At 38.2% G+C, this 72,089-nt stretch overlaps 1 protein-coding gene across 2 annotated transcripts; it reads left to right on the forward strand.

Annotated features, from left to right (window-relative positions):
- Positions 1–7,715: 7,715 nt before the first annotated feature.
- Positions 7,716–53,420, forward strand: DIPK2A (divergent protein kinase domain 2A). Of its 2 annotated transcripts, XR_013757285.1 has the most exons (4): positions 7,716–8,515; positions 22,295–22,598; positions 25,519–27,872; positions 53,406–53,420. XR_013757285.1 is itself a non-coding variant. In XM_079100657.1 (3 exons), exons 1-3 carry the CDS (start codon positions 7,859–7,861, stop codon positions 25,848–25,850), a joined length of 1,293 nt encoding a protein of 430 aa, XP_078956783.1. In that variant the 5' UTR covers positions 7,716–7,858; the 3' UTR covers positions 25,851–28,357. The 2 variants fall into 2 exon arrangements, 1 of the variants encoding a protein (XP_078956783.1); XM_079100657.1 differs by lacking the exon at positions 53,406–53,420 and having other exon boundaries at positions 25,519–28,357.
- The last annotated feature ends 18,669 nt before the right edge of the window (positions 53,421–72,089 follow it).

Raw genomic sequence — 72,089 nt, forward strand, 5'->3', positions numbered from 1 at the left:
ATTTTCTGAAACAAAAAAATATACTGAATGGGATAATAGCAGGTTACACAACCTAGAAGACTAGTGACCTTGAAGATACAGCAATAGAAATGATGTAAAATGAAGCACACAGATAAATAAGACTGAAAAAAGTTCAAGTGTCAGTGACCTATGGGAAAATATCAGAAGTCTAACATATGTATGAATGGATTATAGAAAGAGAAAAGGAAGAAAATTATTTAAAGGAGTACTGGGTGAAAAAAATGTCAAATTTGACAAAAAGTATAAATCCACATATCCAAGAAGCACAATATCTTCCAAACAGAAGAAACAAAGAAACCTACAATGAAGAATAATGATTATACTGCTAAAAACAGGAGTAAAGAAAAAAAATGTTAAATACAGTCAGAAATAAGAAGCAGATTACATACAGAAGAAAAGCTCTGAATGACAGCAGACTTATAAGAAACTATGCAAGGCAAACAACAATGGAGGAAAATCTTTTTGTAGAAAAGTCAATCTAGAATTTTATATTTAAATTTTAAAACCTAAGGTGGTACAAAGAATTTTTCATCCTAAAGCCTTAAGAAATCTCATCATTAATAAAGTATAGTATAAGAAATATTTAAAGAAGAAATGCAAAAAAAAAAATAAAATCAAATGAACATTTGAGTCTGTACAAAGGAATGAAGAGCATGGTAAGTGTTTTAAAAGGTGAAATTACAAAGAATTTCTCAATCCACATCTGTATTGTAACTAATTTTGCCAAAAAAAATGAAATTCTGATATTGGAAGTCATCTGATTCACAGAAGGAAGTCATCCATTCAAAGAAACTGGGTACCATGGAAGAAATAAGAAAATCATTTTCCCCTTGGTCTTATAGATGTTAATAATTTACGTCTTATGTAACACAGCTTTTTCAGATAAGTTATAGTTTGTTTTGAGATCAGTTTAATGAAAAAGAAATTGAATACTTTAAACAGAAGGGATAAGCTCTTTAATGTCAAAAATTATTATGACTTTAGAAATTAGAAATGAACAGTAATTTTGAATGAATTATTGTAGTGCACGGGCTAGAGCACACAAAATATTAATGAAGCTGCATATAGATTACATTGCTGAAGGTCTGCTGGATGAGAAGGCAATAAAAGAAATCATGAAAATTCCATTTTCCAAATGAATTAATGATTAAACTGAAACATAAACACTGGGTTGATGTCCTGTTTACAGAACTGTAAATTTTTCTTAAAACTGGACGGGTCTACAAATTTTACTGAACTAGTTGTTTACGTGTATCTCTCTGGTATCAGCAACAACTATCTAACAAAGATCTTTTATTTGAATGCTTGACATCAAAATCAAGTTATGTGGAAAGTGTTAAACTTTTTGAATTTCATATTTTACCTGGAACGCCTCAGTTAACAGTTGCATTGATGATTAAAAAGCAATGGTGAGTAACACTACCAGCATGACTCAAATCCTTGTACTCTTCTCTGCTGCTAAAAATATAGTTTCATTCAAGAATACTTTTAAAAACTTGCTAAAAACTAGTACAGATCCTTTTACCATTCTGTGTGACAAACGGGAAATATACATAAATTAGTTTTCCTGTATACAGAAGCACATCTTCAGAAAAGCACACATGTAATCCTTTTCAGTTACAATTTCAAGTATCTGCTTTTTTGCACAGCAAAGTTTCAGTTGAAAGAATGCCTGACAAAATATGATTATTTGTATGGGTATTTAAGACATTTTCTTGAACAGAAAACAAGTAGGCCTATTATTGCAAGGAAAATAACTGAAAGAATTTGATGCCAGTGGTGAAAACCCATCCATATGTAAGTTTAGAATGAGCTCTTGATTCCTCCAGAGTGGCTTCAGGTTCATTAGATTTGAAATTTTTATCACTGAGGGGGTGGTGGCAGTAGTGGTACATATTTAAGAAAAATAGTACAAAGTAAATACAACATTAGGTACCAGGTTAACATTCAGGTAGAATATGAGAGAAAAACACACATACACACAGCAAATGACTGGAGCATTGGTAATTCTCCCCCCCTTTTTTTTTAACAGAATGCCCTGACTGAAACCAGACTTCCCCTCTGCACCTAGAACCTACTCCTCCTTCCAGTAACTTCCACCATGATGGCTTCCATTAGCATATAATGCTTCTCCAAACGACTCACATGACCTTGTATTATTCGTTGAAAAGGCCACCTATGCTCACTGCACTACTCTCATTTTTGCAATACATCAGCAGATCTGTAAGTTTGTGTTCAGATTCTATATTCTGGTTCATTGGTTTATCTTTTCATTTGCATGAATTTCTTGTTTTAATTACTGATTATATGCAACTATTAGTTTCATATCTTTTCACTTCAAATCTACCAGTCCTCCAGCTTTGTTCTCCTTCAAGACTCGCTTAGCTATTTGAAGCCCTTGGTAGAGCTATATAAATTTTTAGTTTTGTCGATTTAATAAAAAATAAATATAGCCCTACTGGGATTTTGATAGGTGTTATATTAATTATAAATCAACATCTTTACAATAATATATCTGTTAATCCTTGAACACAGTATATTCTTCCATTTACTTACATCTTCTTTCTCTCAAAGAATGATTTTTGATTACATTGGATAAGTCAACTCTACAATCTGTTCTCAAAAAAACAAAAAAAAAAAAAAAAAGGGAAGGGTGATCTTAACTGTAAGAAAAGTCCTTCCATGAAGGAAAAACATTGGTATTTCTGGACTATTTAATTTCAAACACTAAATACACATCATATTTGATGCCCAGGCAGAAAAAAATTATTTTGGCTGACTTTTATAACTGGCACAGCCATTAGGTTGAAAACTTAACACGTCTTTTACCTTTCCATGTGGATTCCATTAAGAGATCCTGGTAAAGATGCCCAAGTCAGAAAGCAGGCAGAACTTTAGCTACCCAGGATGCTTCTGCTCTGAACAGGGTGCTGCTGTTCTCTACGCTTTCTGGCATGCTTGCTGGACTACAGATGCCATCGCCCAGTAGAGGTGCAGAAACACCATTTACACAAGCTGGTGGATAAGGAGAGGCGGAAAACGCAGGCTATGAGCCTTAAGAGAAAACTACGCTGAAGCAGCAAAGTCTTCCTACTATATACAGTATAGTCTCTTAAGAGTTGTCATATTAATTCAAAAAGTATCTATAGCTACAGGAACTTCATACTTCTTTATACTGCTTTAATATTTGCTCATATCTCAATATTTGTTACAACCTAATAAAGCTGGTTCATGTAAATCTCCTCCACTAGATTATGAGAACCTACACCCTCAGAATCTTGTACTTGGTTGGATTTGAATAACTGGGCACTTTCAGTGTGCATGCCAACCCATAAAGTAGATACTACTGCTGTTATAGAAGTATACATGTTTTGAGTTAATAACCCAAAAGATTTTAACAAGTGGGTATATATGTGACCTCTCATTGAAATGTTAATTTTGTATATATTATTTTTTTCTGCTGAACCAAACTTGGAAAAAAAAACTCTCAAAAATTTTACTGAGGAAAAGAAACATGGGCTTCTCTGGGTTAACTTGGCCAATGTAGAAAACTGCATGTTAATTTGAATTAATATAAATCATAAATTTTGATTTGGGGTTGTATCTGAATTAACTTCCATTATTCTAAGCAGATCAGAAGACTGTATGATTCAATTATTTTAAGAAAACTCATGGATATGGTATGTGGGAGCTTTATAATTCTATTTTTACAACCAATGGAACCAACTGTGTGATACCAGAAAATAACTATGTACAGAGCTGTTGCTTTAAAATTCAACAAAGTATATGTGGGAAAATAACTGGGTTTTTTAATTAGACTAAAAGTAAATTATATTTTAATCAATAACAACAGGTTTCAACAGATAAACTAAGTTCAGAAACACAAATGTGGCTCTGAATACAATGAACAGAAATATCCTTGCATCTTCCTCAGTCTATTCTCAGTCTCTCCCATCTCAATAATGGTGTTATGGTCTGAGTGTTTCATGTTACCTGTACTTCCCATGTTGAAGCCTAATCCCCAATGTGATGGCATTTGGAGGTGGGATGTTTGGGAGGTGATTAGTATCCTTATAAAAGATCTCAGAGATCCTTTGCCATCTGCCTGTGAAGACAGCAAAAGATGTACCTGTGTGAACCAGAAAAGTGTTCTCACCAGACACCAAATTTGCAAACAGCCTGATCATGGAATTCTCAGGCTTTAGAACCATGAGAAATAAATTTCTGTGTTTAAAGTCACCAGTCTATATTTTTATTATAGTAACCCCCCAAAACTTTGACAGATGGTAAATTTAACAATAAAGACAAACAAAACAAAACAAAACAAAACATGCATTGATACCTGATGCTTCTCTTTCACATTCCAAACTTGACTGTATTGTTAGGTCTTTCTTTAGAATATATCCAGTTCTTACCAGTATTACTGCTAACACCCATCTTTTCTAGCCAGGATTATTCCTTCACTTGTCCATCCATCCATCCATTAGATACAACTACTAATGGAACCACCACCTATATCAGATAGTGTTCTGGGTACTTCAGTCACAGGAACTTGCTCTTATGATCTTTACAAAAGGATCAGGATGGGTACACTGTCCCAGGACATAATTGTCATTACACTAAACGGAATCAACATGAGAAAATAATTCAATGACTAGGTAAGGAAGAATTTTCTCATTTCAAAAAAATATTTAATTATTCAAAACTGAAATATTTGTTATTTTTACCAGTCATATACTAATAATAGTAGTAATCATAAAAGAAATTTTCCACTGAATTAACATTTAAAACATGATCATATGTAGTAAATTTAAATACATACTTTGCTGTAGATAATTATGACAACTAATAAAACTTTCACACTTAAAACCATACTGCATAAGAAGATTCTTTACAGAATCAGGGTTTTTCAACAGCACGATTGACATCTGGGGGGTTGTTTTGTGCAGAGAACAATGTTTTGCAGCATGATCAGCTTCTTCTCATGAGACACCAGTGGCACCCCGCTTCCCATTTATGATACCAAAATGTCTCCCGCCAATAAAATATAAAATTTCAACTGTAAAAACAGATGATAACTGGTATTAAACACTGGATACCAAATAACTCCACTAGATACATGTCAAAGTGATATTTATTATAAAATGACAATTTACGATACAATGAAAATTACATTATTTGCCATTATTTAAAATGATCAAGATCGCTGGATAATTGCTTATGATCCATTAGCCAAAGGCATACTGTCACTTACAGGAAAGGTGATGGAAGTACATTAAAACTCACTCACTGATCTTTTTCAATCCCTACCATGGTACATTAGAACAATGGGTTTATCTCAAGTGGTTTTAAGCACCCAGTTTCTGCAAAAAGGTATTAAGTTCTCAAAGACTATCTTGATAAACATCTAGAAAAATGAACTGAAAAGGACAACAGAGCTTTTTAAAGAAATATTATTTAGGTGCAAAGCAAGCCTTTTCAAAATTCAAACTGTACAGACTAGTATCCTTTTTAAACTTTTACTTATTAAATGATACGATATTATTTAAGAGTTTAAACTGTACAGTTCTCTTCCAGATAGAGAAGCACTGCCTCCTTAATCCTCTTACTAGTCACCAAAATAGTCTCTTTAGGTCCCAATTCTCTCAGTTCAGTTTACTAGTAAGAATGCCAATCATTAGTTCTAACCATAAAAATAAAAACTTCTGCAGTCCTATAGTTTTAAAGCAACTCCATGCATACTATCTAGCATTACTATGAAGCAAACAAGAAAGAGAACAAACATGCAGTTTAGTGATAACTTGCCTACTTTAGAATTCAGCAGCAGCAGCATAGCTCAGGTCTCCAGACCAATCACACCAAACTCCCTTCAAAGGGAACTCACTTGAGCTTCAGCAGGTAACTGCACTGTATGGAGTTTGGGATGCCTGAGGGAAGTTAAATCCTGCCAAAGGCAACACAATGCTCAGTTAGAGCTGCCAAACTTCTCATTTTGTACACGACTAAAATTTCCAACTTGCACATAGTGTTAACAGGTAAAAACCACTTCTCCGTTGCATGTATTTATTAAATTGCCTAAAGATTTTTTTTTTTTGCGAAGTTTGAATTCTTCGATCAAAAAATATAAACTTCACCAATATTTTTCTAGAAAGGAAGACGACTGTTACAAACAATACAGAAAATTCAAAAAAGTGAATGATATCCCAGCATCTGTACACACTAGTTACTCTAACCTTCCTAAGTAATTTTTCAACCCCTAAAATCGATTCAGTAAAGACTTGAGGGTAGTTACTAACGTATCGGGTATTCCCTACCCATCAACTAACACTGAAGTCTCATTTTAATAATCCTAGCGCTAAAATTAAAACGCATTACAATTCTGTATGTATTCTCAACTACTGCTGGAGAGCCCGGGTCCCGGTCCCCTAAGGGCGGCCAGGAGAGGCTCTAGCCCAGCCCCTCTCGCAGCTGGAGAGGCTCGGAGGCCACCCGAGGGAGCAGAGGCGGCTCCGCGTCCCCATGGCTACCGCCGCGGAAGGCGTCGCAGCCCGCGGGGCAGGCCCCGGCGAGGCCGCCCGCTCCTCCCAGACCCTTCGGGGACATCGCTTCGCCGAGTGGCAGGAAAGGGCTTCGAGGACGGCCGAGACAGCAGGCCGCGTCGGTTCCCCTTCATCCGATTTCCCTTAAACACGGTGTCTTGAGGACTTCGTTCTTCCCGTGCTCACTCTGGAAAACCTGAAATGCCTTCATAGAGCAGACGCCGAGAACACAGCCACCGGCCCGAGCACCCCAACTCGCCCCGGCCCAGGCAGGCTCCGCCCCCCGCCGCGCCGCGCGCCAGCTCCCGCCCGGCGCTCCCCGCCTCGCCCCGCCCCCGGCGCGCGCCCCACCGTGTAAGGCCGGGGAGGAGGCGCCCCGCCCACTCAGGACCCGCCCACATAGGCTCCGCCCCCGCGCCGTCCCGAGGGAAGGGGGCTGCAATAGGCGTCTCCAGTTCTTGTCTTTCCGTCCCCTCACCCATTACAGGTCCTTCGTTTACACAGTGGCAATGGGCAAAGCCCCATAAAACTCGACAATCACAAAAGACGAACTACTACTAAGACTCCCCCAGAGCTTGCGAGTTTGTCCCTCCCTCCAACGCTGGAGCTCCGCCCTCACTGAGCGGCCCCACAGCCGCCCCCGCGAGCCCGCGCTTACGCTTTCCGGGCAGCGCGCGACGCGCTCGCTCCGCCTAGCCGGCCCCGCCCCCGGTCCCCCGTCGCTCACTCTGGAAAGCCCGCGTGTACGAGCAGGGGCGTGCGGCGTCAAGGACGCGCGGGCGCATCCTCCTTCCCACCTTCCTACACTGTTGCCACTTTTGGGTGTGAGACATCTCAGCTCCTCTTCCCCTTGCGTGAGTTCCTCCTCTTCTCTCCTCGCGGACGCTCTCCCGCTCGCTGCCGGCTGACCGGCGCCGCCGCAGCTCTCGCGCCCGGAGCGGGCAGTGCGCGTGCGCGCGGCCGCGTGCGCGCGGCCGCCGGGTCCCCCGCTCCCGCCCCCTCCCGCTCCTCTATAACTTGGCTGGCGAGGAGGAGGCGCCGCCGGAGTCGGAGGGCGGGGAGCTCGGAGGAGGGAGCCCGAGAGTTGTGGAGACTAGTGACTGGGAGAAGTCGCAGCTCGCGCGGCCGGCTCCTTCCCGCTCCCTCCTCGCGCTCTCACACACCTACTCCGCCTCCCGCCCCGGCCCGCGCCCTCGCGCCTTCTCCCGCCCGGGGTCCCTGCGGTCGCTCTCGGTGCCGCGGCGCGGTGGGGGCGCCCCGGGGTGCCCTCGCCCTCCCGGTGCGGGCGGGCGGGCGGGATGTGGCGCCTGGTGCCCCCGAAGCTGGGCCGCCTGTCCCGCTCGCTGAAGCTGGCGGCGCTGGGCAGCCTGTTGGTGCTGATGGTGCTGCACTCGCCGTCGCTGCTCGCCTCCTGGCAGCGCAACGAGCTGACCGACCGGCGCTTCCTGCAGCTCAATAAGTGCCCGGCGTGCTTCGGCACGAGCTGGTGCCGCCGCTTCCTCAACGGGCAGGTGGTGTTCGAGGCGTGGGGCCGCCTGCGCCTGCTGGACTTCCTCAACGTGAAGAACGTCTACTTCGCGCAGTACGGCGAGCCCCGCGAGGGCGGCCGCCGCCGAGTGGTGCTCAAGCGCCTCGGCTCGCAGCGCGAGCTGGCGCAGCTCGACCAGAGCATCTGCAAGCGGGCCACCGGCCGGCCCCGCTGCGACCTGCTCCAGGCCATGCCGCGCACCGAGTTCGCGCGCCTCAACGGCGACGTGCGCCTGCTCACGCCCGAGGCGGTGGAGGGCTGGTCGGACCTGGTGCACTGCCCCTCGCAGCGCCTGCTCGACCGCCTGGTGCGCCGCTACGCCGAGACCAAGGACTCGGGCAGCTTCCTGCTCCGCAACCTCAAGGACTCGGAGCGCATGCAGCTGCTGCTGACCCTGGCCTTCAACCCCGAGCCGCTGGTGCTACAGGTAGGCGCGGGCCGGCGGGGGGCGCCGCCGGAGGGGCGGCGGGCGTGGGAAGGGGCGGCGCCGGGCGCGCCGGCGACCCGCGGCTGGAGAGGCTGCGCCTGTCATCCGCTCTCGGGCGCTTCCCAGATTCGACTGCGGATCCTTCAACGCCAGAGGGAGTGCGCCTCGCGCGCTCCCAAAATGTCTCTCCAGCGAGTCCCCTTCCGCCCTCCGCCCGGCCTGTCTGCTTTCATTTGCGGGGCGGCGGGTCCCGGCGCCCGCGCCCGCCTGCTTTCGTGCCCGCTCGCGCCTCCCCTCGCGCCCCGGTGGCCGGCCTAACTTCGGCCCGAGTCCGTCTTTGTTTTAGTTCTCAGTTCAGGTACCCGACAGTCTTTCAGGAAGCCCACGGGGCCGGGGGAAGATGAGGTCAGGATGGCTCCGTGGTCCGCGCGGGGCGGGTCCGGGAGTCCTGCCGTGGGCGGGAGTAGAGGCTGCGGACCCGCGGGACGCGGAGGCCACGCCGGGCATTTTCATCCTGATCTGTGACCTGCCCTGTTCATCTGCTAATCAGCCTGAAAGGAGGAGGTGAAACGTTAGGCCGGCCAGAAATGGGGAAGGAGGTTCTGGCGTCTTGCCTTATTGCGTTATTTCGCCCTTTTGACTTTATTTTGAAAGTAAATGGCCCTTTTAGGGGAGTAGGATGGAATCTTTTCACTGGTAACAGCAAAGAAAAAAAAAAAAAAAAAAAACGCTTGCCTTCGGAGTAGTTGAGTTTCTGCACTGCCGGCTGTAACGTGGTGTCCTTGGGTAGCGATTGCAGCTGCGAGGTTGTGATCCCGCCTTGATACTCCGGGAAAAGTTACTGTGCTCGCTTTTCATGCCACCTTTGCTGTATTTCAAATAGAAGGGGGTGGGGGAGTGGCTCAAAATTAATCATGTAATTTTGGTGTATAGTTCAATGCCCTTTCTGCTCTGCTAAGAATGTCACTAATGGCTGGAGGGTTTGTAAACAGTGTCTTTTTTTTTAATCTAAAATGCACTTATGGGAATGTGCAGCGTTTATACATTGTTTTCATTTCTCAAGTTCTCCACTGCTCATCTTAGCTAGAATAAACCAGCTTTGTTTGCTTAGTTTGGCCAAATAATCATAACAGAAATGTTTTGCCTCAAACGAAGATTAGTCAATTTTAAGCTCGATTTTAAGGTGGCATAGAGCACATGTAATGAGTTATTTTTAAAGTTCATATTGCGTATTAAATGGTGCCGTGTCTTTGAACAGTGAATGATGTCTAAGGCTAGTTAAACTTACTTGAAGAAATTTATTTTAGTCCCTAGTTCCAAAACTAGTCAGTCTTCTTAAGGTCGAGTCCATGTTTATGATATATAGACACTTGAATTTTATTTTCATTTAAATATCTTTGCGATTTAAGGAATAGCAATCTGACTGCTTATCTCAGCAAGGTTCTTCCATTGAAAAGCTTTAGCAGTGTAGTTTGCTGAAGTAGATGGTCTGTCAAAAATCTCTGGGACCCCAAACTTCAGTAAAGAACTATCTCAGTAATACATTTCCTGCATTTAAAATACTGACTGCCAATTGAAAGATTTCTTTCAGGTAGTTCTGAGTATTGATGTATCAGAAACCGATAAAATTAGAACTGATATTTTCAAACCTATCAAGTTCTTTATAAACATACACATAGTCATGGTATCTGAGTTTAAGAAACTCTGGTATGTGATTTACACTATTAAATCTTCTTTATTCAGGGAGCATTTATATTTTGTTTGAAGTTCTCTTGACATTTTCAGTTTGCATTACACTTGATGGTTTTGAGTTATTTTCATCTTTAGCAATGAACAGTATTTTCAAAAATCACAATTATTTTCTTATTGAAAACTTAGTTACTCTGAGTGAATGGGTAGTTTGTAGTATGGGGAAAATATGTATCAACTTTGTAGACTCATATTTTTAAATTGCATTTTTAATTTAGACATCCCAGTTTTCAGGAATGGTACTAATGCCTCATAGCTAATCACATACTGTGAAATATATATTTTGGAGTCTTTACCAATCAGTCATATTGATCTGTTAATTATTCTTTAACTTGGTAAAGATTAAGAACAAGACTTTTTAAAATAAGACATCTTCATAGAACTGTTTCTTTCCTTAAAGAATCACTTGATTTTTGGTAAAAGTTAAGAAGTATGAGTTATATAATTGAGGATTGATGATAGTATAAAATCACTAAAATGAAAAGAATCTCAAAATTGTTCTGAAGTACAGAATTTTACACAGTAAGTCAAATCGTGAGGCTAATTAACTTTTTGTTAGGTAGACAAACACTATACATTTTTTAGTATATACAAGTTTCTATAAAACTATAGCTGCTTATGATATATTAGGATGTTAATGCTGATAGAAAATATCACTCAAATTTGGCTCTCTACTTAAATACATTTTCTGCTTCATGTACTTTTAAATAAAGGGTATGAGTGTGTGTTTTACAGCTTAAAGAGGAACTCCTTTTTTTTTTTTTTTTTTTTTTTTTTTTCCAGGAGAGGGAGCTACTTAATGAATTTTTGGAAAGTTGATGAGAAACTAGATTTTTCTTATCTTCTACTGTCCAAAAATTATCTACTTCGGAAATTAATTTTGAACTAACTTCTCAAACTGTTCCTAACGAAAGTGTGTATAGTAAATATGCTTCCAAACCTGTATTTTAAAATCTCTTTTGATAAAATACTACAGAAAGAACTAAGGACACATACTAATGTAACCCATTTGCTTCTTCTGATTTTAAGAAACAATAAAAAATTAAAGTTTCTCTTGCGCCTGAAAGGAGATGTGAAAGGAATTATCTGTAAGATTTTGTGCTGGACTGTATAGATTTGTAATATAAATTTCCCAGTATGAAGGAAGTAGTATGGGTACACACTCTCATCTTATTGTTGGATGGTTTTAATAGTTTATAGCAGCTTATCTAGCTCTTAGGAATGTTTCTTTCTGACATAGAATTGTCTTCTGAAAAAAATTTATAAACCTCAAGCAACAAGATAATGCTGGTAGTACTTTAACCTTCTATTCTGATACCTTCTTTTCCTCCTCACTTTTTTTTTTATTTCACTTCACCAAGAGGTGTATTTTAATGCCAACTATGCCATAGTCCTGTGAGGGAAGAAAGACACTGTTGATTTTTGTATTGTGTGATTGCAGTCTTGGAATATTAAAAAATTGAGGTGTCATGGTAATTGGCCAGATGACAAGTTATTTTGCTGGTAAATTTTCTGTTAGTATTTGCACTTAACCTGTTCTTGAATTACAGAGGACTGTGGGAGCAGGAAGAATTTTATGCTGTTTGAATTTCTTGAAGCCCAGACAGTATCTCTGACTTTGACCTGGGTGTACTGGGGATGGATTTGTTTATAAAAAATGAAGAAAGCTCTTGAGAAGGAGCTAAGAATTTGTCTTACTGTTGTATTTGTAGAACTTCCTTTGCCTTAAACTTTTTGAATCATAGTTTTAACAGGACTAAATTTTATAGTATGTAACTCTCATTGCTTAAGATGTTTTCTAAGCTTTCATTTTATTTCTTATTAATGGCAAAATCTCTGGAAACTATTTATATAGGGCCTGATACATCATAAGTACTGTTTATGTTAGTGAATAAGATAAAAGTAGTAACTTTAATTATCCAGTGCATTTGATGAGCTGTTTTGAAGATTATTTGGGATATGGATCATCTTAAAATGATGATTCTGACTGTCAACCACACCTGTAGCTATACTGATTTCGTCTGTTCTTACATTAGGGAATGAATTTTTATACATACATTGAGTGAATTATATATTTGTCTTATGATAATTTATAGAGCGACATATACTTTGAAGTGCACTGCTGAAAACAGTTTTTGAAATCAACAAGGAAAAGATTATGGCTACTTTGGTTAAGTTGGTAAGCACTTTTGTGGAACTCACTTTCGTCTCTGTAAATTGAGGCTATTTGGTTAGGTTAAGTTCTTTCCTTTTCAGAGCCAACATCCTGGGGCTCTCAAATCCTTGATTTGAAAAATTATAAAGATTTTTGTTTTTTCTTGTTTAAGTTGTTTGCCGAGTTTGGCTTTAATTGATGGATCTAATTAAGCTTTTCTAAAAGAGGATTTTGGATTTGTGTACAAGGTCACTGCTAGAATGTGAGTTAGAGGCTAGGATAGATAACTTTCTTTCAAGTCCTTTCCCTTAGCCCTAGATTTTTACACGCATGAAGTCAGATTAAAACAAAAACCAGAGATTTCCATTAAGGGAAAAAAACTAGAGTTAAATGGGTCTTGTGGGACAAGAGTGTTTGTAGGAAGGATGTTCACTACTCTCCTTAAGAGTTTTTCAAGCAGCAGCTGAGGGAGCGCCCACCTACTTTTCTTCCACTGGCTGCTGCTTAATAACTGTATTCCCAGATTTAGGCTTCCAAGCACATTAGAAGTAGTTTTGAATAGAATACTTCTCTAATAAGATCATAAGATTTCGAGCTTCTGCTTTTCTATTCAAGGTTTCATTGATACTTTTGACTTGAATATCCTTCATGAATAAACAAAAATAATAAAACAATTCTATGTACTTTAGGTTCCAAAAAGGAGGGAGTGTTTTAAATTTTAAACTCTAGAAAGAAGTATTTACATTAAGATCAGTGTAGCATAATCATTTGACACCCTAGTCTAGTTTCTGGATTTCCCCAAATCTTTTTTAACCGTTATTAATTTTGTCTTTTCTGTGGTTTCTGTCTGATCTTTGATTGTTCTTCATATTTCTGCTGTGTGAGTTAGTACTTATTCCTCACACATGTAGCTGGGGAATAGTAAGCTTGTTTTTTTGTGGGGTTCTGCTCTCTGGATACGGGTGGCCAGTTTCCCAGGAGATTGTCAGACTGGTTTTTATTCTGTTTTTCTGGCTTGTGGGCTCTGGCCTAATTCCTATGTTACTGTCATTGCTGCTAACTATTCATGGAATGCTGACTTTTTATTTCTTAACTTTCTACTCATTACTTATATATTAAGTTAATAGTGACCTTATAGTGTAAAGCCTTCATTATTTTACACATACAGTGAACTTTAATAAATGGCTTAAAAATGTCTAAAGACTGAAAATTGCTAGTGTAAGATGAGGATGGTACTCATCCTAGTTATAAACTAATAATGTTATAAACTGTATTTTAAAATCTTCTATCCAATTAACAGATTCTTGTTAGGAAGTTATCTGTGAAATACCTGGGACTTTGTGGACTTAACAGTCACAACTGTTAACAGTCACAAACAATTTTGTTTGCTCGTTTGGCAAATAGTCTTATTACAAGGCATTTGAACTGAAAGGTTGGAAAGACAACCCTAGGCAAAAAGTAGCTTACTGTGCAATTTAGTGTGTGCATGAGGTACGGCACATTACGATGCATATAACATAATAAGCCTTGAAATACAGATATGTGCACATTGCCAGATGACTCATTTAGGGAGGGACATCTGGGTGTATCTTGATAGGAATGGGTATGAGGGAAAGTTTCAGGGGGTAATTAAGTTCTAAGAATAAATGGAATTTTGCCAGTATGAAGTTGCGGGGTAGCAGGAGTATTGAGGACAGTACTGAAATACCTTCCCACTCATATTCTGTATAATACCACAGAGTTGTTGAATAGCATTGAGCAAATCACAGTGTTTCAGATCCTGAGTTTTTTAATCAATAAAATGAGTTATCTAACAATTGTTTTAAAAACATTAAAGGAGGTGGGATTATTCAAGTAATATAGTAAAATATCTATAATTGTAAAGCTTTTTACAGTATATTCTTTGCAAGTCAGCTATTTCATTTTCAGACATCTATAGTAGGAGAAAAATTCTTTATTGCATTATTTTGACATCTGTCTCAGAAATGCATAAATTTTACTGTGTGGAGGATATTCAGATGTCACTTGCCTTACATATATACACATCATAAGTAACCACATAGCTATTTCTTTAGGCTATAGTTTATTGGAAAGTAATGGAAAGGGAATTAGGGATTTGTCCCATATAAAAGTAAAATGAATAGAATAAGTAGTGTAGAAAATGGTTCAGATAAGGATTTAGAAATACAAAGCAAATATGTAAATCATTACTGTAGTTTAATAATTGTATTTAGTAGTTTGGTTAATATCCTACTAAAAAAAAATAGAGGTTATGTCTGGATTCTTAGACTCAAAATCTTAAAAGATTTATCATCCGAGGTGGGTATAATGCTTTAGGATCTTCGTATTTTTCCCTGCTAGTGCTCTTTTGGAGTTTTAGCTTTGAAGAGATCTGACAAGAATTGCCTGGCATTGCTCAGTAGTGCCCCAAACTGATCTATACACCCCTCGAATACAGTAAGTCAGACAGGCCAGGGCACAAGTTTGCATAGCCTTTGCTTTCAGTAGCATTAGTGTAGGCAGCAATAATTTCAAATTTTACATGCTAAAAAGAGAACAAGGAAGATCTCTGGTGATAAGAAAGTTGGATTGGGAATAAACTAGTACTTTAAATGGGGTGGTCAAGAAGAGTGACATTTTATCTGAGGTGTGAATGATGAGGAAAAGCCAATGGTGTGCAGTTCTGTGGCTAAGATGTTTTTAGGCAAGAGTATCAAACACGGGTATAGGGAATTTAGTAGAGTTTAAGATAGAGGTATGAAAGGATTAGATCCTGTGTAGTCTTGTGACCACACTTGATGAGCTAAGATTTTATTTCAGAGCAGTGAGATATCAGAGACGTGATTTTAATAGGGTCTGATTTGTGGAGAATGAGTTACAAGGGGCAAGAGAAACATCTTGCCCTAGCTTGTGAAAAGAAGCTTGGTAGTTTGGAACAAGGTAGTTGTAGTCGGGGTTATAAAAAGCAGTCAGACCTGGTATAGTTCTGAGAAATAGAATCTGTAAGACTTGCTGTTGGGTTAAGAGAAGAGGGAAAGGGAAAAATAAATGATTATCATGTTTTTTTTTTTTTTTTTTTTCGGTCTGAGCAACTATTGTGTTCCCTACTGTGATGAGAAAACACAGATTGGGGAAACCCAAAGTTTTGCTTTGGCTATCTTAAATTTGAGGCAACAAGAATACTAATCTGAAATCAGGCACCTGATATTTAATGGAAGGAGATGCTATGCCATTAGTAGATGTTTTGCCATCCTTCTCTGAAGGGCTGTTAATTCATTTTGTGTTTTAAAGGAACCAAGGAAGTTAGTACTTTCCTGTTTTGCAGACTGTTTCAAGAAATCAGACCTTGACTAAGGAAAGTAGGGTAACATTTTTTGTGGGGTGGGGTACCAGAGATTAAACCCAGGGCGGCTAACCACCCAGCTACATCCCTAGCCCTTTTTAAATATTTTATTAGAGAGAGGATCTCACTGAATTGCTTAGGGACTTGCTAAGTTGCTGAGGCTGCCTTGAACTTGAGATCCTCCTGCCTCAGCCTCCCAAGTTGCTGGGATTACAGGCATGATCTACTATGCAAGATAGCATTCTTAGGTTATTAGGTCCAAAAGAAACGTGTCTTTTTACTTCTTTGAAATTTTGTTTTTATTGGAAATAAATGTTTGAGTGTGATGCTTGTAGTTATATATATGAGTTAGAAATGTGGATCATAGTTGCTGATTGTGACAGTATGTAAGAAAAGGTCAGTTGAGATTAGTAAATGTACCCATATTTAAAACTTATAACAAAATGAGTCTTTTGGGGTGGGGGGATCATTTCTTAATTTATTCTGAAAAAGCAACTTATTTCTATTAAAATTAGCTAGTTTTTTTGTTGCTCATGTTTTGACTTTTCTTTCCAATTTTAGATACAGCTATTGGACATGATTTTCAGTAAAAACACAATTTTGCTATTTTTAAGACATTGCTTAATATTGTTGAAATTGGAGGTGGGTTGAAAATGGCATTCAGAAAATAATTTCATGATAAATGGGACATCAAACAGGTAGATTTTGAGATTGTTATTCTTTTACAGTATTTGCTGTGGATTCTGGCCACTACTTGGCAAATTAAGAAGTTAAGGTCTTAGAGAAATTTCAACAAAAATTAGGTAACCATTAAATCATCCCAGTAATTTTACTGTATTCTCCCTCCAGACAGTTCACAAAACTGTGAACACATTCGTCTGTCACCAGCACAGCACAGTTGACTAATCTGTATGAACAGCTGTTATAACATGCATCACCACAATGGGATATCGTTCAAATGTGGGCTTTTAAAAATAATTTAAGATTTTAAATCAAACGTTTAAACATTTCCTATACTTCTGATGACATTTACTTTTCTAAAAGTGTTTTCAAGTTTGCATTTCATATTTTATGCAGAAATGCCAGTTATGCAGATAATCTAATAGCCAGATTTTGGATTGTATGTTTTGATTACTAATAGACTTTTTTGAAGTTGTTTATACTAGGAATTCCTTCCTTAAAAAAAAAAAAATAAGGATCAGTCAAGTGATAATACATTCTTGCTCTGTATGCTTTCATTTTTGTATGCACTCATTTTGTCTTTTTAGGTGAACTGCAAAGTTGTTTCTTTTAATGCATTGTGGTGAGGTAATGATTATAAAACATTGTATATTTCTTACATTAAAATAATTTTCTTTCTTTTAAAGTTTCCAAATGAACACCTTTTTTAGTTAGATAGACAATAGAATGTAAGCACTCTTAGGGTTGACCTTAATTTAATCTATGAGTCTCCTGTCATTCATTGTCTGAAACTAAATAAGTAAATCCAAAAGATACTCTTTTATGTATTTCTACTCAAATATCCATGCTTCTCTTTCCATGACTGTTAAGACATTTAGAATAAAATGCCCTTATTAACCTGGCAGGTTAAATAATATTGTGATTATTTTAGAACCATACTACAGGATCCTGGCTAACTCTAGTACGTAAAGTAATCTGGAACATTAAGGTTTTGCCATATATTTGTTTTTTTCCTGGGTCCCCGCCATGCTCTGCTCCTTACCTCTCTCTCTCGACTCCATTCTCTCAGTCCATTTCCCTCATTCATTTCTCTGCAGCTTCATTGGCCTTTTTTTCATTATCAAGAAGACAGTTTCTCACTTTAACATATGCCAGGAATGTTCTGACTGCTCTATTCCCAGTCTCTCTAATATTATACTCATCTTTTAGGCTCAGCCTGAGATCTCATAGAGTGAATAATCTTACTTTATTTTGGCAGCATAATTTTTGCTTGTGGGACGCTGCTATGTAGCATATGCACTGTTGCCTTTCGAAAATTTGAAAAATTCTTAAACAGAAGAGTATTAAATCAGAAAGTTGTATTAACCTATCATTTGAATTCATTTTGACTCTTTCAAAAAGAATTATAACTGGCTTGGGTATTGCTTCTTATCTGTATGACTTTAGGTAAATTAACACTGTACTACTAAGATTTAGTTAGATTTATAGTTCAGGTACCTTCTAACTCTAGATTTCTTTGCATTCACATTTTCTCATTTTATTGATTATTAAAATATAATAATTTGGTTTTCATTTAGGTATAATAGGTTATGCCAGCATTTGAAATTTGCCTTGTAGTACTTACCCAAAAGAAGTTGAAAGCAACTTAAAGTGCTGTTTATGTGTGTGCATGTTACCAAGTTTTTAATTCTTATGTTCTTAATCTCTATACATTGGATACTCTGTATATTCTTAGAGATTGGAAGTAATTTGTATATCCCATTATAAATTAGGAGATACCAGAGGGCAGTGAAGATGTCTTTCTAATTTGGTGGTTCCTTGTTATGTTTGGAATGTGTTTGTTATTTGCAAATGCCTTTTAGTAGGTGTTAGGAAAATAACACCTATTAAAGTTCTGGCTTTAGTAAGCAGTTTTTATAAAGAAATAATTACAAATTAATTCACAAAATGTCATGTCTTTTTTCCTTGGATTGCCTAATGAATATTGTGGTATAGCTATTCCACTTTTACAGAGGAAGAAACCCAAAGCTCAAAAAAGTTATTATTTTGCTACAGTTATAGCTACTGAGATATAGAGGTTGAAGTGGACATCAATATCTAATGTAATTTTCAGTCCATTATTCTATTTATGTACTGTAGTGTATTGCCCTTTAAATGTAGACATTTTGTTAAATATTATATAAAGTATAAATATTCAAATTCTTTACTATAATATTGGTTATATAAATTTTGTCACCTCAATTCTAGTTTTTCATATAGTGGATGATAACCGTGGTGATTTTTTTTACTTTTTTCAGAAATTTTAAGGTACTGTCATTGCACACAATATTGCTCTTGATAATGTCTGTATTTTATGATATTTAAGAAGTGGCATGAGGTTTTGCTGCCAATAAATGAATAAGTAAAAGATACCTAGACATAGTAATTTATATATATATATTTGAAATATTTATTTTAATCTTGGCTGAAATTAACCAGTTTGGCCTAATACTTCAAATTTCTTTTTTTTCCCCCAGTGCTGGGAATTGAACTCAGGCCCTCATACATTTTAGGCAAGTGCTCTACCACTGAGCTTTATATCCCCTGTGCAAGTTTCTGTTTTGAATTTTTACATTTGTAGTAATTGTCTGTAGAAGTCTTCTCTGTGTTTTCACCAACTTACTTTTTAAAAAATAATAAACACAATAATATAAAAAATATAATAAATATAAAAGTAAATATAAATTTGATAAGGAATTCATATTTACCAATAGATTGTATGTCATTATTTATTATCTCCTGAGCCAGAGTTAAAGGTCAAAAACATAAGTCATCTGTGTCTATGGGTGTGTTGATCCCCACACTTAATCTGTTTTCTGTTGACAAAGAGAATAAAAGATTCAGGCTTGCTCCTTTTGATTATATATAATTTTCTGTTTTCTCATTGTGAAAAATGGTAAGGTGGCATGTAACAATATTTCAAGTTCTTGAAAAACACGAATGTATTATTTCTGCTTATCAATTTCACAGAAATTGCTAAATACAAATATCCTTTAGTGTTTTCTGAAGGATATGAAATAAGTGCATTTGAGTATTTCCAAGAAAAGGAAAACAAACATTAATGTTATATTAGATTAATTAGATGTCAATTGTCTTGCTAACAGTTTATATAAGGTATTGTAGCTTTTTAAGTTCTGAAAATTAAAAATAAAATATTTCAATAATTTCAAAAAAGTAAATATATAGTTTTGTACTTGTTATGTGCCTTTGTAGAATTTTGACCAGTATCTAATTTAAAAAGCTTTACACATTATACTTTATGAAATATATTCAAGCTTAATTATAAACCCTGAAAAATTAAGTGAGTACCTCTGATCCAATTAGAACTGGTTCTAGTCTGTTTTAACTCCTCTCTTCAATTGCAAGTATTTGTGGATTTTTTCAATTGTAAATAATTCATTAAAGTAATCATATCATTTCAGATTACATCAAATTATGCTTGTTCTGGGCAATTTAAAAATCTGGCTTTTAGATTTAGTTTTAAATAAGAAAATGTAGACCTAGTCTATATTAAGCATTTTATTCTACCTAGCTACTGTGTTTTGTGACCTGAGGGAGTTTGGTAATCAGGAATAGTTTGTTTTTTATATTGCTTGATATATTTAACAAATTTGGGTTCTGAGTTTTCTCTCTCAAACTCTACTTGACCACAATAATTTGGTTCTAAGCCAGAATTGCATAAAATGCAAATAACAAATATTTTGGCTTCCCTAACTTAAGCTTTTTTTTTTTTTTTTTAATATAAAGTGTTCAACAGAATTCTGTTTTCATTAAGGACATCTTACTGTTTTGATTATGCAATGAAAAATTCTTGTCATGTGAGCAAATGGTATGAATTCATTTTATTAAAATTCTTCCAAAAGTTTAGGTAGCAAACTATATGAAAGAATTGTAGTGCCCTTTATAAAATGAGGCATAACTAGGCTTTAGTTAGAATTGTCAGAATCGCTATATGAATATAAAGCTGCTCAATGTGACATTTGTTCATATATTCTACACTGTTCTGTGAGGGACTTGGGTAATGAAGTGTAGATTTGACTGTCGTTTGCCAGTTGGAAAGGCTCCAAAAACAAGGAGGCATTTGTATATGTGCAGATGTTGGCAGGGTTCCCTTTTCTCCTGTTGTCAAAGACCATTTTATTTTCACAGATATGTTTGTATCTGTTCTATAGTATAGAATGTGAATAATATTAATTGTGTATGGAGGAGTTTTTGTTTTATTTTTTGCATGACAAAATTATGTGATTTCAGATGTTTACATGTTTTTAGTGTTTTCCTTTTCTTTTGTCAGGGGCTTTATACATGAGTTCTTCTGAATAATAGTTAAGTCTTTTGTCATTGTGTCACCAAAATGTCAAGGTCATGAGGTATTTTAAATTGGGAGAAAATATTGAAAATAATGTGTGGTTACCAGTTTATGTACTACATTTCGGACAAGAGCAACCTGTCACTTTTCCCAATACCTAAAGGAAATTTGAAAACGGGAAATTATGGGTAAAGTTTAGTTCTTAAAAAAAATTTTTTTTGTTTTATAGTTGATAAAAATTTTAATGTAAGGATCTTATGTTTTGACAAAGCTCAGGGTAAAATTAATATTGCTTCTTAAGAAACACAAGAAGAGCCTCGAGCTCTTTAAGTGTTATAGATTGTTCAGATTTTAGCAATGGAAGTAGCCACATTCATGTTCTTTCCATAGTGTTTTGTTATAAGGTTATGTACTTAGTACTGTCTTCACAGTTCACCTTCGTTTCCTTGTAGTGATTATGTAAACAGCTCAAAATTTTTCTTTTCCAACCTGAAGAAAAGTGCTAGGCTAAAATGGCTCTTAAAACACCTCTGGTCTTATGATCTTATCTAAGTTGTCATCTAAGATAACACTTACCATGCTTTTTTTCTTTTCTTCCAGTGCTCATTTTGTAGTTAGTGCTTTAGCAGTAGAAAGTATCTTGGATAAAACCCATCATTTTACTTAAGTTGAAAATGACTTGCTTATGGTTATGGAAGATTTTTCTTTTGATTTAAGATGACAGTCCTTCCAGCAGTTATAAAACCCATTGGAAAATCTTGATAAACTGAGAAAAATAATTAATTTTGAGGCTGGGCCAAGGTGAACAGAAAATGTTGTGAAATAATACCATCCAAAGATGCTTGGAATGGGGGTAGACTTGATAGGGATCAGTTTGTTCCTTCTTCACCTTGGGATGTATTTAAAAGCCCCCAGAGTCTTTCCCTGAATTCTACCCCTGTTTCTGGATTAGGTAAGACCCCTCTTAAATGCTCTCTAGGGCCAGAACCACGTATTAGTAACTAACATTTATTGTACTCATAATTGTTAGGTGACTGTCTAGTCTTATAAAATAAAAGCTTACAGCTCAAGAAACTATTTGTTTAGTTTACTCTTATTATCAGCATAGAATAGTATGTTGTGCTTGGTAAGTAATTGTTGGTTAATAGATTGCACTGCTCTCCACTCACTAGAATGGATTGGTTGATTTTACTTCCCTAAGTCAAGAAGATAATAGGAAAGTATAAATACTTGAGATTTGGCAATAAAGACAGTGACTTATCTTTGATCAATCAGTTTGGTTTTGAGATTTTGATAAGCAAGTCTCATCAAATCTATTTTAGCTTTAAAATACAGAGTTCATCATTTACATTTTTCCAGGTCCATAGCAATGGTATGAGATAGAGGGGAAAAAAATTAAGTTCATCTTTAATGAGCTGTTGACAATAACGAGAAAATCCAGTCATTTCTAGTAGTAAGTAATTTCTACTAAGAGGATATCATCTTATAACGTTAATTCTTTTGTAGAGTTTTCCATCTGATGAAGGCTGGCCATTTGCAAAATATCTTGGAGCTTGTGGAAGAATGGTGGCTGTAAATTATGTTGGAGAAGAACTTTGGAGTTACTTCAATGCACCATGGGAGAAACGAGTTGACCTTGCCTGGCAGTTAATGGAAATAGCAGAGCAGCTTACAAACAATGACTTTGAATTTGCACTCTACCTCCTGGACGTCAGCTTTGACAATTTTGCAGTTGGTCCTCGAGATGGGAAGGTAATCATTGTGGATGCCGAAAATGTTTTGGTTGCTGACAAAAGATTAATTAGACAAAGTAAGTATGTAACTTTTAAATTTGTTTTGTTCACATTTTTTTTTCTGTTGAAACAATGTTTTTATTTATATGAAGCAAGCCTTAAATTTCCTCCTTAGATGGCAACCTTGCATCTTTCTTTAGATAACCAATGTTAGCAAATATTAATTTGTTATACTCCTATTCTTGGTCATAGTTTCTCCATAGGTAGTAAAATATCCTTTGAGTTTAATATATACACAGATGTTCTTTGTGTGTGTGTGTGTGTGTGTGTGTGTGTACATGTCTTTTGCATACAATGTGCTACCTTCTGTGGATTAGGAGTCTAATGCAGAATTAAGTTTATTTTGTCAAAGTCTGCCAGAAAGTCTGCCTCCTTTCATGGAGGCCTCGTTTTTCTGTGGGGTCTCTTAAAGCACTGGTTTATGTTCTGTTGTTTTCTGGGGTTCCTCACTGATGTTTGGTTTTGTTTTTAGCCATTTGGGTGATTCCTAGCACTGCATCTCTGATTTTAGTTTGACATTCTTATTATTACATCTCACCCAACACTTTGCTCTCCATTTTATTTGTGAGCTCTCCACAGGATAGGTTGGCAGAGTATCTGGTAAATTTTGAAAATTTAATGCCATAGGAATTTTAAAGTGTCAAAGTCTGTATTTCAGAACCAATTCTGTTAGGAAAAGAAAGTTAGGAAAAGAAACCACAGGGTTGCTGGTCCATGGTGAGGATCTTATATTTTAATCCCATCTCCTCCCTGATATATAAGGGATATATGGATTGGATGAATAGAAGCTGCAGATTTATGGCATCTGAGGAATGCAGCTAACATGACAGTATTATATTCAGGTACACTGACATTTTGCATGATTTCTGATTATTTCTTAACTTGCCACGGAGATCCTCCTACAGGGAGTGAATGCCCTGCTGGGATGTTCTGCTCCTCACTTACCTCTTCCTATACTTATGAATGTTGTAGCACCTTACACCAGGCTTTTCTTTTTTAAAATGTACAATTCACTTCCTTTTAGTATGTTCATAGAGTTGTGCAGTTTGCCTGAACTTTGAAAATTTTCATTCCAATGTTTGTAAAAATAATTTTTAAAAAATATTTTTTTAATTGTAGAAGGACACAATGCCTTTATTTTATTAATTTATTTATAAAAATAATTTTTTGTATTTCATTTTTCTGGAATACTGATTTCAGTTTTATACCAGCTAATTCCTGATCTTAGATGAATCCAACCATCTAACATCTATATTTTTTATTTCATATAGTGCGCGTTCTCCAGTGCTACTTTAACTCTGGTCAGCTGTCTCAAATGCCTCATAGTTGGACTTTCTAAATAGGGTCCTTTTGCAGAAGGCCCTGTCTAGTCACTTTTCTTCTTTTCAGTTCACTTTGTAATAAATAACTTTTATTTTTTTGCTCATAGGAAAATTGAAGTTTTGCTGGGGCAACTCCCTCAGTGTCCTTCTCTTTATCATTTACACTTGGTTAAAATAATATATATTCATCTCTTTTTTTAGACGGTAGTTCTAAAAGAATTTATATTACCTTCAGCTTCCCACTCAAATTAATCTTTTACCTCCACATAAACATAAGCTTCTCCTTGCTTTCAATTGTTTTTTAAAAGTATTGCTGATTTACCCATCTCTGCCTGTTTCCATTCATTCCTTAACTTTTTAGAATCTGATTTAGGTATTTTCTTTGCCATTGGCAACTACCTAATACTAAATTGGGAAAGTGACTCTTGATTAGTAACGACTTTTTGAAATCCTTTCTTCCTTTGCTCTTTTACTACAATACCAAATTTTGAAAAACAGATCTTATCTCTCTCTTGAGTAAGTGGTTTAATGACTTCTCTTTGTGCTTCAAGTAAAATCCAAATTCCTCACCAGGGCACAATCTGTATGACTTGGCCCTGTCATGCTTCATTTTTAATATCCCTCTGTCTGTTGCCCTTCATAATTTTCAGGAATTATGGCCTTTTGTTTTCTCAAAGGAATCTTTCTACTTCTGTTTTTTTCCAAATGGATTCCTCTGCCTGAGTGCCTCATCTCTCCTCCACATACAGCTAGTGACTTGTCCTTCAAGCCTTGTCTCCATGCAGCACATGGAGCAAACAGTATGGGTGCTCTGGCCCTGACCTCATGCCATTCCAGTCCAGTTCTAGTTACATGTGAACGTGACCTCCTCAATGCCTTGGAGCTACTTTGTTTACTTTATGTTATAGAGCATTGACACTGTTATATAAGCACCCACCTTCTGATCCAGTTGAAACCTTAACCTTAACTGTCCTCTTACCTGTCAAATGTTTTTCCAATCTGGCTTTTCTTTCTGGACCTTCCTTAGTTAGTGTTTTAGTCTCTTGGTCTTTAGCAAGAATTCTCTCTCTATAAAACAAATCACGGTCATGATCACTCCAGTTACAGTCTCTCCAGCCTCATGTATACGTCCTCTCCAGGTACCTGTCTCACACCGTAGCCACGTGAACTTCTCATTGTTTCCTTGACCAGCCAAACCAATCCCTTAGTGTAATGCCTTTGCATATACTGTACCCTGGGCCTAGAATGCTGTTTTCCCTTGTTTCTTTTCAGACTTGTTATCTTTTAAGACTCAAAATAAGATAAGGCAGAAGTGCTGCATCTCTGCAGTCCTGCAGCATTATGTCATCCTTTAGTCTTCCTGTGTGTGATGGAAAATCACTGCACTGAGCCTGTGAGTGATGGGAGCCTTGTCGGAGCCTCCGTGACATGATGGCCTCCCAGTAACTACTGGTGTGAACTAAGACATGATTAAGTGCTTATGTTCATGATGCACTCTTCTGCCTAATAGTATAGAATAGAGACTGCATGTTCATTAGTGAAATGTTCTTTTTTGGAAGCAATGAGAACTCTATTTTAAAATGTATTTTTCTCTTTGTTTTTCTGTCTTCCACAGATAAACCTGAAAACTGGGATGTATGGTATGAAAGCAAATTTGATGACTGTGATAAGGAGGCTTGCTTATCATTTTCAAAAGAAATTCTTTGTGCCCGTGTTACTGTGGACCACAATTATTATGCTGTTTGTCAAAACCTCTTATCCAGACATGCCACCTGGCGTGGCACTTCTGGAGGACTCCTTCATGACCCACCAAGTGAAATTGCCAAAGATGGCCGCCTCGAGGCCTTGCTGGATGAGTGTGCCAACCCACAGAAGCGCTATGGCAGATTCCAGGCAGCAAAAGAACTGCGAGAGTATCTAGCACAATTAAGTAACAATGTGAGGTAGTCTACGGTGAACTTTGTTTTCCTTTTCTCCATTTAAATAGCACTGGCAAAACTTAACCACCAAAAACTATCTGGAAGAAATGAACTTTGGAAGTATTACATTCAGAAGATGATAAACTTGCACTGATAGATCTTACATTAACATCCATCAAAATAAGACATTACTTCAAAATTCACATGATGCTTCTGCAAATAAGTATGTTCCTGTACTTTGGAAACTTGAGATATCATTGACTGCTTTGTCCCCCCACCCCCATGCCTGAGTGGATTAATGAATATTGTTAAGCTATTGGAAATGAGTCTGATAGTTACGTTGGCTTGTGTATCAAAGGGTACTTGGTAACTTAGTTTGCATTACTATCATGATTTTGTGAATCTCTTGCATTTACTTTGAATGTCAATTTAGATTGGCCTGTTTTATAGGCCACTTTTTCCTTCTGGTGTATAGGTTTTTTGTTTTTTTTTTTCCCTCATTTTTATGGGTTTTTAAATTAAATTTTACACATTCAGGTTACTGTAGATGTTCATTTAAGTTTTAATTAGTGTTCATTCAGTGCTATGCGGTACCTATTTACTGGTAGGGCAGGATTCCCAGGTTTACTGTCTTTTTTCAGAAAGCTAAACATTTTATTATGTAAATAATTTTCCCCTCACCTTCTGTGGTTTTACCATTGCATGATATTATTTCAGGTTACTAAGAGTTACATCCCTCTATGCCAATAATTATAATGTACACTGAACATGAAGTGTAGCGTATGTTGCAAAATGTCACACTAAATGGCTTTAACAAGCTTATACTATATACTAACAATCTACGCCTTGATGATAATTTTGGTTCAAAAAGTAATATTACCCAGTATTTTAAAAATTCAGCTAGCCCAAGATAGTAATTCACATGCCAAAGAAATGTTAGACCTAGTCCTATGTTTAGAATTCAAAATAGTTTTGGTCACCTTCTTACCTTTCTTATCTTCCAATATTTTAACTGTCATTAAAATCAGATCTCCCTGTTTACTCTTTAATGTTGGCAGTTAAGCTCCTGCTTTCAAGAATATGTAACTTAAAGATATTCGTTGGTAGTTTTGCAGAATTAACATGATAGTCATAATTTGAGTGTTATCAGGTATCAGAACCTTTTATTTATGTATGGACTAGTAATTTTTATCATGAAGCTAGTCTGCCCACTGAGGTCTTCTTTACCCAATTGCTAAACATCAGAACATCAAAACATCAAATTTCAGTATGGATAAAAACTAACAAATACGTGAATTTTATAGTCTGTTTAAAAAATGTTATAGTATATAAGTTGACTATCACTAACATAGGTAATGTTTTTCTGTTTGAAGCTATTTTGTTTACAGCAAAGTTTGGTGTAGTGTGTAGTAGTTAGTTCTAGACTGACTTTATCTAAGTAAAAAAAATAATTAAATTATGCACAACCAAAGCCAAGTTTTGCTTTTTCATTCATTGAGCAACTATTTATTGAACATCAACTCTGTGCCAGGCACATTAGTAGCTGCTATCCACCTTCTGAACATAGATATAGTTAAGTAACTTTTATCAAGTATTTTAATGTAGGTATTTCTTAAATTGTAAAAGCATTAATAAGTATGATGCTTTCCCATTATTTGATTATCATGATGGAAATTCTACTTGCACTACCTAAAATTAGATTGCTACACACACGCACACACACAAAAGGCGGTTGGAATCAATATTTTATCCCAGTTTTAAAACTGGAAGAAGATGCCCATTTTGAAATAGACTGCATCATGTTAATTTTTGTACATCGGTACATCGCATAGCTCTCAATGAAATGTTTTAAGTGCTGAAGATATTACTATACTGACTTTTACAACTTTGGAAAGTGTGGGAATAAGAATATCTTTCTCCAACATTCACCTCTTAATCAACACTACAAATAAAATCCACAATTTCAAAACTGAACACCCTTTATATTTGATAAGTATTCATCACGAACCTTAGAATACCAGTCACAGAGGAGCGGTCTGTGACTTGGCCAGTGTTTGAGTCTTGCAGGAGTGAGTGCGATCGCGACTGCAGAGTCGTGAGAACGTTGCCCGCAGCGATTGCTTTTGAGGTGGTTTTTTACGACTACCATCCCCTCCATGAGATTATGTGGAATTTCTTTTACCTTTGGAAAAGATTGAGGAGAAGATAGTTATAAAGAATTAGGTAAAATTACAGGGAAAAATATGTATGTGAAAAGCAATAAATATTTTGTTCACTTTGCTATCAAGATGTTCACTATCAGATATTTATTATACAGCAACAATTTATATTTTTAATCATTGCCCATTAATAGACGCAGTGAAATATTTTTGAATCAGACATTTGGGGTTTGTATGTGCATTAAAATTGTCTTTTGTACTGTAAGTTACTGTTTAATTTGAATATTTTATCAGAACTGTCTCCCTGTGCCTTTATAATATAAAGTTGTTTCTACAACTTTTAATGATCTTAATAAAGAATACTTTAAGAATCATACTTTTTCAGACTGTCTCTTCAGATTCAAAATTTTCATGAAGTCATTACTTTTTTTCTCTTGCGTGCAGTTTTTTTATATCGTTTTTTGAAAATCCTGTTGGGTATGAGCCAAACTTAAGGTGTGTGGGTGTGTGTGTGTGTTTTATTTTTCTGTAATAGTGATTGTTTTAACTTTTATTAAAATGGAAATTAAGAAAAACTTCATTGTGGAAATTTTCAAATGTGTACAAGAGAATAATGAACAACAAGAATGTAACTGTCATTTCACTTATTTCAAAGCTTATCAACATGAGAACAAATTTATGGGGTACTCTCTACCCCAACTTATTTGCCGCAGCTTACTTTGAAGCAGATGTGAACTGTATCATTTGATTCATATGTACACATTAGATATTTTCCCCTCCAACAAAACTACAGTACTGTTTCACACCAAAAAAAATTATAGTCATGCCTCAGTATCACCAAAGCAGGAAATCTCTCAAATACCACTGCTCCAGATCTAACTGCAAGGATTCTGACCACTGCCTATATAGAGGGCACAATCGTATGATCGAAAAGTATAATAACTGAAAGGTATTGAAACAGAGTGATACTAAAACCAGCAACCAATACATCGATCAACTTGATCACCTTTACAAACTTAAATTGGAGAAAAAATTTTATCCTGCCCTACATCAAGATAATCATATGATGAGGGCAAAATTTTGTAGAATATTTACAATTAATGTATTCAGAAGGAGTGTTAGAGTATCATCAGTTTGCAATTCCCGATGCACTGACAAATCTAAGCAATGATCCTCAATGGCTACTGAAGTTTTTAGTTAAGGAGGAACATATGGGTGGATCAGGATGGTAACCCCTAAACCTAGAATGATCTTACAGTGACATTTCTTCCGATAGGACTCAATGGAAAGTATTCCGTGTCTTACCAAAAACCAAAACCAGAAACTTAGGATCTGTTCAAGCCCCTAGATCTTTTCATTAGTGGGAAGTACACAGCAGTGAAGAACATGTTAAAGAATATGGTGGAGGTACAGCCAACAAAATTGAGGATCATTGCCAATTCTACCAAGCCTAAATGACTTGGTTTTCTTTACCAAGTGTTTGGAAAAAGGAGGAACCTCTTCAATGAGAGACTAAAGGAAATGCAAGTGTCACCTTTGTATCCTGGTTTGAGGAAATCAAACAAAATTTTAACAACTGTACCCTAAGGTGAATGTGTCAGGTAACCTCATTCACTATAATTTTGTACTTTAACATATAGAAGAGCCATAAAATATTTACCCCGTACCAAGCAAAGTATAGTTCACTGATGTCCACTCTTAACTGTAAGTCTAAATTTTGGAAAAGAACATTTTGTTTTGAAATATTTGTCTATAATCACAAAACTAGTATAGCTGGGACTTAATTTATGAATTCTCATTGACTTGAACATTTTTTCCACTTTATCATGTTCTATAATATTTAAGGACCAGAAGTGTATGGTCAAAGGTAAGATCATATTTTTTTTTAACCACATACATTTCCTTCTTTATTATAAATTAAAGGAGGGGAGGACTTGTGAGGGGAAGGAGAGAAAAAAGAACCTTAATAGATAAGGTAAAACAGAAGAGAAAGGGCTAAGAAAAAGACACAGGGAAGAAAGGGTAGAGAAATGAAAGAACATTTTAAAAAAAGGTAAGATCTTATTACCAATAACCTCAAAACAGGAGGCCTCTCACATTTAAATTACAAAGATGATTAGTTTCTTATGTCTTAATGTTTTTAGCTACCCTAATTAATTATATTCACAGTACCCTCAGGACTTCTCAGTAAGTTGTCTTTCCATTTTTAAAGAATGATTTAGTAATCCTGGGTGGGGAGAGAATGGGGAGAAAAATACACTCAAAGTCACTGGCTTTTTTCTGAGATTTTCTTTAAGAGATAGGATTTCCACTTGTCTCATCAATAATTATGAAAGACAACCTTTTAGAGGTTTTATTTATTTTTTGTCTTAGGGATTGAACCCAGAGACACTGAGCCACGTTCCCCAGTCCTTTTTATCTTTTATTTTTTGAAACAGGGTCTGCTAAGTGGCTTAGGACTTTGCTTGCTAAGTTGCTGAAGCTGGTTCTGTGCACCACCAAGCCTGGGTGTTTGAGTTATTTTTAAACAATTATTCCACCCCCACCCACACCCCCTGCCCCAAACAATGCTTCTAAGAGTTCTTTTTAAACAATGACTTTTCCATTACCACTCGAACACTATATATTTGTGTGGGCCTTTCATGTTATGATTGTCAGGCAAATTGTTTTTAAGTCTTTGAGGAACTAGAATAAGATCAGAATTAAAAGTTATAGGCATGTTCTGGTCTTATGAAACTAAAGATACTGATATTCTCTTAAATATAATGAAATTTTGAGGATAACACTTTTCTTTATCTAGCACTATTATTTTCCTTTTAAAAGTCAAATTTTTTAAAATCATAAATAGGTATCTTAAGCACCCGATACCCACTTGTTCCCAAAGGAAGTATGTTTCTCTGATGCCATTTAAGTAAAGACAAAAAAATAAAAAGGTGTTTGAACTGTTTAAAATGAGTTAAGATGTTCCTGAGAGTTTGAATCTCTTCTTTCATCCTTGCCAGTTGTGTCTCTAGACAAATTACCATCTGTGACACAGTTTCCACATTTAAAAAACAGAATACCTTCTTTCACTCTTACTGTGACATTACCGGACTGTTGGGGGTTAACGGGTGGGAAAGCACTTTGAAAGCTGTGAGGTGCTGTACAACTGTGTCGCAACAACAAATAAACATTGATGTTTTGCCCAGAGAGAAAGAAGGAACTTCATTCAGGATTAAATAATTGGCTTCTTGCTAGCTAGCGTGCCTTGCCACCAATGACTTTTACCTCTGTAACTCCAGACTGTACAGTAGTTTTAGCCAGGGGAAGAGGCTTTCCACAGATATTTTTAGAAAGCTCCTGTGGCTTAAGTGAAATTGCTAAAGATATGATTCAGCATGAGAGTTTAAGTTTCCAGTTTCTTGCACTTCATAGTATAATGAACTGAGGGGGAAAAAAAAGTTTGGGGGCCCAAAGGGCTGTCTTCCAAAACTAGTTAGTATCGTCAGATTCTCATTCTTGAATCAAACTTTTCCATCTCTTGCTCAAGTATCAAGTAAAGGAAAATTTCAGTCACCATACTTACTGTGTGACTACTTGTTTTCATCCCATGGTATTTGGGGTCATTTATTCAGATGATTAAATAATATATTGTTAGAGTCTTAGAAGAGGAAATACAATGGAAAATAACACAGCAAAATCTGCAAGCTCATTGCGTTTTTCATCACTGTGACCAAGATACCTGAGGAGAATAGCTTAGAAGAGAGCTTTCACTTCCTGTTTTAGAGTGTCAGTCCATGGTTGGTCAGCCCCATTGCTCTGGGCCTGAGATGAGGCAGAGCATCATGGCAGAAGGGTATGGTGGCAGCAAGGTGCTCAGTTCAATGCGCCTGGAAGCATAGAGCAAGAGCCAGGGACAAAATATAATACCCAAACACAAGCCCCCAGTGACCTATTTCTTCCAATCATACCCCACCTAACTATAGTTACCAAACAGTTAGACCTTTCAAATTATAACCCATCAAATGGATTAATCCACTGGTGAAGTTATAGCTCTCATAATCTGTCATTTTACCATCCTGCACTAACACCTGTGTTCTTAGTGGGACACCTCATATCCAAACTGTAACATGCATTAAAATCAATCTGTCACTCTGTCATCATTGGAAGGAAACAGTACTCTTGAAGATGATAAAGAAGAGTTTTTCTTCTGACTTGGCAGAACATGAGTCTCAGGCAAGGACGTAGTGAAGTGACAAAGGGCACTTGGAGACAAAGAAATCCTTGGGTGAACCCAGATTTTTCTTTGCCCTTTTCAATGCCTATATTAAACCAAACTACAAAAGTAATACAGGTTGGATTTAGCTCATGGTCACAGTTTGCCAATCCCCTTTCTAAATTGTATTTCTGCATAAAATGTGTCATTCTAAATCATTTCTCTGGCTAATCATGACCAACTTTTCAGTATTAATCCTTATACAAATATTACACATGTGAGTACTTATGTAGGAACTGAAATTGCTAATTCCAAGGTGTGCAAATTTAATTATGTAGATGAGCTTCCAAATTCTCCTTAAAGAGCTTTATTCACATAGGCGCCAAAAAATAGTGTGAGAATGAGTTTCTTGCCAACACCATCTTACTATTGGTTCATTTTTATTTTTACAAGTATTATATATCAAATACTATTTCCTATGTAGTTTGTTTTTTTCCAACTGCTTAATAACTAGTTGATGAGGCTTGAGAGAACTAATAACCCCCCACTTTCCTATTTGATTTAGAATAAGTGACATTCAAGAATGAAGAAGGGAAATACCCTATTGATAAAACTTTTGAAACAGCATGGCCTATAACCATGGTGACAATAGTTTTCTTAATGCTGTTTATCAGAATTAATCTTACATACATTTATCATAAACAGAGTTGGAAAACCACAGACTTTTTGCTCCTGGCAATCTGTTGGGACACAACAGGCGGAGAAGCAGAGAATTTGTGATTCATGCGACTGTCATATCCTAAAGGCGAAGAGAGTGGCCGAACTGCACATGCCCAGTTTCCTTTTCAAAACTCACCCGTAGGATGAGTTGTTGGTGAAGGGGAGAAGACAGATCAGGACTGCCACTCTGAGGAAGTCATTTTACCTGGAAAATTGAGAAGTCAGTGTTTTCCCTTAACAGAGTTCCAACATTAGGCTCACTCTCTTTCCCAGTTTGACAGCTATCTAATATTTTTGGAAAAGACTTGCTTTATCCTTTGCCTGTCCTCAAAAGTGGACACAGTCCTTATCAGTTAGAATTTTTATTTTATGTATATTGAGAGGCTTTTAATTGTTACCGTGTTTATACTTAAATGAGAAAGCATAAAAAAATGGATCTGGCCAGGTGTTTGCAAAACATTCATGCGCTCTCTTAGTTTTCTTTTCAGAACTTTTCCTTGCATGCTTTTTCACACTGTGTCACCTTTATGCATCAAGAACATCAACGAGGCCACAGTTCTTAAAAGAGTGCTCCAGTGCTATCTCCAGAACTTTCTTTAACCCATACTACCAATTCTGTATGTTTTGATGCTGGCACTTTATTGAACTCGCCAGTAGAAGATATAACAAGGTTTTAAAGAAAACAACAAAAAGCTCGAGCCCATGTTTTTCTCCTTAAATGATTCTTTAGTAGTTTTTTTTTTTTTCTTTTTTAGTTGTAAATGAACACAAATCTTTATTTATTTATTTTCATGTGGTGCTGAGGATCGAACTCAAGGCCTCACATGGGCTTGGCAAGTGCTCTATCACTGAGCCACAACCCCAACCCCTTTGATTCTTCAGTAGTTTGTTAACTGAAATGATTAGGCATTGCAGTTTTCCATGAATAACCAAATTTGAACTTGTGTAGGCAATTGAACCACTCCACAAGGCACCATTGATTGGAAAACGTGCTGATTTCAGATACGTTAAAATTTGAAAATATTTATGTTGTAACTGATGAATCGTGCTGTTTTTCAGTGTTGTATGTCTTTTTATGGTAAATACATAAAACAATTTGTCATTTTAACCATTTAAACACACAGTTAAGTGGCATTAATCGCAATTCACAGTGTTGTACAACCATCGCTTCTATTTCCAAAACATTTCAACATGCCAAAGGGAAGCTCCATGCATACTAAGCAAAAGCTCTTTCCCCTTTCCCCAGCCCCTCATAATTTCTAATCCACTTTCTGCCTATTCTAGATATTTCATGAGTGGACTCATAAAGCATTTGCCCTTTTATACCTGGCTTCTTTCACTTAACACAATATTTCCAAGATTCATCCATATTGTAACCTACATCAAAATTTTATTATAGGTAATATTCCATTGTATGTACATGATGCATTTGTTTATCCATCCATCTGTTGAGTCATACTTGGATTGTTTCCATCTTCTGCCTATCATGAATGAACATTGCCTAACAGGCATCTGTTTGAATCCCTGATTTAATTCTTTGGTGTAGAATTGCTAGGTCATTTGATCATTGCTTGACTTTTTGAGGAACCTTTAAACTGTCACATATCTTTTAACTCTTAGCATCTGACTGATGTTGCAGGAGTGTTTAGAAAGTTGTCCATTCTTGTTCCAGAACCAGTAAGGGAGCAGCAGTCACTGAATGAGCTGGAATGGTTCCTCCATCAAGTGTGCTCGCAGGTTTACTTCTCCTAAGTCCGAGAACTGCCCAAGGTTCTTCAGCCATGTTTTCAGTAACAGGCACTGTTACAAGAGAGCCCTTGCGGTAACTAGTTCAGTCCTGTGAGGTGAGCATCGTCCCCTTCTGAGAATAGTTCCCCATGGCCTAATTTCCCCACCACTTAGTCCTGCTTGCCATCTCTCCATAGTGTTTCACTGGGGACCAAGCTTCTAGCATAAGAACCTTTGCGGGACAAACCATACCCAACCTAACTCAACCCCCAGCCTGAAGTCCTGGATAACATTCCCCCAAATTAGAAAAACCAAACATCTGTCTAAGGATTAAAAAAAGATGAGCCCTCTGTGAAATACTGTGATAGTACTTAAAATACTAGCACTTAAAATAATAATGCAGATATGTGTTTTCTATTTATTTTCACATGAAATAAATAGACTGAAATTTCCCTTTTTTAGGGACCATTTAAGTAAAAAGTAGATTCCAGTACTTAAAAGAGGCCTAGCCAATGTGAACTTTGAGGCTTAAGTTTCATAGACATATTTCATGAAGAAAGTAGGTTTCTGGACACCATGTAAAACTTTGTTCTTTTTTTTTTTTAATTTTTAGTTGTAAATGGACACAATACCTTTATTTTATTTATCTATTTTTATGTGATGCTGAGATCGAATCCAGTACCTCACACATGCTAGGCAAGTGCTCTACCACTGAGCTATGACCCCAGCCCTGAATTTTTGTTCATTACTCTTAGTTCTACAAAAGAACTACATACACATAGTATGCACACACAAGTGTACATATTGATGTATGTGTATATAATGTGTGTGTGTGTGTGTGTGTGTGTGTGTGTGTTTCAGAAAAGGCCTAACGAGCTACGCAGAGTACTTTTTGCAGAGGGAATCTCTGTATTTTCACTCTTGGATTATCTATTTCCATTTTGCCTTTCTGCAGTGCACTTAGGTTTTATACGTGTGCATGTGTGTTGTGTGTGCACGTTTTATTTTGTGGTGCTGGGGATTGAACCTAGGGCCTTGTGTCTGAAAGACATCCCTAGCTCATAGGGTGTATTTTGAAGGTACTTGTCAACTTACGTACAATGAGGATGTACATTTCCCTTAGTCTTACAGTTGCCCCTCAAAATATTATTTTCCAAACTGACTTAAACCAGCACCTTTTCCTGAAATGCCAGGCTATCTCAGGGAAATGGCACTCTGGGTGTAAATGAAGGAAAGTACACTAAAGTCATAGAAGACAGCAGCTGACAGATGGTAAAGACAGAGGGCCTAATAAGCTCCCCTACCCAGCATGGAAGTCTCTGCAGCTGGACTTTTCTCCCCTCTCCTCCCATGAGGAGGTAGATTTTGTCTCCCCACCTTTGAATCTGCAACTGCTTTTGTTCCTGGCTTGGACCAGTAGAGTGGGAGAATGGTGTGACTCCTAAACTGAAGAGGACTGAAGGTCGTGCTCTGACCTCTTTGGCACACTCTTGCTGCCCTGTGAAGGGGCCTGGATATAATGATGGAGACACAAGGCTCAGGTCACAGTACTGTCAGATAAAACCATGAGGCCATTACAGACCATCCTGCATTAGTTGAACCACATGATTCCTACAGCAGCAGGAGTGTCTCCAGACAAAACCCACAGGACTCTACAGCAAGCCAGCCTAAATCACTGACCCACTGAGTCCAGAGAATAAGATGGTGATTGATTACGCTCACCTGCCATGTGTAATCGATCCCAGCCTTGATCCATCCTGGACATGTTTTAACATTCAAGGCCTTTCTATACCTTACCCGGCTTAAAGTTTTTAGAATGTTCACAGTAAAGCTATGTTAGATCGGCCAATTTAAACAGTTGCAGGTCACATGATAAAGAGTGCCGTTATTTCCATGAAAAAATATGAAGTCAAGTGATTTATTTCGCTTCCAATATTTCAAATATGAATCGCAAGCAAATTTATATTTAAGAATCTCTTTTTCACTTAACTCATTTTTATTTTGCTAAAACATTAAATCTTATATGATTTTCATGAAGATTTCTGACACTGACTCTTTAGAACATCAGAGGGTAGGTAGAGGTTCCATTCATGTAAAAAGTGGCTGGTTAGAGCTTCCGGCTCACTGTGTTTCCTCAACCATCATGGCCTCTCTGCTGCCTCTAGGTTTGGTTTTATCTTCAGAATCTCACTTGAGAATGGGAGGCTTTCTACACTTTCTGACAGCTTCCTTCTTTTTCTCTCTTTCACTTCTCTCAATTTGTGTGTATGTTTCTCCCACACCTTTCCATATAATGCTTTTACTGGTTTTCTCTAATATGGGCCTGGTCAGCTGGGACCTGCTGGGTCAGGTCAGTTTACCAAGAGAGGCCTCATCTTCCCTCCAGTATTGAGCACCAAGCCAAGGTACTCAGCACACATTATCTGACTCATGGACTGCCCCCTTTTGTGAAGGATCACCAAATTGCAGCCAATGCCCCGATGAAGGCGAAGACTTAAACACACAGCAAAGAAGCCCAGCAAAAAGGTCCTTCATTCTGTAATAGGGATAATTGGGTAACATCAAGGGATCACAGCAGAGACCTTTAAACACATGTAACTAATTCTCCTCATTTTAGAAACTAGGCCTGAAAAGAATTTAGTCCAATGTATTTTTTTTTAATATCTACAGGCAGAGGGAAATTGTGCACAAATAAAATAGCGTATGGATTCCCAATAGATATGGCAGATAAATACCAACCTACCCTGATGTACTGGCGCCAACTCCTTGTGCCGGCACCAGGGTGTCCCCTCGAGAGGCACTTCCTCAGAACTCTGTTCCTTTTGAGAAGCATAGTTTAAAAAGTTAATTTAATGTCTTCTCCATTTGATTCATGAGAGAGCAGATGAGGGGGATGTAAGTAAGGTCACTCCCTACAGGCGGCAGGGGGGCCGTTGGTGCCAGGATCTAGACTGGACCTGGGTGTTCTGCCTCAGTTCTTCACTACAGATCCCACTTCTCATTCAATCTCTCTTCACTCTGGAATCTTTTATCATTTAAGTCCATACCACCAATGTTTGACGATCCCTTCTTTAAACCTTGCCTATTTTTTAATGCTTTATTTTAAATGAATATGCTTTTTATATCCATCATGGTAGGAATGGATACTTCCAAAGAAGTAATAAATATAATCCATGAGGAAATACTTTAAACTAAAGTAAAATGGATTTATATGATTTTTAATGGTAACCCCAGTAAAAATCCAAGTTGGAAGGTACAGAGAGCACCTTTATTTTCCTCATTTGGGATGCATAGTTTTCTCAAGCACAGATACTTCAGTTTTGATTTTGAGAAAATGATTTGTTCACTCTTAACTGAATTCATAAAACTAATCTCTGAATTATAAGTCTATCTGAATTGTTATAAGTATATGGTTTTGAAAATGGAGATGAAACTTTGAAATCATGGAGAAAATTGCTAAGCTCTCTGGATCTTTAGCAATGCTTTCGTTATTCTGACAAGCTGTCCTGGCTGTCGAAAACATATCTAGGTAATTTGGTCCCTGAAGAAATAGTAATTCATGTCATATCTTGGTAAGAAGAAGCTCTTTCCTCTGCTTTGAAGTAAATAGTTCAGTAGTTTGGATCCCACTTGAAATTCCCAGAAATTCTTTGTCTGAAATGTTTTCACTAAACTAGCACTGTTTTAATTAAGAGACATTAACTTAGTACCTTTTTGTGCATTTTAGGGGAATAAAAAAGTGATTATAAAACCTATGAATTCAAGCCGTTTTTAATTTATTCTTCGTGCATGGTTTTAATAAAAATTCCAAATCTGAATTTTGACAACAGCTCAAAGTAATGTCGGTATCTGTTTTGTGTTTCCTTTTTAAATACTCTTAAGTCACATATTAGGAAATGACCCATCGGATGAGGTTAGCTTTTTAGTTCACATGTCACCTCAGGTTAAATTTAGTGCTACTGGCAAACAATTTTACGGGTCTGCGGATATTTTAACTTCGTTCACATTTTTGGCAAGGTTTTTTTTCTGAGTGTGATATTTGTTTCCTCTTGGCAAGTTTCTGACAACTTGATGCTTTTAAAAATATATGTGTGTGATGTGCTCTCCAGCACTTGCCTTGCTCCGGTTTACTGCTTGACACTAAAAAGTCAGGTTGTACCAGGCCTTGAGCTGAACAAAAATGTGTTCTCACACGGACGCCACATTTGGGAGGCTGTGCTCCCTTTCCAGGGGCATTTCTATTTGTAGATGGATGTACCCAGAGTCCCATATATGACATATAGGGAACCAAGGAGAGCTGCGGCCCCGGGAGTTCATCCTTTCCCTGCTGGCCACCTGCCTTCAACATGATGGAGAAGAAATGCTAGACCGGTTTTCACCTTGTTGCTAAATAACAGTTGAAACAATCATTCATCAAAGAGGGAAAATTCCTAATATAAAAGAAAGTGAGACACACCCGTTCAACTTTTTTTGTTTTTGGTCTATTTATATTTCAAGTCCTCGGGAAAGCAAGTTCATTTTTACCCAGTTGGAAGTGACTTAAAAGGATGCCGTGGGCCTCCTCACCAGAGCCAAGCACTAGCCCATGAGTTGACTGTGAATTCCAAATGGAAGTTCTTTAAGTGTTGGACTCTTCCTGAGGAGACAAGAGCATTCTGTTCATATGATTGGATGGCTACACTCTTGCATTGGCATCCGGTGTCAAGGGATTACATTTACATAGATGGCATTGTCCACTGTGGAAGCCGCCAGCCATAGGAGGCTCATTGTAAGCCAGTCCCAAAATACCAAAGGCTAAATGCTGTCTCTGGTATGTGGATGCTTACCCATAACAAGGGAGGGTAGGGAGAGGAAGTTCGTTGCATTAGACAAAGGGGAATGAAGCGAAGGGGGAGGATGGGAATAAGGACAGAAGAATGAATCAGCATAGCTCTCCTCTGCTCATACGTGAATACATGACCAGTGAAACTCCACCCCATGTTCAACCGCACCAATGGGATCCTAACTGGATCGCACTCCATGTATGTGTAGTATGTCAAACACGCCCTACTGTCATGTCTATCTAAAAAGAATAAATAAAAAACTAAATTAAACTGAAAAGTTAGTGCCTCCATCGTAGTACCCACGATTTGAGCTCAATAGCCACAGGTGGCCAGTGGCTACTTGATTGCATCGCACAGAGGTCGAACATGTCTGTATGATGATAGCATTTTTTTCTGACATGAGCAAGTAATTAATATTTTAGGAGATGGCAATGCATGTGCTTTTAAGTATTACTCATTTGTACCCAGCTTGGTTACCCCATTTGTCTCTATAACTTGAAAAATACAAAGGCCTCCGTTACTCTAGGCAGCCAACCTTTCACATAACTTTTCTTTGGCTTTGTCATGCTGTTCTCAAATGCCTTTTAATCACATTATTAAAGCTTTGGGGAATCCCCCACCCCTCCTTTCTCCTCTGAGTGGCTGTCTTGCAAATAAATGTACATCTCTGGTCAGTGGTGAGCTTGGCTGACTGAAAGAGAATACTTAGGAGATTTCCATGATCTCTGTTAAGTAAAACCTTCCAATTGTGTCCTTTACTCTGCAGGATTCGAAGATATGAGCCCTGACAAAAATCCTTGCTGTGCTTTCCAGAATGTCCATGTGGACTTCCTTATCTTTTGTCTTACGGTGTTCCCGACGGAAGTTCCCTCTGTACCCAGCTTTCAGCTCTTTTGGTGCCATTCCAGAACTGAATGAACTCAAGGATCTCTTCATCCTTGAGCCTGGGTCAAACCTGGAGGACAGCAGAAGAAAATGCTGTATTTTTAAGGTTGAAGTTGCTCTTTGGGTTTCAGAATTAGATATTCTTTGCTGAGAGCCACTATGATATCTGCTAAATGTCTTCATCTTAACAGTGGGGGCACCAAGGTCAGGCTGGCTGGGCCAAAGCAAAGGCCACAGGTACTTCTGTGAAACATGATGTACCAGAGAAGGCTTACATGCTGCTGTTTGGCTACTATAAAACCAGTGGGGCCTTTGGAGTAAGTTTAAAGTTATACATTTTTAGAGCCAATCTAAGTATTTTAAGGCTATTCTACCCAAGTCTTTAAGAAATTCAGTTTGTCTGCTGAATCGTAATTCGGAGTATTGAGTTTTAAGATTTGAACCACAAAGTTTTAGAGAAAGGGAGACTTGATTTGGATTCAAGGGTATTTGTGATGGAGCCCTCTCTTTACCACTAATGAGCTGAGCAATCTTTGGAAAATCACTCCATTTCTTTGGTTTTCAACTTTCTCCTCTTAAAAGGAAACAGGATTAAATTATTCCTAAGGATTTCAGCTGCAGTTTCTTATCTTTTCAAACTGATATAAATTTATGATGGTCTCCAAAATATACTTACATTTCACATTTTAAGAATTTTATTAGTTCTTAAAAAAAATCCCTCTGCTAAAAATAATAAATACTATTTATTGGATAAGTTATATTGACTGAGTCACTGAAAAGTTGGTGAATATTTTAAGATATTAATTCAGTAAATATCTGTGCCCTTAAGGAACTTGCAGTCTAACAGGGTAACAGGAAGTGAACACTCAGAACTGTAGTGTGAGAAAAGAGGATCTGTGTGTAGAGCTTGCTGGAGGATCAGCTGTTGTGTAAACTGCAAGGGTCATAGTAGGTTTGATGAGAAACATATTCATGCAGGAAATAAGATCAAGGAATAATGTGCTTCTTAAACCTGTATTTCCAGAAAATTTTCCATAATTTCTCATGAGCAATCTAAGTATCTGTGTCAGTTAGCTTTTCCTTGCCGTGACTAAAAACCCTGACAAGAACAACTTAGAGGCGGAAAGATTTATATTGGCTCATGGTTTGAGAGGTTCATTCTATGGTCAGCCAGCTCCATTGCTTTGGGCCTGCGGTGAATCAGAACATCATGGCTGTGGGAAAGAGTGACAGAGGAGGCTTCTCAGTCATGGCAGCCAACAGGCAGGAGCAGGGAGGAGACGAATCTTCTCTCCCAGAACACACTGCCAGTGACCTACTTCCTCCAACTAAGTCCAGCCTCCACTGATGAGGTCAGAGCCCCCATGAGTCAATCATTTTCTAAAAGCCCCACCTCTGCACACATGAGACTTTGGGGACATCCAAGATTCAAACCATAACAGTATTTAACTGAAAAGTCTTTGCTTACACAGATGTGTGTGCACATCTGTGCTTGCTTGTGCATGCTCGGTTTGCTGCATAGGGTAGGATGTGGCATTGATTTTGATGAATGTGAAGGATGATCTTGTTGCTAAATAAGTACTATTCTTTAGAATTTAGTAAAGCTTTTTTTTTAAACTATAAGAGCTTTTTATAAAGCTTTATAAAATTATTTTTCCTTTGCACATTCTTCTAAATCTTTAACAGGCTATACATTCTATTAGATCCTAAACTCATTAAGGTTTCTGTCATGGTTCTCTTAAATATCTGTAAAACAGAATTATGTTCACATTTGAAAATAGGACATAAATGTTCTTCTGTGGGAAAGATGTACTGAATACAGGTGCTCCACTTTCTTGACTTGTTTTTCTCCATGACACTTTTGGCCATCTGATAAACTGTATATTTTAGGTGATTATTTCTTTATTGCCCTTTACCCCTCCCCTCCTTGACATATAACCTCCATAAGAGCAGGGTCTTTAATTTATTTTGATCACTGCTTTCAATAAATATTGTACAGCAGACACTTAAGTAATATCTGTTGAATAAGTGAGTGAGAGTACATTCTAGAATTTTAATATATTTACTGTTTTTTTAAATTTAAAAACAAGCCCCAAATGTATAGTAACTCTCATTATCTAGCATGAAATGACCAGATGTTTCAAACCAGGAAATTTTTATCTAATTGTGTTTTACTCTTATGAAATTTGTGTTTCCATTAGACACTTGTCTAAGTGTTTAGATGTTAAATTAAAATATTTATTGGCGTGGTTATATCAAATGTAGATGGATTATTAAAAATCATCTTAGAGATAGTAGTAAAGGATCATTTATTCATGCTAAGAAAGAATCTTCTGAATCTTTCCAAAAGTTGACTGTTTCCAACAAAATTTCTTCTATTGAAAATGTTCCACAAAAGTAGTAATGGGATGGCCACTATTAAAACAGAATTTGTATTCTCAGAAAACCTGATTCTCAACAGGAACAGCTTCTAATTTTGTGTGTGTGTGTGTGTGTGTGTGTGTGTGAAATACTTCTCAGTTCTTCTTTCTTGCAGTTTTAGTTTCTCTTCCTATTTTGGCTTCATTGTGTAGTCATTTGGACATGAGATTAAAAAAAAAAAAGGTTGATTAAAAACTGTATTCTACAGTATCTAAATTACCAAGTAGGAAGGCAAATGTGATAATTCTTTCCCATATTATTACTATGAAAAGAGTAGAGCATGGTTATTTTGCTTCAATAAAACCCATTGAGGCTTTTAATAATATCAAGGCAAGTATTATAAGAAGGTTTGTCAAAATATTTGCAGGAAAAAACAATAAGACAGTTGTCGAAGTGAACATAAAGAAAGACATGCAAACGTGACAGAATTGGAAGAAGGAAGAGGAGGGTGATTATCAACAGAAACTGTTGCCATTTATTGCAGATGTACGATATGATAGATAATAGCAATCAGACATATCAAAGGCTAAACGCCACCAGAATCGTATTTGGAAAATAGTACAAGCCGTTAATACTTAAGAAATGACACACTGTCGTGAAACTTTTCCTCCATCCAGGAGAATCCACGCGGCAAAGCCACCCGAGCGTGATGGCTCTACTTTAGGTGAAGCCTCCGGGCACCCAGCTGGAACTGGCACTGAGCAGACGTGTAGGGGGGCATCGTGGTCGGGGTTCTCTAAACTCAAGAGAACAGATCATAATTTCGACTAGAATACATTTTTGGAAAATAGTATTTTAAGTATCTTACATTCCAACAGCAGGAAGATGGCCAGACTTTGGAAAGGAAGTAAAAAATTCCTTTGGAAAGGAACTGGAAAACTCAGTTTCCTTCTCCTTTTTTCTCGTCTCAGCTTTTTCCGGTGAGCGTGCTGTGAGCAGTGACATGTCCCACCAGTTCAGAGTGGGAAGACACCCAGAGGCAATTTTTTAAAAAATTTTTCAGTGTGAGAACAGATGCTTTACCACTGAGCCACATCCCTGGCCTTTTTTATTTTCCATTTTGAGATAGGGTCTTACTAAGTTGCCCAGACTGGCCTGGAACCCGCCGTCCTCCTGTCTGAGCCTCCCCGAGTCTCTGGGACTACAGGTGTATGTATGCTATCCCTTCTGGCCTTCCCAGAGGCCATTTCTACATGGACTTGCCGGATAAAGTTAACGGGGTCACTGACAGAAGGTTGGACCTGGGGTGCAGAGACCTTCCTGATGAGAAGCCTTAGAACTCATAACTCAACCTGGCAGGACTTTGGGTTCGAAGTAGGAGCAGAACAGGTTAGAAACCCAGTCCATTAGAGCCAATGTCTAGAAGGCCAGAGGGTCCAGGAAGGAATCGAGGACTTCACTAGCAGAGTACAAGACTTGACCTTGCCCTGCCTGCTCTTTGACCTTGGAGAAGGGTCTTACCCGGGCTGTTTGCAAGACTTGGATTCAGTGTCAGGTCAATGCTACCTCCTTAGCAAATCCTTCCATAACCATCCTATTTAAAGGAAACCCACACCATGTTCAAAGCACTTTCTCATTTTTGTACTGTTTAATCTCCCTTAAAGCACTTATTTTTCTGAAGTTATCTTATTTGTTTGCTTAATATATTTGTTCTTGCCTTCTCTGCCCTTCTTGATGCCTTTCTCCCCTTTTCCCCCTGGGATCAATCCCCAGGATCCAACAAACAACTAACTGAATTATTTTTTAAATTGACAAAAATTGTACATATGCAATATAATGTTTTGATATACACACATATATGTCCATTGTGGAATGACTAAATCAAGCTCATTACATAGCCATACCTTTATTGACTTATCATTTGTTTGGGAAGACATTAAAACCTACTCTCTCATCATGATAACTGAAGTAAGCTAGATACAGAAAGTACACATGAGCTCACTCATATGGATTATTAAAAAGTGGATTTCATGGAAATTGAGAGTAGAATAGAGGTTGCCTGGGGGAAGGAGGGAGGGAAAGGGTGATGGGTGGGTATTAAGACATAGCTTGGAGGTGAAAGTTCTGGGGTGCTTTTGCACTGTAGGTTGATTACAGACAACAATTGTGTATATATATCTCAGATGACTAGAAAAAAGGATTTGGAATGTTTTCACCATAATTAAATAATGCTTGAGGAGATAGATCCATTTAACCTGATGTAAAAATGACACAAGTTATATATGCATCAAAACATTACATAATAACCAGATAACATGTAAAAATTTTTATGCTTTTGTGTATTGGTTAAAATTTAATTTAAATTAAAAATAAAATAGTGACTTTTTTTCTCTAAAAAATTAAAATCTATTCTTTCAGCTATTTTTAATCATACTTGGTTATTAACTAGAGTCACAGTACTGTATAGTAAACATGTACTTATTCATCCTATATTACTGATATTGTGTAGCCTTGGACCAACTTCTCTCCAGTGCCCACCCCGTCCATCCCAAGTCCTGGGGTCCACTGCTTTGCTCTTTTCTTTCATGAGTTTGAATGTTTTAGATCCCTCCTATAAGTGACATCATGTAGTTTTTGTCTCATTACCTGGCTTTTTTTGGTCTTATCCATTCATCCATTGATGGACACTTATCACCTAAAACATTTTAAAAATAAGTTTCAGTAAGATCAAACTTTACCAGCATAATAGTTTAACTGAAAAAAATAGGAAAACACAACTTACAAATATTTATAGGCATACAAAAAATGCAGTCCCCAATAATATAAAATTCACAGTATCTAGTGTCCTATTAAATATTTTCAGGCATTCAAAAAAAAGATGTTGACTCATAATGAGAAAAATCAATGGAAACTGACGCAGAACTGAGTCAAGATAAGAACAGTAAAGTTATTTTAATTTTTAAAAAATTTTAACTATATTCCATATGTTCAAAAAGCTAAATGGAGTATGTTTAAAAGAGACTTATCATCTTTAGGAAAGAAAACTACAGTGGCTAATATTTTAAATAAATACTAAAGAGGATACACATCATGGGGGGAGTTAGTAAAGTTGAGGACATAATAAAAATTATCACAAGTGAACCATAGAGCCGGAAAATAACAATAACAACAAAACAGCATTAGTGAGCCTGGAGTTGACTTTAAGCAGCCCCAAAATGCAGGTGACTGGAGTCTCAATGGAATATTACTCAGTTATAAAGAAGAATGAAATTATGACATTTGCCTGTAAGTGGATGGAACGGGAGACTATCATGCTAAGTGGAATAAGCCAGTTACAAAAAAACCAAAGGCCAAATGTTCTCTCTGATATGTGGATGCTAACACACAACAAGGGAGGGTTGGGAGGGGAAGAATAGAAGTTCATTGGATTAGACGAAGGAGAATGAAGGGAGGGGAGGGGGGAATGGGAATAGGAAAGATAGCAGAATGAATCTGACATAACTTCCTTGTACTCATATATGAATATACGACCAGTGTAACTCCACGTTATGTTCAACCACAAGAATGGGAAGTTATGCTCCGTGTATGTATACTATGTCAAAATACACTCTGCTGTCATGTATATCTAAAAAGAACAAAGAAAAAAAAAAAAGAAGTGAGGTCGTGCTGGTTTGGAGTGGGCCCTGACTCTGGTGACTAGTTCCCTCACAAGGAGAGTGAGACTTAATGATACTACAGAGCACACAGGAGGAGGAGACCCATGCAGAGCAGAGTTAGTATTTGAAGTGTACATGGTCACAAGCCTGGGAATGGCAGGGACTGTTAGCAACCCACAGAAGCTGGGAGCTCAGGGAGAGATGTGCCCCTGGAGCCTCTTGGGGGAGCTGGTCCTGCTGACAGCTTGATGGCAGACTTGTACCCCCTGGAACTGTGAGAGAATGTGCTTCTGTTATTTCAAGTCTCCCGTTTTGTGGTACTTCATTTTGGCAGCCCCAGAATACTACTACCCAGTGCCTATTGTGTGATTCCACTTATGGAAAGTGTTAGAAAATGAAAGCAGATTAGTGGTTGCCTGAAAACAGGGGGTGAGGGGAAAGGGGTGTGGTCAGAAAGAGAGGTTAAAAAGGGGTGTGAAGGCACATATGTCCACTGTACCTTGACCTTGATGGTTTTACAGGTGTCTATGTATATCAAAATGCAGCAAATTGGTTTCCTTCAGTATGTGCCGTTCGTTTTATGTCAATTGCATCTTGGTTAAAAAGAAAAAGATCTCACCACTGTGATTTTCAGGACTGCCTCTTGCTGCTACTGCTGTTGGATTAAGGTTAGCCATTAATTCTCACAGATGGGAGCGTACACATAATAGGTAGTAAAATAAGGCCACGTGTGACTACATTGAACACAAAGTTGTATGGGTTGGCCCTGGGGTATGTTAAAAATCAGGGACCACACTAAAAATTTCGTTATTCTGGATGCTCATGAAAAGTAACGAAATCTCACCTCACTGGATCCTCATTCCTGCCCAGCAGCAGGTAGCTGGACTGAGGAGCAGTTACCAGATTGGGTGTGCATTTTACAGTCGGCCTCCCATTACCTGCTTGGTCCTTGTAAGAACTTGAATAAGTTCCTAAGGAGGAAGAACTGACTTTGACCTACTAGGATGCTTCTGTCATTGTAGGTAGGGTCTGACACTGAGACTAGAGTCGTTTCCCTCCCCGCTTCTTGCCCTGCCCCACCCCCAGCTTTCTAGCAGGACCCCACCTGTGGGCTGGTGGGCACCTTATCCACAGCGACCCTGATAAGGCTCCATGGAGTACGTCTTGTCCTACAGACTCTTCTCATCCCCCTCTCTACCAGTTAGAGCAAAAAAGAATGATCGAGCGGAACATGAACTCTATAAATAAAACTTCATATAACTGTTAAACATCATTCATCTGATTCAAATTAAACTCCTAAACTTGTCCTGAAAATGGATTTTATTTTATGTGTCCCTGTTTTTATTTTATGTGTCACTGTCTTGTCCTGCATTGGACATGAAGCCCTCAGTGATATTTATGATCTGGAGTTAATCGCTTGGCTCTCTAGAGCAGGGGTCCCCAGTCCTGCCCTGCCCTCGGGAGCCCAGGACCTACTGTGGGATGGGGGGTGGGGGGAACTTCTGCATTTGCTGTCCAGACTCCTCCCACTTTTTCTTTTTTTTTGTCTTCTTCGCTTTAAAATATGTGCTAAGAATTGTCACTATACAAATACTTTAAGTCTCAGAAAAGAATTCTCTTTGGTCATTTTCATTTGGTATGGAAACTTTCATTTGTCATCAATAGAAGAACAGTGAAAACTAGCCTTTATTAATTATACTCTTCAAATTGTATTTGTACAGTGTGTGAGGAGTTTTTCACATGACAGGCAGTCTATCTTAAGCATTTGTATAATTTTTATATAAACTCATAAAATAGTAACTGTAAATCTTAAAACATTTTCCCTTTTCTTTCGGGAATTCTTTACATCCCTGGGAAACTCCACTCAGAGGAAAAGCCTAGAATAAATCTTTGTGACCACGGTGGTAGCTCTACGGGATTTGTCGCAACTGAACGCGATGGGAAATTGGGGTACGTTGCAGAACTCAGATCCATAGGAAACCTGCACGTGGAGGCTTAGAGCAACTTTATTCATCATCGCCTCAACTTGAAAGCTACAGGGGTGTCCTTTGTAAGTAAGTGGATAGATAAATAACTGTGTTGATCCAGAAAATGAAATATTACATAGAGTTAAAAAGAAATGTGTTCTTGAATCATGAAGAGACATGGAGGAAGCTTAGGAGTATATGACCAGGGGGAAAGAACTTTCCTAAAAAGACTATATACTGATGCCATGACATTGTGGAAAATCCAGCCATGAGGACAGAAAAAAAAAAAAAAAAAAAAAAAATAGTAAAAAATTTAAAATTCAGTGGTGCTAAGTTAGAGAGGAGGGAGAATAGAGAGGCAGGACACAGGATTTTTAGGGCACTGGAATGAGTGTGTTTGGGACCCTCATGGTGGATCCATGCTGTTCTCCTTTTGCTCAGATCCAAAGGAACACAAGTCCAAGAGTGAACCCTCAGGTGAACTCTGGACTTTGGATGATACTGTTGTCAACATAGGTTCCTAGATTGTAATCAATATCCTGCTGTGTCATGAGACACAGACAGCAGGGCAGGCTGCGTATGTGTGGGGGTGGGGGGTGTACGGGGACTTTCTGTTCTTTCTGCTCAGTTTAACTGTGAATCTAAAACTTCCTTCAAAAATAAAGGTTACTAATAAAAAACAATTGTTGATGAGCATTTGGAATAGAGAAACCCTTGGAAATATTGAAAATAACATAGCTTTTTGAATAAGGCAAACATTTTTGAATCTTGACTGCATCTGTCTGACAGTTTTGTCAAATGTATCTTTCCTGGGCCTTGTTTTTCTGGTTCATAAAATGAATTAGAATATTTACCTTGCAGGATAGCTGGGAGGAGTAACATAACTTCCAACAAGCTCAATAAATGTCAGCTGTCATTATTTGTGATGTATATCAAGTTTGGGGCCAGAAAATTGATGCTCATGCCACGGGAGACGGAGACACGCCCTTTGCTGGCAACTCCCAGGGACCAGAGACCCTTTGGAGTCACTAGGTAAATGGCACTCTTTTCAGAAGAAGTGAGCAGGAGACTGAGAAAAGATTAAATCTGGTCAATCTCAAGTACATCATGTTTTTAAATTTTACCATTACTCTAGCCACATATAAGAAAAGGAAGGATGTATAGAAAACTATCCTTAGATAAACCAATGCTATTTTTAAAAATATCTCACATACACCTATTTCTGAAAAAGTATTACACATGATCCACAAAAATCCTTTATTTTTTTTATGGGTTTCCCCATTAATTATTAGGAAAATAATATTTCCCAAAAAATGGAAGAAAAATACACAAGAAAACAAATTACCAGGAAGAAGTAGTGGCAATACATTGGGTCCTCGTTACTAATCTTATTGAGAAATTTTTATGGTTTGGATGCGAGGTGTCCCCTAAAAGCTCACGTGTGAGACAATGCAAGAAACTTTGGAGAAATGATGGGGTTATAGCCTTAGCCTAATCAGTGAATTAATTCCTGCTGGGATTAACTGAGCGGTAACTGGAGGCAGGTGGGGTGCGGCTGGAGGAAGTGGTTCATTGGGGGTGTGTCTTTGGGGTATATATTTGTTTCTGGAGAGTGGAGTCTCTCTCTCTGCTCTGCTCTCTTCTGATCATGATATGAGCTGCTTCCCTCCACCACACTCTCCCGCCATGATGTCCTGCCTCACCTCGAGCCCTGAGGAATGGAGCCGGCCTTCTAGGGACTGAGACCTCTGAAACCCTTAGCCCTCAAATAAACCTTTCCTTCCTCTGCAGTTGTTCTGGTCAAATCCTTTAGTCAAAGCAGCAAAAATGCTTACTAAACCAGAAATTTTTAACTTGTATAAATGAAGAGCAATGACAGGGCAAAGTATAAAGATAAGAATATTAAGATGAGAAAAGTATAATATGAGAACAATTAGGGGAGTGGGTAACAAGAGAAACTATCAACAGCCTCTTTTCCAGTTTCTCTTCCCAACACCCCCACTGCCTCCTCCCTTTGTGTAGGTGCATCCTCTTTCTCCCTCCCGCCCTCCAGGTGAAGACCTTCCTCTCCATCCTACAGATGGGTGTCATTGACCTAAGATAATCCCCCTTCTTTGACACAGTGGAAGGTTCAGAAAGTAACATGTCTTATGACCATGAGATGTGAGAGAAGGTGTGCTAGGAGTTTTGGGGCAAGAAATGTCCTGTTTTTTAAAAAAAAGAGTCACCACAAGAAAGGGCCATTCTCTCTGCATTTGGTCATGACGGAGCTGGAAATCCAGCTTTCGAAAATACAACTATTTTTGCACCATGAAGAAGCTCATTTGAGTAGGAAATTAATACTCAGCGGAGGGAGTTTCAGAGAAATGAGAGTGGAGTTATCAACTTGTTCCAAGTCCATGTAATGCTGTCGTCCAGATTGCTAGGATGTGAACCAGTCCATATTCCTAAATGAACCTGTAGAAGTCAATGCTTTTGTTATTTGCAGTTAAAAACACTCTAGCTAATAACAACCAACTAATGAGCCATTAAAAATGGCTATTTCAGTTCTGTGGACTTTTATTGCCATCATGCACAAAAATGTTAACAAAGGTCAGGTAAGATCTTTATGATCATGATACAGAATAAAAGGAAATCAGGACTTTGGTACTCTGGGAAGATGGTTCTGATTCAGGCAGCTGGCTTGCCATCTGAAGCTAACTCCAGATGATTGAGCTGTTACACTAATGTCCTTTCAATTCACTTTTCTTTCTGACAGTTCTGTGAGTCGTTATGTGACCTTCTAGCCATCTAGGTTAGAGACATAGCAGAAACACCCTGGATGACTACATGAGACAGCTGGAGCAGATTCAATCGAACTTAATCATATTGTGGATAATAGGAACTGAGTACTATTGACAGAGCAAAGTTGATGGCAGGGAATTTTTTATAAGTGGGTTTAATGTAATTTCCAATCTAGGTGCAATCGCATTTGAAGAGTAGATTGGCTGACAGGTATTTTTAGGGGATTGGAATGTGTTATCAATTTGTGGAGATAGAATCATATTAATATTTTTCATGACGTCAAAACAACCTGTCTTGATTTTTCAACATATAAGGAAATTCCAACATAGGGGAGGATAGGGTACCTTTCCTAATTATTCTAAATACTCTTTTGTCAACCAAATTTTACTTGTAAATCTTAATAGGAATGACATTGGAATATCAGTGATATAGAAAATATGTCATATGTCATTAGTGATGGAAATAATGTCATTAATGATGGAAACCTGTTGAATGGCTGACTGACTGAATGAATGAAGATCACTTATACCCTCATTTCAATGACTCCTTAACTTATGGGTCCCCATGGGGAGTATCCATACAGTTAAGATGGTGGAGTCTACAAATCACTGGTGCACCCCTACACCTTACTTTATTGTCAGATGTCACTGGACACTTCAGTGCCAAGTTTATCTTTCCAGATGCCTACAGAACATGTTCAGGTGCATGCCCCACTAGTTTGAACTTGGATATCCCAAATTAAATCTCAGCTCTCATCTGCACTTCTCCCATCTCCTCTCTCCTCTTCCCAGTTGGTGGCCTAACTTCCCCCAATCATGAAGCAGTACATCCTTCAGTCATCTGACTTCTTAGCCTCTACTGCCTCATTTATTTCCTTACCCATGAGTCCCCTTCAACTCTTCTTTTACAGTGGCCCATGGCTGTAGCAGTCATAGCTACATGTTAGCTCCCTTTGTCATAGACCTGTCCCTTTTCTTGGGTTCTGCTTACCTGCAATTCAAAAGACATTAAATGCTTTGGATAGATTTATCTTTTTGAAATGATGCCATAACTATGGTTTTCTTTGAGTAGAAAACTTGCAGTACTTGCATATTTCTTGAAATTTGAAGTTTAATTGAATTTGACTGTTTTGCAAGATCTTTTCTATTGCTCTCATATTACTTACAAAAACTGTCTTTTAATTCTTCTCATAATGTGCCTTCTGCTAAGTAGATTTGTCTCTGGCACACAGGAGACACACTCCCTCTGCCACACCTTGCCTATGCTGCTGTACCTGACAGATGCCCACTTTCACACCTCTTTTCAACTCAGTCCTTTCCCTTGTTCATCTATCTTCACCATGACTTTCAAATACTCAGGTCATGCTTTCTCCTAGGCCAGGCTAAATCTTACGTCTGTATTTCTAACCATCCTGATTGACAGCTATTCCTTTCTGAAGGAGCATGCACTCAGGGCTAAGATTTTTGCTATTTCCCTAAGTTGTTTCAAGTTATAAAACTGGACATCAGTATTATACAGCTTAGAGGAAAGGAGCCTTGGTTTCCTCTGGCTAGCCCAGCTGTGGAGAGTGCTGGAGTCACCATAGATGACTACATGAGCTATATTATGACTAAATGCAGATTACCTACTAAATGCAGATTTCCTCTGTGGCTTTCCAAATAGAAATTTCTCTAATGGAGAATCATAAATATTAACTTAAAAATTTCTCATGCTAATGTGCGCTCTGTAGTTGTATTTAACTGCTGTGTGGTTGGAGAATTTTTTAGGACAATGTAATGATATTTAGAAAGGCACTAGAATACGTGGGTTCTGTTACAACACATGAGAAACACAGATTAAAAATTTGTATATAACGACATCTTGAATGTATCCCAAATACATTCACTCAGTTGAAAGAAGACTGGAATATTGATATTAGCAGTGGTCATTTTGGATGTTGATGTTATGAGCGATTTGCTGTCTTTAAAAATACATTTTAGGGGCTAAAGGCGTAGCTCACTGGTAGAGTACTTTCCTACTACCACAAGACCTTGAGTTCAATCCCCAGCATTAAAAAAAAAAGTGTTCTTCAGAACATGAAAAATGAACAAGATTTACTGTACAATCAGAAAAAAAAGCATATACTTAATTTTAAAATATTTCTTTCACATTCCTTCCACTTTTTTGACCCATCCCAGGGCCACGATTAGGTAGATTGGCTTCTATTATTATGTAAAAACTGCCAAGTTCGGATTTCTTTGGCCTTAAACTTTATTCCAAGATGACTACCCCTGACTTTATAAGAACATAGCCTATGACTGTCAAGGTCTTTATCTTAAGTTTGGGAAATTTGCAATCCTATCTCTGGAATCCATCTTAAAGCTTCACTGGCAAAAACATCAAGTCATAACCACATGGCTATTTATTACAAGACTATTTGTAATACATGGCTGGAAAAAAATAAGTCATCAGTTGGGATTGATTTAAAAAAAGAACTGCTTAAATCCATATAAAAATGCTATTCAGTTTTTTAAAGGAAAGAATACCTCCACAGCAATCTTGGGATTCAGTAAAAATTAAAAAAGTAATGAAATTGCAAACCAATATATGTTTATTTAAGATGAAAATATCTTTTTATATAAGAAAGCAAAGTGAAAATAATTTTAATTAATTCATTCAAAAAGTATGCATATATTTTTATCACATTTATTCTACAACCAATGGCATTTCAGCCACATTCCTGTTAGGAAGATTTAAAAGTAGAATTCAAAGAAGTTGGAGTCATCTTTGATTTTCTTTCTCTTTCACCAATCCTTCCATAAATGGATTCTAGAGACAAATCCTATCAAAGATACATTCAAAACATATTCCAGATCCTGGCTTCTTACCATCTCCTCAACTACCCTCCCATCATTACCTCTCACCTAAACTAACCTTAGCAAAATCCATATTCCACTCTTAGATGGTTCTTCGGTCACTCAGTTCTGTTCTCCACAGAGTGATCAATATGATCATTTTAGTCCAACTCTTTAAGTCTCTAATGGTTCCACGTCACATTTAGAATAAAATACAAACTCCTGCTGTGGATAATGACACTGTGTCCTCTCAATCCTACCACTCACGTCTTCACGAACTCCTTAAGACAAAGAAAACGTTCCTACCACCTGGAAAGCTGTCCTTGTCAGGGATTTGCAAGGGACTTTGCTATTCCTCCTCCTCCAAATTCCCTTCCTTAGCGTCTTCACCAGATTGAGTCTGGATTGATTCCGCATCTTCTTACTGTCCCTTCCTTAGGCAGGCCTTCCCTGATCACCTGATGCTCAATAGATAGTCTCTTATTTCAGTCGCTCTCAACACCTTTTCTGTGTCCCCTGACCCCATACTAGTCATCGTTTTCTGAAGCTATACTAAATCACAATTGTCTCCCTAACTGGAAGGTCAACTTCTAAAGGGAAGACAGGACCTTCATCTTGTTCGACACCAAATCGGGTACATGGTAGGAACTCAGAATCTGTTGAGTAAATCTATTATTCTGTATGATATGAGAATAACTTGCAGGAGCTAAATGGGGATGTGGGAAGGGGACACGGAATGAAGGAGTTTTACTTCCACATTCATTTGCACAGCTGAGAGTGAGCAGGCCAATCTTCCTGGGCTTTTCACAATCGTCACCACCAGGACCTGCCCAGCAGCTGGTCTTCAGTGCTGCGGAGACGACCCTCCACCTTCCTGTGGCCCAGGCTGCTGCACGGTTCCTTCTTCCACACCTGTGGTGGCCTGCGTTCATGTGTGCAATTACCCCAGTGTAGCTAGCTCTAAGTCCCACTTTTATTTGAGAGACAGTTCACATTTGATACATGAAAAAGTGACAAATTACTTTGGAAATGTTATATAAAAAGCACCGTGACTTGATCCAAAGGAAAAAATCCTTATACAGATTTTGTAATAATAATAACAACAATAGTTTCCAAACATATTACCCTGAAAATAACTTTAAATATTGTTACATAAATGATAAACTCAGAAAATAACCAGGAAATCACATGTGTATGATTTGGAATCTCAGACATTTTGACCATATCATATTTTCTATAAAACATTTTTTTAAAGGAAATTCATAGAGTATTTTCATTTTATATTTTAGTGGCATAGAAGATACATACTCCTAAGTGTTCTACAAAAGTAACCGAATTAAGGTCCAGATATCTGTTGCTTTTCTGAAAACCATTAAAAATGAAGAATAAACAGAATATCCAAAATTATTCATTAGGGCTTATTAGACAGGAAGAAAATTAAATACAACATAGAGTTTATTTGCTTTGAATATATAAAGTTGCAATAGAAGCATTTTTTTGAACACTAGTAGTTTTCTTTTGCTTTTATTCATTATTATTAAAAATTTAAAAATATAGAAAATATAATGAGTACTGTAACAAACATCCATATGTCCACTACTTAGATTTTATGATCGTTAAACTTTTGTCATATGTACTTCATCTATTTTTTCAGAAGTTTTAAAAAATAAATTATGATGTCATAATGTTTAATCCCTAAATACTTTAGAATGTGTCTCTTAAAAATTAAGGATAAATTCCCATATAACTACAATTGTAATACTGCAATTAAAATTGTAATAAAAACTGCCTTATAGTCTCTACTACTGAGTTCATATTTAAAAGTCCCATTTCAACCCCAAAGTTCCTCCCTGGCTACTTACTGAAACCAGGATAGTATTGGGGGACACACACTGCATTAGGTTCTGATGGCGCCTGTCCCTTTTAACCTCGAATGCTCTCTCCTCTTTGAACCCCGAGCTGTACCTCAGGCCCCTGTGCATGGGAGGCACATACTCCACCACTGAGCTACACTCCCACCCCAGCTTCCTCTTAATGATGTTGGCTTGTTGATGGGACAGGATAGTTGTGTTGTAGAACAACCTCCTCCTTGAATTGGTTTGCTTCCTGGTGGTGCCGCTTCAAGTTGTTCTGCTGTCACATTCTTTAGTAAGTCAGAAGTTCAATCTAAAGGAGCAATTAGTTTCATATTGAATATTTGGGGTGTGAACATTTATAAGTGATGTGCCTGTTTTGCGATGCATCCCATCAGAGGTGTGAGATATCTGCTCCTCTCTCCAGCATCATGCTGAGGCTGACTAAGCCCTGGTGGCCCCAGACAGATCCGCCTTCTCAAAGACTCCCCTCCAACCAACAGTCTCTACGTGGTGATGTCTTGGCACCACCCAGTAGCTGTGTTTCAGGAATGATTAATTTTTGGAAAATAGACTCAAGTTCAAATTTAAACACACTTAACTTTAGAAATCCTTTATGGTATGTAAAAATAAAAATGTCCTTGACTCAGCATAAATTTCACGTCCTATAATGAACAACAAAACCACTGTACTAGACCAAATGACTTTAACTGATGACTAATGAAGGTTTCCTCAAGTATAACTTCAGAGTTCTTTTAAAACTTTCATGTTCTCCTAAATGAAAATATTGACAAACTTCATTCATGCCGCAGAGTGACGGTGGCTTTTGCTGTGTAAGCACCCAGAGGCCCTCACATTGCCTCCCTTCTGGCGTTCTCAGGACAAGGAACACAATTGTGCTTTTGTGTGTCTTGCTGCCTCTCAAACCCCGCCTTCTGCCAATCAAAACTATGGCTCCCTTTGTGCCAGGCTCTGGTATGAGTTCCTGGGCTTTTGCCCTCTCCTAAACCTGGCAGTAGGATTTGTACTGCAGAATTTGTGTTGATATAATTTAAATTCTGGGTAGAAGTAAAGTATGACTCTTTTATTTTTTTAAATTAAATTTTTGTTTTTTATTTCTACAGACTGCATTTTGATTCATTGTACACAAATGGGGTACAACTTTTCATTTCTATTGTGCACAATGTAGATTCACACCATTCATGTAATCATAAATATATAATATATATAATACTGTCTCATTCTATCTTTCTGTCCCCCACTCCCTTCCACCCCATTTTCCTCTACACCATCCAAAGTTCCTTCATTTGTGTCTTACCCCCATCACCCCTCCCCCTCGTTATATATTGTCCTGCACTTATCAGAGAAAACATTCGCCTTTGGTTTTTTGGGCTTGGCCTATTTCACTTAGCATGATATTCTCCAACTTCATCCGTTTACCAGCAAATGCCATAGTTTTGTTCTTTATGGCCGAGAATATTCCGTTATGTATATATACCACAGTTTCTTTATCTATTCACCAATTGAAGGACTCTTACTTGATTCCACAATCTAGCTATTGTGAATTGAGCTGCTATAAACACTGTTGTGGCTGCATCACTGTGGTATGATGATTTTAAGTCCTTTGGGTATAAACCGAGGAGTGGGATAGCTGGGTCAAATGATGGGTCCATTCCAAGCTTTCTGAGGAATCTCCATACTGCTTTCCAGAGTGGCTGCACCAGTTTGCAACTCCACCAGCAATGTATGAGTGTGCCTTTTTCCACACATCCATGCCGACACTTATTATTACTTGTGTTCTTGATAATAGCCATTCTAATTGGAGTTAGATGAAATCTTAGGGTGGTTTAATTTGCATTTCTCTAATTACTAGGGATGATGAGCACTTTTTCATATATTTGCTCATCACCTGTGTATCTTCATCTGTGAAGTGTCTGTCCATTTCCTTAGCCCATTTATTGATTGGGTTCTTTGTATTATTTTGGGTGTAAAGTTTTTAAAGAGTTTTATAAACTTTGGAGATGAGCGCTCTGTCTGAAGTGTGTGTGGAAAAAGATTTTCTCCCACTCTGTAGGCTCTCTTTTCACATTATTGATTGTTTCCTTTGCCAAGAAAAATCCTTTTAGTTTGAATCTGTCCCATTTATTGGTTCTTGCTTTTATGTCTTGCGCTATGGGGATCTTGCTAAGGAAGTCTGGTACAGTACGACTCTTGAATGTTTCTTTGGGAAGGTACTTAAACATTCCTTTCAAATTTTGGACTCTAGGCCCAAGGACTTTTTGATAAATTAATATGAAGCAGCCACAATTTATGCTATTTAAATATAAAAAGGAGTTAAATAAATGCTTTAACCAAATTGACTTTATGCATGTGCTGTGATTGTTATTGAGCATTATTTGCTTTGTTAATGGCATATGCCTTTGATTCATTGGCATTCGAGTGACATTTCAGACTGGAAGGATATGGCACTTAAACTTCACAAAAAGTCTTCGCAGCATTGTACTTAAAAGGTGTTATGTGTTTAGAATAAGTAGGGGAGCAAATGGACCACTTACTTAGTGTTTAACTTGCTAAATTTAAGTCTCAGGATCAGTCCTTGGGTTATTTTTGCATTAGAGAAAATATACTCTTTTAAAGATGGAGTATTGAAAAAAAATGCAACAGTTAGGCATACTAGGAGAGGTAGACAAAGAAGGAGGTGGAAATAGAAACTGATTTATTTTCCACTGTTATGAGTAACCTGCTTTCCTTTTTAGAATAGCCTTTGACTGGAAAGGAATATATAGTGTATGTTCTCCAAATTGTTATGTAAAATTTTATTTTTTCCATGAATCCTTAAGCGAGAAGCCAAAACAATGTTTTTCTGGGCCTAAGTGCATTGCCTGATCTTCCAAAGCCTATTTCATGGTCTGCTAGACTCTAATGGAGATGGTTGGTAATGAGATAATATTTATTGTATAGAAAATAAATTCACAACGGAGTGCAAGAAGCATGAGCAAGCATTACCAACCTTAAAAATTCCATAGTGAAACCACATGAGTGTTTCCAGGTTTTCTAGAACACTTTCTTCACACACACACACACACACACACACACACACACACACACACACCCAACACACACACACGCACTATAAATTCCTCAGGCACATACCTATAAATTTGTATATATCCCTTTTCCTTGTAGGTACATGAGTACTTTGGGATACCATGATGGGTGTTTCTTGCCATCTAACTAAAGCTATAGGATTCTTAATCCCCCACAAACGATTCACCAGTATGAAGCTTTTCTTAAAATCAATTGATAGCAGATTTTAATTTTTTTTCTGCCTAGAGCCTATGAACCAGTTAGGTTATGTATTTATTTTACTATGTATGAACAATGAAAGAATGTTCTGTAGTGTCTTTAGGTGACCTTGGTAGCTGATGTGTTAATAACATTTCAGACCCACGGTTTGCAGCAGGCTTCTTGCCCAAAGCTCTGCAGTGAATTATTGCTGCACCACAGATTACAGTCTAATTCCATAAGAAACACTGGTGCTCTCAGGTTCTTGTTGATATTTGGACTGCAGAATCTAAAACCACACTCAGTCTGCTGCGTCTTGGAAGAATCATTCATGTGGATGGAACTTAATGTGATTCATAAATACGCTTCGTGCCAAAAAACATATAATGTGATACCTTGATTAGTGACAGCTCTGGGAAGTAATCTTTTTTGTGTCTGATGAAGTTGGCAGTGTTAACACTGTGGAAAACAAAGCTTTGTATGTGGTTAGGCTTGACAAATGTCACTACACAGCTTCCACTTGTCCTGTCTGAATAAAGGAAGATGGGGTGGCAATGAGCCAAATTGTGAGGCTTCCAGAAACATCCCTCACCTACTTCTGGTTCTGACCCACCCTGGGACAGTGCTGCTCCCTTCTCTTGACTCTGTTAATGTTCACCCTCACAGTGTGTCATTTGGTTACTTTAATGAATTAGTTGCCAACACTGAATAAAACAAAGCTTTTTACATTGCAACTCAGGATCTGCATCTCTCTTGAATATAAGAAACTCTTGCAATACTTGAACCCAGAAGAACTCTCCCTTGGCCACCTGGGCTGAACCCGGGCAATGTCCTTTGCACTTGGTGCAGGTGCTTCCGTGTGAACTCAACTCTACTACCCTCCTTACTGGCTCTACTGATTTATGTCACCTGCTGGTCCCTGTGAACACTTAAGTTTTTGACTTTTGATGGCGCGTTTGGAACCTGGGTGTGTTTAACCACTATTTTATCCTAAATAGCACTGCTGCCTACCTGAATTTATACCTGTTCATTAAAGTTAGGAAGGGGATGATGTGGTTTCCCCTTCAAAGGATATCAGACCTTGGGAGGTAAGTGTGAAACACACTCAAGCCATTGGTTCTCAAGGCCATGAGAGTGAAGCTGAGTTACTAATATTTAGAATAGAAGTTCATTGGATTAGCCAGAGGGGAATGAAGGGAAGGGAGGCAGGATGGGCAGAGGAAAGACAGTGGAATGAATCAGACATAGCTTTCCTGTGTCCATACGTGAATACGCGTCCTGTGTAACCACGTCACATACAACCACAAGAACGGAAGGTTTTAGTCCATGTTTGCATCATATGTCAAAATACACCCCACTGATAAATATATCTAAAAAGAATCAAAAGCTGGCAAGTAAAATAAAATAAAAGAAAAAAATGGGAGGAGACTGGGGATGGAGTTCGGTGGTGGAATGCTTGCCTGGCAGGCGTAGGATCCTAGGTTGCATGCCCAGCAAAGCAAAAAAGCAAAAAAAAAAAGACGAATATTGAATACTCCACCCAATCCACTCTGTTTTCTGGGTCAGCACCGGCAGCTATAGGGTGTCTAGCGCACCCCAAAATCCTGTCCTTCACTGTCTTCCTGACACCCACGCTACCCTGGCTTCTTCGGGCCTGCCTGTGAGTCTTGCTCGTCAGTCTTTCCCAAACTTCCATTGCTCCCGACCACAAGGTTGACACTGTCTTCCCTCCCTAGTATCACGTAGTGCACCGTCTCTTCTTTACATCTCTGCTAAATCTTAAGAGACCCATTTTATGTCTTCTGGCAGATCCGATGCTATTTTCCTTAGTAGTTTGTCATATGTTTAAAAAAATTCTGTGTCCTATGTTTTACCCTCCCACGTGAAGCTCTGGAGGTAACACCTCTATCTTTTGTGTTTTTTCTCTCTTGCTCATGAAATGTCTGATGAATAAGCGTGTCCGTGGAACACACTCTCTTCATTAATAGAGGTATTACCGCAAGCCTGTGTTAATGTCCCACTGGAAATAAGCCTGCAGGAATGCTCATATTTTCAACAGGTTTTATTTGCTGAATTTCTCCCTGGTGCATTCTTTCAGAGTAAAGTAAGAAAAATGCATTTCTTATGCCTGACATTTGGGTTTTATTTTCAAACTGCCCATTGTTTTTATTCACCGTTATACACACTGCTGCCTCAGGCTGCTTTGTGAAGGTGCTTGTGCTGGAAACCTGTTGATGGTAAGTTCTCGCTTTGGGCATTTCTGTCCAAGCCCCAGCTGCATCTGCAGGCCGAGCAGTGGCTGTCAGCTGAGAGCGCCCTGTACACTCCTTCAGCCCCACTCAGCAGAGGGTGGTGGATGGTCGCTCCATTCTGTCTCATCTGGGGTTTGTGATAATGGGATTTTACTAACCTAATATTTGTCAGGCACATTGGTCATATAAAAATAATGTCCAGGGAGGCAGAGTATTCCTGTTTCTTGTGGGTTTAGTATTGAAGTGTGTCAGAATGTAGCTTGTCCAGAGTCAAACATGGCCTTCTGCACAGACCCCAGTGTAGATGCAAGAATGTGGTCAGAGAGGTCAGGGAAGCACCTGCAGAGGCCACCAGCGGGAAGGACACATGATGCGGGGAGAGGAATGAAACAAGCTGTAAGGAAAATCTTAAGGAAGTTCAAGGGATCCTTCCTTGAATTAATCAAGCCCTTTCTCCTCTTATCTGCCTCCTAAGCCTGTGGTCTTGCCCAAGCATTGGGTGCCCAGGCAGACGCCCAAGGGAACACTGTGCAGCTAGGGTATTGGGCCTCAAGGTGTCAAGTGGGTCTGAGAGGCCCACTTGGGTGCAGTTTTCCAGAATGTAGACTGTGGCCATTAAATAGACAATTACACTTAGGAACTACATGACCCCAATCAAAGTACATTGGAGTAAAATTCAATATTTTGGCTACATTTCCTTAAACTGTGCCTTTAGTACTATGTTGCTGGTGCATGTCAATATTATTGTACCTGACAAATCAATTAGGGTCGAAAGTCAGCACAAAGGCAAAAATTTAGTCAAAATTGTTCTTTTAAATCCCTTGAGTGGTTCATAAAATATATGTGTCTGTGTAGGTCTAGGACGGTACACTAATTCATATGCATACTAAGTTTGAAAACTCTCTGAGCTAGGCTAAATGCAAGATTAAAAGGAAATAATGTATGCAGGTATCTGATCCTTCCAGCTGCTCAGGTTTTACATTAACTCTAAAGTTCCTGTTAGAGAATTAGAGATAACAGATATTTTGGATAGTTTCTGTCTGCCTGCAAATTCATTCCATTCTACTTCATTATTAAATCTCTATAATAGACAATGCTTAAAAAGCCGTGTTCACAGTTGTGAGGATTAGATGAATAATATATGTACAAGCAATTGGAATGCTCTTTTCACTTTTCTTTGGATATCTCATGCCTCACGCAGCTTTACGGTCTCTTTCCTTCTTCTTCCCCTTCCTCTTCCTCCTCCTCCTCCTCCTCCTTTTCCTTCTTCTTCTTCATACCTGGGATTGAACTCAAAGGCACTTAACCACCAAGCCACATTCCCAGCCAAATATATATATATTATATATATATATATATAAAATATATATATTTAAATTTTGAGACAGGGTTTCTCTAAGGACCTAAGTTGCTGAGGCTGGCTTTGAATTTGCAATCCTCTAGCCTCAGCCTCCCAAGCTGCTGGGATTACAGGTATGTCCCATCAAACCCAGCTAAGTCTCCTTTTTGATATTGTATCTTGATTTGTGTTTCTGACTTACTGCAAACACTTGCTTCTGACCCAACCTTTCAACAGTTGGTATCTACCTGGTGGTTCTCCTGCAGCCTCTCAAATCCTCACGTTGGTCTTCTTATCCTGTCTTTTCCTGTCTGTCCCTTTGAGCTTTGCCTTGTCTAGCCACCACTCTTAAGTATACTACAAGCTCAATAAGTGTTTTAAAAGTCATACGTCTTTGGAATTGAACCCTCCCCAAAGAATTAACTTGATTCCTGAAAGCTTGAAATGGACAGGAAAATATGGGTTTTTTTTGGGCAGAGATTTTAGAATTAGAAGTTTGAGAATTTGGTGCTTCAGAATAAATCATGAAGAAAGTACAAATTTGAAAGCAGGTGGAACAATACCATATTCAATGTAATAGGGAATTAGGAAGAATTGGGACCAAAAAGATTAGAATGTAGTAGAATTTAGTTGGTTGAGGAATTCTCAATATATCCATGCTTCCTATCAGAAAAATATACCAACTTGTGCAATATAATTTAAGCATCAAAAAATCGGTATCATCTCAGGCATAATGGGTACTGTATTTGTGTGAAAGAAAAGAGAGAATATGATTACATCATCATAGGTGCCCAGTTCTTTCAGAATCATACCATCCACACTTACTGTTGATATTTTTTCTACAGGTTAGAATATGCTTTAATTCACTTTCTGCAAAGGTTATAATTGCATTATTATTCAGGTCAAAGTTAAATCAAAGCTTTAGTTCTTCATATACTAGCCATAGGAGTGTCAGAAAAACATAATACGCTATTCATTTTAACCCTTACATACAATCTGTTGTTGTACATCTACACACACACACACACACACACACACACACACACACACACTCACAATTGCAGGAAGAAGTTGAATGCCCAAATTCTCCCACTTACATAATATCAAGGCTCAGAAAGTGTAGTGTCTTGATTTTTCATAATTCCTTTTGTGAAAAAATTCACAATACATTCAAAAGGAGTCTTAATAGTACTAAGAATCCCCATAGCCAGCTTCAGCAATAATCATCTCAGGACCCGTATTGTTTCATGTCTGTCCTCGTCCATTTCCTTCCCTGGATTATTCTGAAACAAATCCTCGATATGGGTATGTGTTTTGAAAAGATCAGGAATTTTTTTCTGAACATGTAACCACGTAGCACTGCCACACAAAAAGATGAACTCAAGTGCATTCCTCGTTCAACTTTTCAAGTATCTACACAAACTTAATTTGTTCTTATTTATTTGAATTTACTTAAATTACTCAAATCAGACCAGCACATTAAGGGTTGCTATCAACTAAGCCCCTCTTAATTGAAGACTTTCATATCTTTTCTCTTTTTTTTTTTTCTTTGAAGAAACCACATCACCTGTTGTATACTTTCCTCCAACAAGTCCTTTGTTAATTTAAATTCAAATAAAGCCTCAGGGATTATAGCTCCTCTGACTAACTGTGAGAGGAAAAGGCACTGGAATTCATGGACAGACGTAACTAGCAGGCCACGCGTGGTACCTGATAACTTTTGCATATGGAAATTTCTTGGGCTTTAAACACATATTTATATGATCAAGAAATTTCCAACACAAATGCATGAGCTTTTTCAGAAATTCATTTCTAAGAAGGGTCTAGCCCTTGAGTGGTATCTCATATATTACATGGAATCTCTGGAGGTGATTGGTGAGTTAATCCAACGCCATGGGTTTCAAGTAAGCAATGAGCATCGTTTGAGTATCTTTTTAAATGATGTTTCCATCGGAACCGAACAAATCAGTACAAAAACGTATTTGAAACTCCAAAACTAAAAGAAAGGAGTCACAACTGGAAATATGTAAGTGTTCTGAAACTCTCGAAGGCGTTGTCCCCTGTATTCTTGGTCTTTTGTGTATTTACTTATTTATTTCCAGAGACAGGGATGGGCTTGTGATGATTCAGGGGCAGGGGGCATGGGCAGTGGAAGGGTAGACGGGTCTGTGCACTCTTGGGAGACCTGGAAGAGCCACAGGGTGAGGACAGGCTGAAGCGCAGGGGTTGTCCTGCGTTGACCTACAGCTCCCCTGGAGCTCTGCACTGTGCTCTCCAGGGCCCGCCGCTCAGGAGAGCCACTTCTGTCTCTGCTGCTTTGCCTCTGCCCCTTGTGTTCTCCGCGCCTTCTCTTTGGTTTTGTGGGTTTTTTCAGGTCCTGTGCTTCTCCCACCTCGTGACATCCACAGACACATAGTTTCTTTTGACGGCCTTCGATCTGGGTGCCCCTCCACTTCTGATTCTGCTACCTACTTCGTTCTCTCTGTGGGCTTTGCAATCAAACACCCTTTCTAGAGCCTCGGACTCTGCCATTCTTCCCTGACCTTTCCTTTCCTTGCAGAGCTTGAGTACCAGGTATGCTTCCGTCCCGGGAAGATCTACCTCTCTCCACACTCACTAGCCCAGCTAGTGACGTCAATGGCCCAGACCACGAACCCCAAAGTCACCCTTTCTCTCATCCCAACTGACCTGATGATCACCAACTCCCATTGGTCCTACATCACAAGTGCTCTCAAATTCCTCTTCTTGATCTCTGTGGCTGTCCCTGTTGTCATCCACAGGGTGACAATGCTTCCTTAGCAACCCTTCCGGTCTCTAATTTCCTCCTCTACTCTAACTTCCACACTGCGACCAGAGCGACTTTTTTCAAAACTGCATTTTTAAGATGTTATTTGGCAAAAACACAAAGCCCAAAACGACTCCCCTTTCCCTATGGGATAAAACGTACACCCCTTAAAATGCCCGGCGAGGTTCCCAGGTGTTATCCCCACCTCCTCTTCACCCCGTTTCTCACCAGCCTCCCCCCTGGGTGCTATTTGTTTGTCCCGCAAACAAGTTCTTGCTTTTTATCATCCCTGCCCTTTCTCCAGCAGTTCCTCCTCCTTGAAATATTGACACGTCTGCCTCCCTTCTCCACCCATTAAAATTCTGCTGCCCTTCCAGGCAAAACTAAAGGTCATCTCATTAGTGGTTCCCCAGGATGACGGAGCTGGGCACACACCTGCTGGGTGTACACGCTATTTCCTATGCCCGTGTCAGGCCATGAAATACATTGTTGTCACTATTTGCTCCTATTACTCTTTCCACCACTGCTGTGACACCTTTCAGGACACTGCCCTGCCTCCTCTAGGGAGCCCAGGGGGTGGCGCATAGTAGGTGTTCACTAACACACACCTCTGTTGTGTAATAACAATGAAATTAATCCGTGGACTTGCCACGGTATTTAAAATGCTTGGTTTCTGTTAGGAATGCAAGACTTGATTTTAGAAAGACTACCTTGTTGAAATATGTGTAAAATGGAATCGCGGTCAGTGGCGGCTCTGGCTGGGGAGGAAATCCATTGTAACTACATTTCAGTGAACATCGAGGCTGCAGCTGCTACCACTATTAGAGCCACTGTGTGGGAAGAAGGGTGTCTTTTTCATTTTGTGTGAGTGAGAAGTTACTGCTTTCTGATTAAGAGAGAGAGATAGATATTGAGACTACAGGGATTTTTATCATCTGAGAAGTGCTGTTCTGCTCTCCGCCCATTTTTTTTTTTTCTTTTTCTCCTGCATGGGACAGATCGATGATGCTCTGGGGAACCGGTACCCTGTGGGAAAGGATTCAGAGTCAGCTCTTGAATGAGGGGGATCATGGGAATTATTCCTCAGCCTTCACACAGAGGAACTGCGATTACAAGACCCTTCATGAATTTCAGGGCTGAATTGTTTGGAAGTCTTACTCTAGAATCTTCCTTCTTTTCCCCTATATGCCTTCTGAGTTGTATTATTATTATCGACAGGCAGGGAGTTGGTTTAAAACTTGAAACTAATAGAAGAAGTTAAAATTATTATAGAGCCCCTTAATTTGTCTATGTCAAACAACAATTTGGCACCTTCAAAGAGCAGAGTCATTCCTCATGTGACTTGACTATAACTGACAAAACCTAAAAAAACAAAGCAAAACAAAAATCAGAAACTATAGCATGGTCCAATTTATTTTTATTGAAGACAGCTTCCTCAGGTAGTTAGGAGCCATCTGAACCACGGCGCTAGGTTTCCATTTTGGTTCTGCTACTTGACTACCTATGCGGCCTTGGACAAGTTAGGTGACCTTTCTATGTCTAATGTACCCATCTGTAAAACAGAACTTATAATGACACCTACTTTATAGGGAGTGTTGGATTAAGTGAATTGTTATTTACTAATTGCAAAGAACTGTGCCCGTAACACAGAAAGTGTATATAAAATATGCACATTCCTGGAGGAGCGGGTGACAAATGTGAATGTCCCCTGTCATGTGAACTTTGGTAGGTAAAAAGCCCTTATTTGTTAGAAAGTCTTATTTCTTAGTTTTTACCTTTTAGAAGCACTGTCATGTATATTTCCTTGTTGGATCCTTACCACAATACTCTGAGGGATGAAGTTATTAAAGTCTGAATGACCAGCCTATGGTGAAGCAGAGAGTCAACAGCGCCAAGAGAGACATTAGGTTTTCTTGCCTTTCTACGGGAATCTTCATTTTTAAAAAGTTAGATTACCCAACTAGAAATCAAGTGATAAGCTTAAGGGTATTTCATTCACATGTGATAACGACAAATTTTTATGACAAAAAATTATGTCATAAAAATAACAAAATTTGCCTATTCATTTTTTAAATGCATACAAATGTAGTTTTAAGAAATTATTTTGTCCAACTTTACTATAGGCAGTGCAAAGTCTGAGCTTTGATTATTGATTAATTCTTATCTAATCAGTAAGAATATTGGTATTTAATATAGTAAAATAATCTTGTGGCGTGACCAGACTGTTTAGCAATTGTTAGACTCTGTAGATAATTATCAAGACCTTCTGATGATTCCAGATTTTTGTACCAGGGGGTATGTTATAATGAAAAGAATTCTTCCAACAAATTCCATCAAGTAAATCATCACTTATTAGCCAAGAGATATCATAGACACCATTCTCAAATCTGAGGGAAACATCCTACTGCCTGTCATCAGACTCTCAGTCAATGAGATGCCAGGTTTTATTCCCAGTTTTTCCACAGATAAAGAGAAAAGATGGCAGACTCTGACTGTTGGAAACAGCCTTCGTTATTTATTTAAAATTTTCATATGGAAAGAAAGAGTTTGGACCTCAACTCCTAGAGCATCCATTTAAACATGATTCAAGTATACATTTTGAAATGGGAATATTGCTGGATGTGATGGCGCACACCTGTGATCCCAGTGGCTTGGGAGGCTGAGGCAGGAGGAGCACAAGGTCAAAGCCAGCCTCAGCAAATTTTAAGGAGACCCTAAGCAACTCGGAGAGATCCCGTCTCAAAATAAAACATAAGAAGGGCTGGGGATGTGGCTCAGTGGTTAAGCACACCCCCTACCCCCCGTAATGGGGAAAAAAGAAAAAAAGAGTAGGGATCTTCACTGTAAGTTAGATCTAGTGTAAACTTTTAAAAATTAAAATAGATGTTTTAAACAAGAAGAGACACCATAAAACATAAAACAAATCTAGATCTGGAAAATTCAAGTCCACTTTGAAAATAATGGGATTCATGATCTTACTGTATTTTGGAAGAACATGTGACATTGAAGTGTGACATTGGAGTGTGACATTGAAGAACTCCTACAGTTGATTCCACAGAGTAAATATTAAGGGTTTTTAAAAATTGAGATTCAAATTGTAGAACATACACTGTAATTCTTTGTTGATTATAGAGGGACTAAGAGGGACTAGTTTTATCATCATACATTCTCTTTGGATCTAGAATTCCACACATTCCTACGTACATGCTTTTCCGTCTCAGCTCTGCCTTGTTAAGCACTCTCAGTGTTTACGGTGAGACCCACCTGGGAGCTGGATGGGACATGGAGTGGCTGAGAAGGATCTTGGCAGCAGTGGCAAGCTCAGCTGGAAGTGAGGGTAAGATGGGAGGAATCCATCTTTCCAGGGATGTGCTGAGCCCTCTTTACAGCTGTTAACTTATAGAGGTAGTGATCCGATGGCCCATCCCCCAGATTCTCAGTATTCCTACAGCCTAATTTTTCTGATTACCCAGTAATCTGTAAATCCAACCCAAGTTAATCTCCGTTTCACTCTGGCATGTTGAGAAATGTAATTCTTAGGACCGAATGGAATAATCTTGATTTCTTTTATCATCTTCTTGGTCATACAATTCTTAAAAATACTTAATAACATTTTACTTGTATGTATTTTATATAGCTTCGTCTGCCTTCAAGACATACTTTATGGAGAGTCTTTCTTTTGGCATTTTCCTTGACTTAGGAAATGCCTTCTAAGTGATGTATTTGCATTCATTTATTTCTACATTCTCATTAATGTAATACATGTTTCAAAAAGATCACCTTGATAGAAGACAAAACCAAATAGAAATAATTGTTTGTTTTTCTCTCTGATTATTTTATGTCAGTCTTTTCTTTTTCACACACCATTATGAATTTGTGACTTTTCAGATTTAATGTGTGGCTCTCACCTTTAGCCAGTGTCCTCTTTATTGCTCAGACGATCTCAACTGTGGTTAAAGGGAGTCCCGCTTAGATTGACTTCGGTGTAATTTTGACATGATGTCAAAAACTGAAAACTTTCTTGCTTCTTGGCGCAATAAAATGACCTCTGTTCATCCTTTGCCTTCTTGACTCAAACACAGCACCAACTATTTCTCTAAGATGCCAGGGAAGTATTGGAGACCAGGACCTCCTGCTGGAGTGTGTTGTGGGAGTGATATTGTTCCTGGGACTTTGGGTCCACAGAGCTAGAAAAGACGTCGTTTGTTTGTTTGTTTGGCTCCTTTTTAAACGCTTTCTACAAAATGTGATAATCTTACCTCATGGGCATACTTATGGGAAATTTCCAACCCTATTCTATCAGGAGGGTGTTCCAACTTTCATTCTTGACTTAAAAATATTCCTTCCCTTCCTTTCTCATACACTGCATTTGGTATACTTGGGCTGGAGGTGTAGCTCAGTGGTAGAGCACTTGCCCACAATGTATAGTACACTACGTATCTTATAAGATTCTAGATTCCTAACACAACCAATATAATTAATTTAATAGCAATTCCATAGTGCCAAGGTAAGAACACATTATCACAAATTATAAAACCACTGGAATGAAGTCCAAACATTGCTGTGTGTTCCCTCATTTTTAAACTGCATTACTCTGAGATTTGCAAATAACTTTGTTCCAGAAATTATATAGTCTGTGTGTAGCTGTATAGTTGCTTAGTGATGGTAGTTTGGTTCACTCACTTTCATTAGCTTTCAACTTGAGGGTTGACATTCTATCAGCCGATAATCTAAATTCTTAAGACAGTGGACGCTTTTAGCTGCTACTCTCTCTTGGTGGATATTTCCCACTGCCAGGATCTGCTTTCTTGTGAGACAAAATAAAATGCAAATAGCAAAAACATAATTTTAACCACATGTTATATCTTAAGATATTAAGGTTATTGAATTTTGGTAATATCAGAATCTCATGTAGCATATTGATATGCTCTGGTCTGATTATTACACAATGCTACATGTACTAAAATATCACATTCTACTTTATAAATATATACAATGATTATTTTTCACTTCAAAGATGAACTTAAAAACCCAGTAGAAATTTCATTCTTATTATACAATACCTGGAATTTAACGATGTCACAAAAAACATAGTTATATAAATATCCAATGAGCCAAAGATTGATTTTACTCATTATTGAGCGAACCAGTGGTATGACGAAGCTAGTCAGAGAATCAGACAAGAATGCTCACATCAGAGAGCTAAATTAGGTACACAATCGGAAAACAAAGCTTTAACCTTTGGGGTTATATTTTCTACAGAGCAGAAATTACTTACATCTCTACCAGAGCAAAATCATTTGCAACTTACCAATTTTCTACAAGTTAATAACCAACTTTGTAGGACCTTAACTGTAATCAATGATGAGTTGTCAAAGGCACATTCACTGCAAGCTGACTCTTACAGCCAATATCCTGTACAACTGTGGACAGGACTCGCTGCCATCTTCTTGCTTTGTTTCCAGACACTGTGGGTCCTCCGTATCTGCAGTTTCTACATCTGTAGATTTAACCAATCTGGGATTTAAAGGACCTGAAAGAACAATTAAACAACAATTAAAAAACATAAAAATGTCACACAACGAGTATCGCACAGCACTTATATTGTGTTAGTTTTTATAAAACATCTAGGGATGACTTAAAGTTTGTGGGAACATATGCACAGGTATTATTCCTTTTACATATGGAACTTGTGCATTTGGGCACTTTGGTATGGGAAGGGTCCTGGACTCAACCATTTGTGGATCCTGAGGGACAACTATGTTAGATAAATTTTTTTCCCCAACAAAGGTGTTTAACCAAAAACAAAACAGAATGATCCTCAAACTTGCAATGAATGTGTGTGTGTGTGTGTGTGTGTGTGTGTGTGTGTGTGTGTGTTTTGGTACCAGGGATTGAACCCAAGAGTGCTCAACCACTGAGTCATATCTGCAGGCCTTTTTATATTTTATTTAGAAGCAGGGTCTCTAGGTTGCTTAGTGCCTTGCTAAGTTTCTGAGGCTGACTTTGAACTTGCGATCTTCCTGCCTCAGCCTCTCGAAGCTGCTGCTGCTGGGATTACAGATGTGTGCCACTGTGCCTGGCTAAACTTGCAATGAATGCTTTGAAAACTAAAAATGAGATGAAATGTTAACACTTTATTAAAGAAGAAGGTGGTATTTAGCTGACCCTCTTCTCTGGTTTTCTAGACTCAGCATTTGTGCTGTTTGCAAATTTTAAGCTAAGGTCATTTCCTTCTCCCTCTCCTCCTTTTTACTCACGTTCAGAGCCTGGCCTCAGTGACTTGCAGATGATCTTGATCAGAGGATGGTGGCTTTTTTTTTTTTTTATCTTTTCTGCACTTAATGCTCTGATAGGGAACAGATGATGATTATTTTTTAAAAAGTTAGTTTCCTACGTAGACTTTCAATGTCACCCTGTCTTTCTGATTAATAAAACTGGGTAGGATGGTGCACACCTGTAGTCCCAGCTGGAGGGTCACTGGAGTTAAGCAGTTGGAGAGCAACCTGGGAAACAGCAACACCCTGTCTCAAAACAGATAAATAAATAAAAATAAAAAAACAAGAAATTTTAATATCTAAACAAAACTTATTTTAATATGGATTCAACACATTTTATAATTTTTTAACTATATATCCATT

Source organism: Sciurus vulgaris, assembly GCF_902686455.1.
Source record: "Sciurus vulgaris genome assembly, chromosome: 10".
NCBI classification, from domain to species: domain Eukaryota; kingdom Metazoa; phylum Chordata; class Mammalia; order Rodentia; family Sciuridae; genus Sciurus; species Sciurus vulgaris.

Coding starts and splice junctions, on each gene's coding strand:
- DIPK2A (XM_079100657.1), top strand. CDS start 7,859: ATGTGGCGCCTGGTGCCCCCGAAGCTGGGCCGCCTGTCCCGCTCGCTG. Junction 8,516..22,294: donor CCGAGCCGCTGGTGCTACAG/GTAGGCGCGGGC, acceptor ATTCTTTTGTAG/AGTTTTCCATCTGATGAAGG. Junction 22,599..25,518: donor CAAAAGATTAATTAGACAAA/GTAAGTATGTAA, acceptor TGTCTTCCACAG/ATAAACCTGAAAACTGGGAT.